Consider the following 71628-nt stretch of genomic DNA (forward strand, 5'->3'; position numbering starts at 1 on the left):
CTTAAGAAGCAGCGTGGCTCAGTGGAAAGAGCCCGGGCTTAGGAGTCAGAGGTCATGGGTTCTAATCCCAGCTCCGCCACCTGCCAGCTGTGTGACTTTGGGTAAATCACTTCACTTCTCGGTGCCTCAGTGACCTCATCTGTAAAATGAAGATGAAGACTGTGAGCCCCACGTGGGACAACCTGATTACCCTGTTTCTACCCCAGGGCTTGGAACAGTGCTTGACAAATACCAACATTATTATTATTGTTATATCTCCGCTAGAGGTATTTCTGGGAAAGATGGGAAAGTTGAAGAAGGGGCAGGAGATCACAGGGGAGATTTTGGGGACCTCACGCCTGGTAATGTCAATTTTCTCAATAAAGTAGGTGGGCAGCTATTAGAAGCGTGGAATGGGGGAAGTCGGGGAGAGAGGGCCTGAGAAGGGAGTTAAATGTCTGGAACAACCGGCGAAGGTGATGGGCATGGGGGTCAATAAGGATGAAGAAGTAATTTTGCCGGGCAGAGGAGAGGGTAGAGTTGAAGCACTTAAGGATGACTTTGAGGTGGATGAAGTCGGCCTGATATCTAGATTTCCCTCAGCAGCGCTCTGCGGCTCCAGCACAAGAGAGGAGGAGGCGGACCCTGGAGGTGATCTAGGGCCGTGGGTTAGTTAGTTAATTGATTAATTAGTTAGGCCTAATTTTCAGTGTTGTCTTTCCCATCCTATTTGCCCCAAAGCACCTTGTAATAATAATGATAATAAAACTGTGGTATCTGTTAAGCACATCCTACGTGCCAAGCCCTCCACTAAGCACTGAGATAGAAGCAGCACGGAAAGAGCACGGACTTGGGAGTCAGTGGTCGTGGGTTCCAAGTCCGGCGATGCCACTTGCCAGCTGTGTGACTTTGAGCAAGTCACTTAACTTCTCTGTGCCTCAGTTAGCTCATCTGTCAAATGGGGACTAAGACTGTGAGCCCCAGGTGGGACAATCTGATCACCTCATATCTACCCCAGCGCTTAGAACAGTCCTTAGCACATAGTACGTGCTTAACAAATATCATTTTTTTTAACAAGATCATTAGATCCCAGCTGAGGCTCACAGTCCAAGTAGGAGGGAGAACAGGGATTGAATCCCCGTTTTTCAGCTGAGATAATTGAGGAGTGAATTGACTTGCCCAAGGTCACACAGCAGACAAGTAGCAGCGCTGGGATTAGAACCCAGGTCCTTCTGATTCCCAGGGCTGGGCTCTTTCCATGAGGCCAAGCTACTCTTCTCTGAGTCTTTTCACAGGGCCAATGCAATAAAAACCACCTTAGACCTAGTTTCACTCTTCTTTTTTCATGTTTGGCATATTTATAATTTTATGAACCATCAATTTTATGGCCAGGAAACTTGCTTCTCCTTATGGCAGAAATTCTCCAAGGGATGAGGAGGAGCTAAGAACGGGGTTGGGGGGGCATCCAAGAACGCTGACGTCGGTGTCCTGGCGGAACCCACAGGAGCGAGGAGCCCTGGAGACATTCCTGACTCGAGGCCCTCTCTCTCCATCCATCCATCAGTCGTATTTATTGAGCGCTTACTGTGTGCAGAGAACTGGACTAAGCTCTGGAGAGATTGCACTACAATAACATAACAGACCCATTCCCTGCCCCCAATGAACTTACTGTCTAGAGACAGGGGAGACAGACATTAATCGAAATAAATAAATTACAGATATGGACATAAGTGCTGTGAGGTTGAGGGGGTGGTGAATGATGCCTCACTCTTGGCTTCAAAGCCGTCCATCCCCTGGCCCCCTCCTACCTCACCTCCCGTCTCTCCTTCTCCATCGCAGCCCGCACACTCCGCTCCTCTGCTGCCGCTCACCTCCTCACGGTCCCTCGTTCTCGCCTGTCCCGCCGTCGACCGCTGGCCCACATCCTGCCTCTGGCCTGGAACGCCCTCCCTCCCCTCATCCGCCAAATTATCTCCCTTCAAAGCCCTACTGAAGGCTCACCTCCTTCAGGAGGCCTTCCCAGACTGAGTCCCCCTTTTCCTCTGCTCTTCCTCCCCTCCCCATCGCCCCGACTCCCTCCCTCTGCTCTATCCCCTTCCCTTCCCCACAGCACTGATGTATCTATGTGCATATCTATAATTCTATTTATATTGATGCCTGATATTTGTTTTGATGTGTATAAATCTATAACTCCTTTTATATTGATGCCCGTTTACTTGTTTCGATGTCTGTCTTCCCCCTTCTAGACTGTAAACCCGTTGTGAGCAGGGATTGTCTCTCTTTGTTACTGAATTGTATTTTCCAAGCGCTTAGTACAGTGCTCTACACACAGCAAGCGCTCAGTAAATACGATTGAATGAATGAATGAACAAACGAATGAATAAAAGGTCTGAATCAGGGTGACGTAGAGGGGAGTGGGAGAAGAGGAAATGAGGGTTTAGTCAGGGAAGACTTTTTGTGGGGGATGTGTCTTCAAATAAGGCCTTGAACCAGGGAGAGCCATGAGAATGATTATCTGTCAGAGGAGGGAGGGCGTTCCAGGCCAGAGGCGGGACGTGGGCGAGAGGTCGGTGACGAGACGGACGAGATGGAGGCCCAGTGAGAAGATCGGCATTAGAGGAGCGGAGTGTGCAGACTGGGTTGGAGTAGGAGAGCAGGGAGGTGAGGTAAGTGGGGGCAAGAGGATCGACTGCTTTAAAGCCAATGGTGAGGAGTATCTCTTTGATGCGGAGGTGGGTGGGCAACCCCTGGAGGGTTTAACTCCTCTTCAGGCCCCCTGTCCCCCAGTGTCCCCGACTCCTTGCCCACACTGACCTGGCCAGAAGCAGCGTGGCTCAGTGGAAAGAGCACGGGCTCTCGAGTCAGAGGTCAAGGGTTCGAATCCCGGCTCGGCCACTTGTCAGCTGTGGGACTGTGGGCAAGTCACTTCACTTCTCCGAGCCTCGGTTACCTCATCTGTAAAATGGGGATTAAGACTGTGAGCCCCGCGTGGGACAACCTGATTCCCCTGTGTCTACCCCAGCGCTTAGAACAGTGCTCTGCACATAGTAAGCGCTTAACAAATACCAACGTTATTATTATTATTATTACTTTAATAAGAAAATTGCCACTGTCAGCGTGTTCTCCTTAAAATCTCCCCTGCCCCCTCTCAGTCCTTCCCCCCTCCCGCCCCCTCTTCAACTTGCTCATCTGTCCCAGCAGGATGTGTAGAGGAGATCTCTTGCCTTCTCTCAAAATCCACCCTCTCCACCTGTGCATCTGACCCCATTCCTTCGCACCTTGTCAAAACACTCACCTCCTCCCTTCTTCCCTCCCTAACTGCCATCTTCGATTATTGACTCTCCAGTTCATTCATTTATTCAATCGCATTTATTGAGCACTTACTGTGTGCGGAGCACTGTAGTAAGCGCTTGGAAAGTTCAATTCAGTACCAAATAGAGCCAATCCCTGCCCACAGTGAGCTCATAGTCTAGAAGGGGATAGTTTTGCCTTGTCTTACCCACTCGAGTCATCTCCGACCCGTAGCGGCACCATGGACATATCTTTCCCAGAAAGCCTCACCTCCATCTGCAATCGTACTGGTAGCGGATCCATAGAGTTTTCTTGGGAAAAATGCAGAAGTGGTTTACCGTTGCCTCCTTCCATGCAGTAAACTCGAGTCCCATGCCACTGCTGCCCAGTACGGGGGAGTTTTGAGTTGTAGTCAATGGCCCGCCACTCGCTAGCCACCGGCCAAGCTAGGAATGGAATGGACGGGCCGCGGCTTCGCTCTCCCTCCCGTAGTCGAGACTGGTAGAGGACTGGAAACTCTCCAGGTACTACTCGAGAGGGGAGAAGGGGGAAGACAGGCATCAAAACAAGTAAACAGGCATAAATAACATCAGTATAAATAAATAGAATTGTAGATATATATATATATACACATCATTAATATAAACAGAATTATAAATATGTACATATATACACAAGTGCTATGGGTCGGGGGAAGAGCAAAGGGACCGATTGGGGGTGATGGGGAGGGCAGGGGGAGCGGAGGAAAAGGGGAGCTCAGTCTGGAAGATCTCCTGGAGGAGGAGAGCTCTCAGTAGCACTTTGAATGGGGGAAGTGTGATTGTTTGGCCGATTTGAGGAGGGAGGGTGGTCCAGGACAGAAGTAGGATGTGGCGCAGAGATCGACCGTGGGACAGGCGAGAACGAGGCCCAGGGAGAAGGTTAGGGGCAGCAGAGGAGTGGAGTGTGCAGGCTGGAAGAGAGAAGGAGGCAGCGTGGCTCAGTGGAAAGAGCATGGGCTTTGGAGTCAGAGGTCATGGGTTCGAATCCCGGCTCGGCCACTTGTCAGCTGTGTGACTTTGGGCAAGTCACTTCACTTCTCGGTGCCTCAGTGACCTCATCTGTAAAATGGGGATTAAGACTGTGAGCCCCACGTGGGACGACCCGATTCCCCTGTGTCTCCCCCAGCGCTTAGAACAGTGCTCGGCACCTAGTAAGCGCTTAACAAATACCAACATTATTAAGGAGAGAAGGGAGGTGAGGTAGGAGGGGGCCAGGGGATGGACACCTTTGATGCCAAGAGTGAGGTGTTTTTGCTTGATAAGAGGTTAATGGGCAACCGCTGGAGATTTTTGAGGACGGGGGAGACCTGCCCAGAGCATTTCTGTAGAAAGATGATCCGGGCAGCAGAGTGAAGTATAGACTGAAGCGGGGAGAGACAGGAGGCTGGGAGATCAGCGAGGAGGCTGATGCAGTCATCCAGTGGGGAGAGGGCGAGCGACTGTACTATCGTGATAGCCGTTCGGATGGAGAGGAAAGGGCGGCCGATCTTGGCGATGTCGTGAAGGTGAGACCGGCGGGTTTTGGTGACGGATTGGATGTGTGGGGTGGATGAGAGAGCAGAGTCAAGGATGACACCGAGGTTATGGGCTTGTGAGATGGGAAGGATGGTAGCGCTGTCCAGTGATGGCAAAGTTTCCAGTGGCTTCTTTTTTTTTTTAATGGTATTTATTAAGCGCTTACTATGTGCCAAGCACTGTTCTAAGCGCTGGGGTAGATACAAGGTAATCAGGTTGTCCCATGTAGGCTCACAGTCTCCATCCTCATTTTACAGATGAGGGAACTGAGGCACAGAGAAGTGAAGTGACTTGCCCAAGGTCACACAGCTGACAAGTGGTGGAGCTGGGATTAGAACCCATGACCTCTGACTCCCAAGCCCGGGCTCTTTCCACTGAGCCACGCTGTTTCCCTACCACCACCTTCAAACATACCCATTCATTCATTCATTCATTCATTCATTCATTCAATAGTATTTATTGAGCGCTTACTATGTGCAGAGCACTGTACTAAGCGCTTGGAATGAACAAATCGGTAACAGAGACAGTCCCTGCCCTACCCATGTTTCCCCATCCTAAAAAAACCCTCCCATGAATCTACAGCTCCTTCCACTTATGGCCCCATCTCCCTCCTGCCTTTAGAGTAGCAGTGTGGCTCAATGGAAAGAGTCCGAGAGACAGAGGTCATGGGTGCTAATCCCAGCTCCTCCACTTGTCAGCTGTGTGACTTTGGGCAAGTCAGTTCACTTCTCTGTGCCTCAGTTCCCTCATCTGTAAAATGGGGATGAAGACGGTGAGCCCCACGTGGCACAACCTGATTGCCTTTTATTCCCCACCCCCCAGTGCTTAGAACAGTGCTTGGCACCTAGTAAGGGCTTAGCAAATACCACCATCATTATTTCCTCTCTAAACTCCTTGAGTGAGTCATCTCCCCCCCGCTGCCTCAAATTCCTTTCCTCCAATTCTCTCCTGGCCTAACTCCAATCTGGCTTCCGTCCCCCTCACTCCATGGAAACGGCCGGCTCAAAGGTCACCAACGATCTTCTTCTTGCCTAATCCAACAGCCTCTACTCCATCCCCATCCTCCACGCCCTCTCGGCTGCCTTTGCTTCCTCCTTTCTTTCCGCATTCCAGTCCCTATTTCACTCTGCTGCCTGGATCGTTTTTCCACAGAAACGTTCAGGCCATGCTTCCCTGTTCCTCAAGAACCTCCAGGGGTTGCCCATCCACCTCCGCAGCAAACAGAAACTCCTCACCAGTGGCTTTAAAGCCATCCATCCCCTGGCCCCCTCCTACCTCCCCTCCCTTCTCTCCTTCTCCATCCCGGCCCGCACGCTCCGCTCCTCTAATGCCAACCTTCTCACTGTACCTCCGTTTTGCCTATTCAGTGTGGATCCCTGGCCCATGTCCTGCCCCTGACCTGGAACACCCTCCCTCCTCAAATCTGACAGCAAATGCTTTCCTCCCCTTAATAATAATAATAATTAGGGTATTTGTTAAGCGCTCACTACGGGCAGAGCACTGTTCTAAGCGCTGGGGGAGATACAGGGTCATCAGATTGTCCCACGTGGGGCTCACGTTGTTTAATCCCCATTTTCACAGGTGAGGTAACCGAGGCCCAGAGAAGTTAAGTGACTTGCCCAAGGTCACACAGCAGACAAGTGGCAGAGTCGGGATTAGAACCCATGACCTCTGACTCTCAAGCCTGGGCTCTTTCCACTAAGCCATGCCCTTACTCCAGACCCATCTCCTCCACGAAGCCTTCCCTGATTTAGCTCCCCTTTTCCTCTTCTCCCACTCCCCTTTGCATCATCCTGACTTGCTCCCTCTACTCATCCCCCCTTCCGGCCCCGCACCACGTATGTCCGGATCTGTCATTTATTGATTTATATTAACGTCTGTCTCCTCCTCTAGACTATAAACTCACTGTGGGCAGGAAATGTATCTGTTCATTGTTCTATTGCACTGTCCCAAGCGCTTAGTACAATGCTCTGCACACAATAAGCTCTCAGGAAATATGAATGAATGAATGAATGAATGAATGAATGAATGAACCTGGCTCCACCGTGGCTCAGTGGAAAGAGCCCGGGCCTGGGAGTCAGAGGTCATGGGTTCGACTCCCGGCTCTACCACTTGTCAGCTGTGTGACTGTGGGCAAGTCGCTTCACTTCTCTGGGCCTCAGTGACCTCATCTGTCAAATGGGGATTAACTGTGAGCCTCACGTGGGACGACCTGATGACCCTGTATCTCCCCCAGCGTTTAGAACAGTGCTCTACACATAGTAAGCGCTTAACAAATACCAACATTATTATCTGCTGTGTGACCGTGGCCAAGTCATTTTACTTCTCTGGGTCTTCGTTTCCTCATCTGTAAAATGGGGAGTCAATATCTCTTCTCCCTCCTTGGGAGACTGTGAGCCCCATGTGGGCCAGGGACTGTGTCCAATCTCTTATCTTGTATCTTCACCACCGCTCAGACCTGATTACCCTGTACCTACCCCACTCCTCAGAACAGTGCTTGGCACATAGTAAGTGCTTAAGAGATACCGCTCTTAATATCAGATTGTGAGCCCCATGAGAGGCAGGGACCCTGTCTAATTCCCACCTCTGTATTCCCTCCTAGCGCTTAGTGTTGATGACGTTGTCTTGTTTTGTTCCGTTTTGCTTTGCCGTCTGTCTCCCCCGTTTAGACTGTGAGCCCGTTATGAGGCAGGGATCGTCTCTATGTGTTGCCGAATTGTCCATTCCAAGCGCTTAGTGCAGTGCTCTGCACATAGTAAGCGCTCAATAGATACTACTGAGTGAGTGAACTGCGCTCGTAACTGCTCTGCGAATACCATATCACCAAGGAAAGGATTGGAGAGAGATGGTTTCAATTTCTCCAGTTCGAGTAAACTCCTTGACACCGCAAAACTTTTCGGCTACAGAAGAGCGCCTGTGTTTTTCTGCTGTTGCCTTATTCAGAATTAAATACGCACCCGTCCTTTTGAATGCTCTGTTTGAATGCTTCCAGGACAGGGACAGATCGATATTTCTCACTTCGGCGCAGTCTACCTGAGGGGTGCGAGTCATGCTTGTGTGGAAAGAACTGTCAGTGAAATCAGTTGTGAGGAAGTCTTTAAAGGACTCTGCTTCTCTCTCACCTCGAAATATAGTTACGGGGGGGACTAGCATCAACCTGAACTGGCTTCCCCGAGCCGAATTCGATTTCAAGTCGTCGGGGCTCCCTGAAAAATCCCATGATCTTCATCTACTCGCCCCATCCTACTGCAAGCCCGTCAGTGGGCAGGGATTGTCTCTATCTGTTGCCAAATTGTCCATTCCAAGCGCTTAGTACAGTGCTCTGCATATAGTAAGTGCTCAATAAATACTATTGAATGAATGAATGAATGAATGTAGGCCAAATGGATTCCATTCCTCAAGTATGTTGGTGTTCATTCGAACAAAATTTTTTTTTTTTAATGGGATCCGAACAGCATGGCGTAGCGGATAGATCCCGGGCCTGGGAGTCACAAGTTCACGAGTTCTAATCGCGTCTCTGCTGCTTGTCAGCTCTGTGTCCTTAGGCAAGTCCCTTCACTTCTCTGGGCCTCAGTTCCCTCATCTGGAAAATGGGGATGGAAACGGTGAGCCCCATGTGGGCCAGGGACTGTGTCCAGCCTGATTTGCTTGTATCCACCCCAGCGCTTAGTACAGGGCCTGGCACATAGAAAGCACTTAACAAAGCAGAGAAGCAGCGTGGCTCAGTGGAAAGACCCAGGGCTTGGGAGTCAGAGGTCATGGGTTCTAATCCCGGCTCTACCACTTGTCAGTTGTGTGACTTTGGGCAAGTCACTTCACTTCTCTGTGCCTCACTGACCTCATCCGTAGAATGGGGATTAAGACTGTGAGCCCCACGTGGGACAACCTGATGACCTCGTATCTCCCCCGGCACTTAGAACAGTGCTTGGCAAATAGTAAATGCTTAACAAATACCATTATTATTTGGAGAAGCAGCATGGCATAGTTGATAGAGCACTGGCCTGGGAGTGAGAAGGTAATGGGTTCTAATACCAACCCCACCACATGTCTGCTGTGTGACCTTGGGCGAGTCACTTCACTTCTCTAGTCCTCAGTTCCCTCATCTGTAAAACGGGGATGAAGACCGTGAGCCCCACGTGGGAAAACCTATCTTGCATCTACCCCGGGGCTTCAAACAGTGCTTGGCATATAGTAAGAGCTTAACAAATACCATCATCGTCATCATTATTATAATTATTAATAAATGTCATTATTATTAATAATAATGAAAGCATTTACTATATGCCAAACACTGTACTAAGCACTGGGGTAAGTAGAAGAACAAGTCTCTGTCTCACATGGGACCACAGTCTCAGTAGAAGGGAGGATGATTTAATTTTACAGATAAGGTAATGAAGGCTCAGAGAAGGTAAGTGGGTGGCCCAAGATCCCACAGGTTACAGGTGGAAGGGCCAGGATTAGAACCCAGGTCCTCTGACTCTCAAATGTGGGCTCTTTCCTTTAGGCCACACACCGGTTCTGTGTTGAGAAAGAGCTCAGGGTGTCAAGACTGTGGGAATCAGGCCGTTCTTGGATCTACGAAATAATCGGTGGCTCGAAATTAATTGAGAAGCAACATAGCCTGTGGGTAAATCAATCCATTAGTCATATGTACTGAGCGCTTTCTGCGTGCAGAGCACTGTAGAGAGGACAGTAGAGCAGAGTTGGTAGATACGTTCCCCGCCCACAGCGGGCTTACAGTCTAAAGGGGGGGTACAGACATTAATATCAATCAAGAAATGATGGATATCATTCAGTTAATGAATTGTATTTATGCATACTGTGTGCAGAACACTGTACTAAGCGCTTGGGAGAGTATAATGAAAGAGCCCGGGCTTGGGAGTCAGAAGTTGGGGGTTCTAATCCCGACTCCTCCACTTGTCCGCTGTGTGACCTTGGGCGAGTTACTTCACTTCTCTGTGCCTCAGTTCCTTCATCTGGAAAATGGGGATGAATAATAATAATAATGTTGGTATATGTGCAGAGCACTGTTCTAAGTGCTGGGATAGATACAGGGTCATCAGGTTGTCCCATGTGAGGCTCACATTCTTAATCCCCATTTTACAGATGAGGTAACTGAGGCACCGAGAAGTGAAGCAACTTGCCCACAGTCACACAGCTGACAAGTGGCAGAGCCGGGATTCGAACCCATGACCTCTGACTCCCAAGCCCTGGCTTTTTCCACTGAGCCATGCTGCTTCTCACATGAAGACTGTGAGCCCCACGTGGGGCAACCTGATTATCTACCCAGCGCTTCGAACGGTGCTTGGCACATAGTAAACACTTAACAAATACCAAATTATTATTATTAAAGCAGACACAATCCCTCCCCACAAGGAACTTACAGTCTAGAGGGGGAGACAGACATTAATATTAGTAAATATATTATAAATATGGACACAAGTGGTGTGGGGCTGGGGCTGGGTGGGCGAATCAGGGGAGCGAGTCAGGACGCTGCGGAAGGGAGTTGGAGAAGAGGAAAGGAGAGTGCAGTCAGGGAAGGCATCTTGGAGGAGATGGGCCTTTAATAATAACGATGATACTTGTTAAGCGCTTACTATGTGCCGAGCACTGTTCTAAGCGCTGGGGGAGATTCAGGTCACCGGATTGGCCCACGTGGGGCTCACATTTTTTAATCCCCATTTTTACAGATGAGGTCACTGAGGCCCAGAGAAATGAAGTGATTTGCCCAAGGTCACACAGCAGACAAGTGGCGGAGTCGGGATTCGAACCTATGATCTCTGACTCCCAAGCCCGGGATCTTTCCACTGAGCCACGCTTTAATAAGGTTTTCAAGGAGGGGGAGAGTAAATACCTGTCGGACAGGAGGAGGGAGGACATTCCAGGCCAGAGATAGGTGGTGGGCCAGGGGTCGGCGGCGAGACGGGCGAGATGGAGGCCCTGGGAGAAGGTGAGCGGCGGCCGAGGAGCGGAGCGTGCGGGCCGGGAGGGAGGAGGAGAGAAGGGACGTGAGGGAGGAGAGGGCCAGGAGATGGACGGCTTTAAAACCGACGGTGAGAAGTTTCTATTTGATGCAGAGGTTGGGGGGGCACCGTTAGAGGGTCTTAAGGAGGGGGAAAACGTGGACTGGATGATAAACCACAAGCTTGGTAGCCAGAGGACCTGGGTTCTAATCCCGGCTCCACCTTTCGTCTGCTCTGGGACCTTGAGTAAGTCGCTTCACTTCTTTGGGGAAGCAGCGTGGCTCGGGGAAAGAGCCTGGGCTTCGGAGTCAGAGGTCATGAGTTCCACTCCCGGCTCTGCCACTCGTCAGCTGTGTGACAGTGGGCGAGTCACTCAACTTCTCTGTGCCTCAGTTCCCTCATCTGGAAAATGGGGATTAACCGTGAGCCTCACGTGGGACAACCTGATGACCCTGTATCCACCCCAGCGCTTAGAACAGGGCTCTGCACCTAGTAAGCGCTTAACAAATGCCAACATTATTATTCTCTGGGCCTCCATTTCCTCAACGTCAAAATGCCAACGGTTCTTTCTCTTATCTCCAACGTGAGCCCCACGTGGGACGGGGGCTGTGTCCAGACTGATTGCCTTGTAGCTACCTGAGCTGATTGCCTGAGAAGCAGCACGGCTCAGTGAAAAGAGCCCGGGCTTGGGAGTCAGAGGTCATGGGTTCGAATTCCAGCTCTGCCACTTATCAGCTGTGTGACCGTGGGCAAGTCACTTCACTTCTCTGGGCCTCAGTGACCTCATCTGTAAAATGGGGATTAACTGTGAGCCTCACGTGGGGCAACCTGATTACCTCGTATTTACCCCAGCGCTTAGAACGGTGCTTTGTACGTAGTGAGCGCTTAACAAATACCAACATTATTATTATTATTATTATTACCCCAGGGCTTAGAACGGTGCTTGGCACATAGTAGATGCTTACAAGTACCACAGTTATTATTATTATTACCTGTAATTTATTCATTTATATTAAGGTCAGTCTCCCCTCTAGACTGAGAGCTCCTTGGGGGCAGGGTCCTCATCTGCCAACTCTATTGTATCGTGCTCTCCCCAGCGCTTAGTCAGTCACACAGTGACTCTGCCCACGGTAAGCACTCGATAAATACGACTGATGGATTCACTGATGGATCCCGAGTCCCAGCCTTAGCTAAACCCTCCTCTCCCCCTTTTCCCTCTCCTCCTCCCCCTCTCCCGTCCACCCCCTGAGCACCGTACTCGTCCGCTCGACGGTCTATATCTTCATCACCCTATTTATTTTGTTTAATGAGATGTACATCACCCTGATTCTGTTTATTTGCCACTGTTTTTATGCGATGTTCTTCCCCTCGACTCTATTTATTGCCCGTCTCCCCCGATTAGACCGTAAGCCCGTCGAAGGGCAGGCACTGTCTCTATCTGTTGCCGATTTGTCCATTGTACAGTGCTCTGCACATAGTAAGCGCTCAATAAATACTATTGAATGAATGAATGAATGAAAACTTCCCAAGGTAGTGGGTGTAGATGGAGACTAGAAGGGGACCCAGAACCGAGCCTTGAGGGACCCCCACATTTAGGGGGTGGGAGGCAGAGGAGCAACCCACGAAAAGGACTGAGATTAAGCGGCCAGAGAGGTAGGAGGAGAACCGGGAGAGGACGGCGTCCTTGAAGCCGAGATTGGCTAACGTTTCCAGGAGCAGGGGGTGGTTCACAGTGTCCCAGGCAGCTGAGCGGTGGAGGAGGCTTAGGATGGAGGAGCGGCCGCTGGATTTGGCAAGACGGAGGTCATTGGTGACCTTGAAGAGAGGGCAGTTTCAACAGAATGGACCGCATTCCTCTCTAATTCCTCTGTCGGGGGAGGGAAGGCAGATTGAACAGTGCGCACAGATACTCAGGCACAGGACTCGTTCCCTAGTCAACTCTCGATAAATACCACAAATATTTATTCACTGCTAAGCAAACTTAAAAAAAAAACCCTACATTTTTCCTTATCCTGTGACACTCTGCCTCTGTCCCCTCCCCCCGATCAGGTGGGCCGAAGGCAGGGAGGGACGGGGTGCCAGAAGGAAGGTGGGCGAGTGCCACTGAGCTCAGACATAGGACGGTCAGGGAAGCCTGGGGCAGGATGGGGTGTCTTCTCTTCCCTGCTGTATGTAGTCTGGGATACTTTGGTCTAACCATGGGTGGACTGGGAAAGTTTGGTCCACCCTGGGGCACTCTGGGATAGTTTGTTCTGCCCTTGGGCAAGCTTGTCTACTCTGGGGCAGTTTGGGATAGTTTGGTCTAATCTTGGGCAATAGCTGGGTTAGTCTGTCTACTCTGGGGCAGTCTGGGATTGTTTGGTCTCCCTTGGGGTAGATTGGGATAGGTTGCTCCGGGGCAGTCCGGGATACTTTGGTCTAATGTTGGGCAATCTGGGATAGTTCATCTACTCTGGGGCAGGCTGGAATTGTTTGATCTCCCTTGGGGCAGTTTGGGATAGTTTACTCTGGGGCAGTCTGGGATACTTTGGCCTAATGTTGGGCAATCTGAGATAGTTTATCTATTCTGGGGCAGTCTGGGATTGTTTGATCTCCCTTGGGGCAGTTTGGAAGAGTTTGTCTGCTCTGGGGTAGTTTGGGATAGTTTGCCCTGGGGCAGTCTGGGATACTTTGGTCTAATGTTGGGCAATCTGGATTAGTTTGTCTACTCTGGGGCAGGCTGGAATTGTTTGGTCTCCCTTGGGGCAGTTTGGGAGAGTTTGTCTGCTCTGGGGCAGTCTGAGATAGTTTGGCCTAGTCTTGGGCAACACCTGGGTTAGTTTGTCCACTCTGGGGCAGTCTGGGATTGTTTAGCCTACTTTGGGGCAGTTTGGGATAGTTTGTTCTACCCTTGGGCAATCTTGTCTACTCTGGGGCAGTTTGGGATAGTTTGGTCTAATCTTGGGCAATAGCTGGGTTGGTTTGTCTACTCTGAGGCAGTCTGGGATTGTTTGGTCTCCCCTGGGGCAGTTTGGGATAGTTTGCTCCGGGGCAGTTCGGGATACTTTGGTCTAATGTTGGGCAATCTGGGATAGTTTATCTACTCTGGGGCAGTCTGCAATTGTTTGATGTCCCTTGGGGCAGTTTGGGATAGTTTGTCTGCTCTGGGGCAGTCTGGGATAGTTTGGTCTAATCTTGGACAGTCTGGGTTAGTTTGTCTACTCTGGGGCAGTCTGGAATTGTTTGATGTCCCTTGGGGCAGTTTGGGATAGTTTGCTCTGGGGCAGTCTGGGATACTTTGGTCTAATGTTGGGCAATCTGGGATAGTTTATTCTGGGGCAGTCTGGAATTGTTTAATCTCCCTTGGGGCAGTTTGGAAGAGTTTGTCTGCTCTGGGGTAGTTTGGGATAGTTTGCTCTGGGGCAGTCTGGGATACTTTGGTCTAATATTGGGCAATCTGGATTAGTTTGTCTACTCTGGGGCAGGCTGGAATTGTTTGGTCTCCCTTGGGGCAGTTTGGGAGAGTTTGTCTGCTCCGGGGCAGTCTGGGATAGTTTGGCCTAATCTTGGGCAATATCTGGGTTAGTTTGTCTACTCTGGGGCAGTCTGGGATTGTTTGATCTCCCTTGGGGCAGAATTGTTTGATCTCCCTTGGGGCAGTTTGGGAGAGTTTGTCTACTCTGGGCCAGTCTGGAATAGTTGGGCCTATCCTGGGGCAGTTTGGGAGAGTTTGTCTATTCTGGGACAGTCTGTAATAGTTTGGTCTCCCTTGGGGCAGTCTGGGCTAGTTTGTCCCAACCTCGGGCAAGCCGGCGTAGTGTAGTCTACCCTAGTGCAGCCTGAGATAATTTGCCTACCTTGGGGCAGTTTGGGATAGTTTCTTCTCCCTGGGACAGTTTGGGGTAACGATAATAATGATGTTGGTATTTGTTCAGCGCTTACTATGTCCCGAGCACCGGTAGATACAGGGTAATCAGGTTGTCCCACGTGAGGCTCACAGTCTTAATCCTCATTTTACAGATGAGGTAACTGAGGCACTGAGAAGTGAAGTGACACGTACAAGGTCACACAGCTGACAGGTGGCGGAGCCGGGATTAGAACCCACAACCTCTGACTCCTAAGCCCGGGCCCTTTCCATTGAGCCTCACTGATAGTTTGTCTACCCTGGGGCTGTTTGGGCTAATTTCTTTTCCCTGGGACAGTTTGGGATAGTTTGGTCTCCCCTCGGGTAACTGAGAGAGTCTGGTCTACCCTGGGGCAGTGTGGGATAGTTTTCATTCATTCACTCATTTGATCATATTTGCACGCAGTAAGGGCGCAATAAATCGGTTTGAATGAAATGAATGAATAAGCGCACTTGAATGGCTCAACGATCACTCAATCAGCTGCATTTATTGAGTGCTCCCGGTGTGCAGAACGCTGTACTAAGCACTAGGGAGAGTCCAATGTACCAGAGTTGGTAGAAATGTTCCCTGCCCACAGCGAGGGCACAGTCTAGAGGGCAGAGGGTCAAACGTTGATAATCCAATAATATTCCTCTCTGTTTCTCCTTCATTTACTGTCCAAAGACCTGACCGCCCTCAAACAATGATAATTATGTTGGCATTTGTTAAGCACCGACTATGTGCCGAGCACTGTTCTAAGCGCCGGGGTAGATACAAGGTCATCGGGTTGTCCCACGTGGGCCTCACAGTCTTCATCCCCATTTTCCAGATGAGGTAACCGAGGCCCAGAGAAGTGAAGTTGCTTGCCCAAGGTCACACAGCTGACAAGTGGCGGACTGGAATTAGAACCCACGATCTCCGCCTCCCAAGCCCGGGCTCTTTCCACCTAGCCGAGCTGCTTCTGTATGTGTCAAACACTGTTCTAAACGCCGGGGTAGGTACAAGATAATTGAGAGAAGCAGCGTGGCTCAGTGGAAAGATTCATTCAATAGTATTTATTGAGCGCTTACTATGTGCAGAACACTGTACTAAGCGCTTGGAATGAACAAGTCGGCAACAGATAGAGACAGTCCTCAACCTCCTTCCCCAGCCTCAGCCTCCAGCCTCTGTCCCCAGCCCCTAGCCCTAGCCTCCAGCCTCCATCGCCAGCCTCCAGCCCCCTGCCCCCAACCCCACACTCCAGCCTCCATTCCCAGCCTCTAACCTCTATTCCCAGCCCCTAGCCTCAGCCTCCAGCTTCCATCCCCAACCTCCAGCCCCCATCCCCAGCCCCCAGCCTCAGCCTCTGTCCCAGCCCCCAGCCTCCTTCCCCAGCCTCCAGCCTCTGTCCCCAGACCTAGCCTCCAGCCTCGAGCCTCCATCCCCAGTCTCCAGCCCCAGCCTCCAGCCCCAGCCTATTTCTTCAGCCCCCAGCCCCCAACCCCAGCCTCCAGCCTCCATTCCCAGCCTCAGCCTCCAGTCTCCAGCCCCCAGCCGCAAGCCCACCCCCTGCCCCTCACCTCCTTATCGGCAGCCCCTCAACCCCGGGGCAAAGGGTATCCCCACCCTGCCCTTCCCTCCTCTCTCCTCCCCCCTCTCCCCACCCCCCTACCCTCACCAGGCCTGGGCAGACCTCCCTCCTCCCGCCTCCCTTCCCTGCCTGGTACATACAGACTCCTCCTCTCCCCCAGCCTCACTCTGTCCAGACCAGACCCCCCCCTTCCCCCTCCATTAAGGGGAGGCTGAGGAGGCTGGCAGAAGGGGGAGGCTGAACCTGGCAGTAATAATAATAATAATAATCATAATGATGGTATTTGTTAAGCGTTTACTAAGTGCCGAGCACTGTTCTAACCGCTGGGATAGATACAAGGTAATCAGGTTGTCCCATGTGGGGCTCACAGACTCTCTCCCCCTCTTCAAAGCTCGCCTCCTCCGGGAGGCCTTCCCAGACCGAGCCCTCCCTCTCCCTCTGCCCCTCGTCCCCTCCCCATCGCCCCGACTCCCTCCCTCTTCCCCCTTCCCCTCCCCACGGCACTGGTGCATATTTGTATATATTATTTATTACTCTATTTATTTGAATGATGTGCATTTATCTATGGTTCTGTTTATCTCCTTTGGTACTAGTGATGCCTGTCTAGTTTCGTTTTGTTGTCCGTTTTTCCCCTTCTAGACTGTGAGCTCATTGTTGGGCAGGGATGGTCTCTATCGGTTTCCAAATTGTACTTTCCAAGGGCTCAGTACAGTGTTCTGCACCCAGTAAGTGCTCAGTAAATACGACTGAATAAATGAATGAATTCCCATTTTACAGATGAGGTAACTGAGGCCCAGAGAAGTGAAGTGGCTCCCTCAGGGTCTCCCAGCAGACAAGTGGCGGAGCCGGGGTGGAACCCACGTCCTCTGGATTCCCTGAGCCCGGGCTCTTGCCACTAGATAGTAATAATAATGTTTGTATTTGTTAAGCGCTTACTAGGTGCAGAGCACTGTTCTAAGCGCTGGGGCAGATACAGGGGAATCAGGTTGTCCCACGTGGGGCTCACAGTCTTCATCCCCATTTTACAGACGAGGTAACTGAGGCCCAGAGAAGTGAAGTGACTTGCCCACAGTCACCCAGCTGCCAAGTGGCAGCGCTGGGATTCGAACCCATGACCTCTGACTCCAAAGCCCGGGCTCTTTCCACTGAGCCACGCTGCTTCTCTAGTGGCAGGTTTGGGGTGGTGGGGAGGGGGCTGAAGCCGGTGGGAGGGGGCTGACTGAGGCTGGCAGTGGCAGGGGGAGACCGACGCAGGCAGTGGTGGGAGAAACTGAGGCAGGCAGTGGCAGGGGAAGGCTGAGACTGGCAGCGGCAGTTGGGATGTCTGTCTCCCCCTTCTAGACTCTGCCACTCAGCTGTGCGACTGCGGGCAAGTCACTTCACTTCTCTGGGCCTCAGTTCCCTCATCTGTAAAATGGGGATGAAGACTGGGAGCCTCACGTGGGACAAACCCGATGACCCTGTCTCTCCCCCAGCGCTCAGAACAGTACTCTGCACATAGTAAGCGCTTAACAACTACCCACATGATTATTATTAGACTCTAAGCTCCGTGAGGGCAAGGATCGTCTCTCCCTGGCTGAACTGTACTTCCCAAGCGTTTTGCCCAGTGCTCTGCGCACAGTAAGCGCTCAATAAGTACGATGGAATGGAGGCAGAGGCCGGGGGAGGAGGAGGAGGCTGGCAGGCTGACAGCTCTGGAGGGAAGGAGGAGTCTGCAGAGGGGGTGTGGGCAGACACACACCCAGAGACACAGACGCACACACACACACACACACACACTCTCTCTCTGGCAGTGAGACAAGCAAGCTCTCGCACTCCGACCCCGGCTCCGAGAGGAGGAGAGGAGGAAGGGGGAGGACTTTTCCCTCCCTGGAGTTTTTCCTCTTGCTTTTCCGTGGCTGGTGGCGGGGCCTAGGCCCGGATCCCTCTCTGAGGTGGGTGGCCATCGTGCTCATCTCGGTGGCGGGGGCGGCCCGCTCGCCTGGCAGACGGGCCCGGCCCTACCAGGGGGTTGGGCGGGTGGAGACAGAGGGGGCAAGAGGGGGGCAGAGACACAGAGAGGGGGCAGAGATAGAAAGAGGTAGAGGCAGAGGTGGGGGCAGAGACACAGGGGGTAAGGGGCGGACAGAGAGAGAGGGGACAAGAGGGGGGCAGAGACAGAGGGGGAGCAGAGACAGAGGGGGCAAGCGGGGGACAGAGATGAGGAATAAAAGGGGGGCAGAGACAGAGGGAGACAGAGACAGAGGGATCAGAGACAGAGGGGGCAAGAGGAAGGCAGAGAAAGGGAGGGTTGAGAGAGAGGGGACAGGGACAGAGGGGGGACAGAGATAGAGGGGACAAAAAGGGGGCAGAGATGGGGGAGTAGAGACATAGGCTACAGAGACAGAAAGAGGCAGAGGCGGGGGGCAGAGACAGAGGTGGGGGCAGAGACACAGGGGGCAAGAGGGGGGGGGAAGAGATAGAGGGGACAAGAGGGGGCAGAGACAGGGGGAGTAGAGACATAGGCTGCAGAGATAGAAAGAGGCAGAGACGGGGGGCAGAGACAGAGGTAGGAGGCAGAGACACAGGGGGCAAAAGGGGGGACAGAGATGGGGGGCAAGAGCGGGGCAGAGACGGGGGGATAGAGACAGAGAGGGCAGGAGGAGGGCAGAGAAAGGGAGGGTCGAGAGAGAGGAGGGAAGAGACAGAGACAGCGGGGGGACAGAGATAGAGGGGAAAAGAAAACAGAGACATAGGGTGCAGAGACACAGGGGGCAGAGACACAGGGGGCAAGGGCGAACAGAGATAGAGGGGACAAGAGGGGGGGCAGAGACAGAAGGAGGCAGAGACGGGGGGGACAGAGATAGAGGGGAAAAGAGGGGGCAGGGGGGGGGGAGCAGAGACAGAGGTAGGGGGCAGAGACACAGGGGGCAAGAGAGGGGGCAGAGATAGAGGGGACAAGAGCGGGGCAGAGACAGAGGGAGACAGACACAGAAAGAGGCAGAGATGGGGGGCAGAGACAGAGGTAGGAGGCAGAGACACAGGGGGCAAAGGGGGGACAGAGATGGGGGGCAAGAGCGGGGCAGAGACGGGGGATAGAGACAGAGAGGGCAGGAGGAGGGCAGAGAAAGGGAGGGTTGAGCGAGAGGAGCGAAGAGACAGAGACAGCGGGGGGACAGAGATAGAGGGGAAAAGAAGGGGGCAGAGACAGGGGAGCAGAGACATAGGGTGCAGAGACACAGGGGGCGGAGACACAGGGGGTAAGGGGGAACAGAGATAGAGGGGGCAAGAGGGGGGCAGAGACAGAAGGAGGCAGAGACAGAGGGGGGACAGAGATAGAGGGGAAAAGAGGGGGCAGGGAGGGGGGGGAGCAGAGACAGAGGTAGGGGGCAGAGACACAGGGGGCAAGAGGGGGGCAGAGATAGAGGGGACAAGAGCGGGGCAGAGACAGAGGGAGACAGACACAGAAAGAGGCAGAGACGGGGGGCAGAGACAGAGGTAGGGGACAGAGACAGAAAGAGGCAGAGACGGGGGAGACAGAGACAGAGAGAGGCGGGGGGGCAGAGAGAGAGGTAGGGGGCAGAGATAGAGGGGGCAAGAGAGGGGACAGAGATAGAGGCGGAGCAGAGACAGAAAGAGGCAGAGACAGAGGGAGGCAGAGACTGAGGGGAGGCAGAGATGAAGGGGACAAGGGGGGGACAGAGACAGAGGTAGAGACAGAGACAGGAGGGGTGGGGGGAGACACGAGGGAGCCCAGATGGGAACGGCGGTTGGGTCGGGGGGAGGGTGGGGGGGTCTGCTCTGGATTCCCATCTCTTCCGGGACCAGGAATCTGCTCTCCCCATTCCCAGCACCGGCTTTCCGAGGGAAAGGAGATCCGCTCCCAGTAACGGAGTCCGGAAGGTCACTGTGGGTTTTGGCCAGCGGCCACCAGCAGCCCAGCCCCCAAGCTTGACCCCCGGCCTTGACCCCGGGACCACGAGTTGAGAGCGGGAGGGATTCGAGTTTGCGGGTCAAGGGTCCGGGCCTTTCCCGGTCGTGGGTGGCCTGGGCAGAGCGGAGCTCTCTCCGTGGCCTAGCTGGAGGGGAGACCTCTGGCAGAGACCCCCGTGGGAGAGACCCTTGAGGGAGAGACCCCGCCGTCCGAAGATTCCTTGGCCGCCTGCTCCGGGCGAGCACCGGTCTGCTCAGCTACCCTGTGCGGAGCGCTGGACTCGGTGTTTACTGCGTGTGAGCGCTGCCGGCAGAGTGGATAGAGCGCGGCCCGGGTGTCGCGAGGTCGTGGGTTCTGATCCCGCCTCCGCCCCATGTCTGCTGGGTGACCTGGGGCAAGTCGCTTCATTTCCCTGGGCCTCAGTGACCTCATCTGGAAAACGGGGATGGAGACCGTGAGCCCCACGTGGGACGGGGCTGTATCCAACCCGATTTGCTTGTATCCACCCCAGTGCTTAGTACAGTGCTTGGCATGAAGTGAGCGCTTAATAAATACCATTATTATCCAGGACTTAGCACAGTGCCTGGCACCTAGTAAGTGCTTAACAAACACCATCATTATTATTATTACAGCGTGCAGAGCAACGGCCTGCACGTCGACTGTGTGTGAGCATTCATTCATTCATTCAATCGTACTTACTGAGCGCTTACTGTGTGCAGAGCACTGTACTAAGTGCTTGGAAAGTACAATTGGGCAACAGATAGAGACGATCTCTGCCCACAACCGGAGCACTGTCCTGGGAAGCTACTGTGTGCTGAGCACTGAATTTACTGTGAGCAGAGCACTTTACTGGGGGCCTGTGGGTGTGCGGAACACTACATGAGAGCACTGTGCTGGGTGCTTACTATGCACCCAGTGTTGTACTGGATGCCCAGAGGTGCGCAGACCCCTCTGCCTGGGTTTGTGGTGGGAATGACACCGTTTGGGCTGCTTGCTGTCTGCAGAGCACCGTACAGCTGGTGTGCAGAGCGCTGTACTGGGCACCTTCCATAGGCAGAGGACTATACTGGGTGACTCCTGTTTGCAGAGGACCCGGCTGAAGGCACAATTTACCGAGCAATTGGGAAAGTAGAGTAGAGGTCAAAGACATGATTTTTGCCCTCAATCTGATTGTGCAAACAGAGGCAGGCCCCTAAAGGAAGCCAAGACTGGAAAGGGAGGACTGGTGAGTCACTCAATCCATCAGAGGAATTTACTGAGCGCTTATTGAGAGCACTGTACTAAGCGCTGGGGAGAGTGCGCTCTAACAAGATAACGGGCACATTCCCCGACCTCGTATAAGGGCGCGAGAGACTGCGAGCCCGTGGTGGGCGGAGATTGCCTCTCTTTATTTGTTGTATTGTACTTTCCCGAGGGCTTAGTACAGCGTTCTGCACGCAGTAAGCGCTCAGTAAATACCACTGAATGAAAGAATCGGGGCTTCCCGAGCAGAGTCAGGCTGTCAGCAGGGGGTCGGTCAGTCAGCCGTATTTATTGAGCGCTTGCTGAGGGGAGAACACTGTGCAAAGTGATGGGGAGAGTCCAAGAGAAGAATATAAAAGACGCGTTCCCTGCCCACAGCGAGCTTACAGTCTAGACGGGGTCTTGGGTCGCAGCGTGGCTCGGTGGAAAGAGCACGGCTTTTGGAGTCAGAGGTCAGGGGTTCGAATCCCGGCTCTGCCACTTGTCAGCTGCGTGACCGTGGGCGAGTCACTTCACTTCTCTGTGCCTCAGTGACCTCATCTGTAAAATGGGGATGAAGACCGGGAGCCCCACGTGGGACGACCCGATTCCCCTGTGTCTCCCCCAGCGCTTAGAACAGTGCTCTGCACATAGTAAGCGCTTAACAAATACCAACATTATTAAGAGATTCTGGGACCAAGGCGGTTGGCACGGCTGTGCCCGGGGGCGAGGGTGGGTGGATGGCAGTGGGAGTGGGGAGAAGGGCAGGGGGATTGTCCGTATTACTATATGTACTTTCCCAACTGCTTAGTCCAGTGCTCTGCACGGTGTAGGTGCTCAATAAATCCACTGAAAGAATGAATGAATGACAGAGTCTTGGTCCTAAAGGGATTCTGGGAAGAGCTTGGCTCGGCTACACCAAGAGTCGGGGGGTGGGTGAGAGGTAGTGGGTGTGGGGAGGGGGCAGGGGGATTGTCCCTCTTTATTGCTCTATTGTACTTTTCCCAAGTGTCCAGTGCTCTGCACAGAATAAGCGCTCAATAAATACCATTGCAGGAATGAATGACAGAGTCTTGGGCCTAAAGGGATTTTGGGAGGACCATGGCTCCGCTACACCAAGAGTCGGGGGGGTGGGCGGGAGGCAGTGGGTGAGGGGAGAGGGGCAGGGGGATTGTCTCTTTTTATTGCTGTATTGTACTTTCTCAAGCGCTTAGTCCAGTGCTCTGCACAGTGTAAGCGCTCAATAAATCCCCTGGATGAATGAATGACAGAGTCTTGGGCCTAAAGGGGTTCTGGGAGGACCTTGGCTCGGCTACACCAAGAGTCGGGGGGTGGGCGGGAGACAGTGGGTGAGGGGAGAGGGGCAGGGGGGATTGTCTCTTAATAATAATAATAATAATGATGGCATTTGTTAAGCGCTTACTATGTGCAAAGCACTGTTCTAGGCGCTGGGGAGGATACAAAGTGATCATGTTATCCCACGTGGGGCTCACAGTCTTAATCCCCATTTTACAGATGAGTAACTGAGGCACAGAGAAGTTAAGTGACTTGCCCAGAGTCACACAGCTGACAAGCGGCTGAGCCGGGATTTGCACTCATGATCTCTGACTCCCCAGCCCGTGCTCTTTCCACTGAGCCACGTCTCTTTTTATTGCTCTATTGTACTTTCTCAAGCGCTTAGTCCAGTGCTCCGCACAGTGTAAGCGCTCAATAAATCCACTGAATGAATGAATGAATGAGTCTTGGGCCTAAAGGGATTCTGGGAGGACCTTGGCTCGGCTACACCAAGAGTCGGGGGGTGGGCGGGAGGCAGTGGGTGAGGGGAGAGGGGCAGGGGGATTGTCTCTTTTTATTGTTCTATTGTACTTTCTCAAGCGCTTAGTCCAGTGCTCTGCACAGAGTAAGCGCTCAATAAATACCATTGAATGAATGAATGACAGAGTCTTGGGCCTAAAGGGGTTCTGGGAATAGCGTTGCTCAGCTAATAATAATAATAATGTTGGTATTTGTTAAGCGCTTACTATGTGCAGAGCACTGTTCTCAGCTCTGGGGGAGATACAGGCTCATCAGGTTGTCCCACGTGAGGCTCCCAGACTTCATCCCCATTTGACAGATGAGGTCACTGAGGCCCAGAGAAGCAAAGTGACTTGCCCCCAGTCACACAGCTGACAAGTGGCCGAGCCGGGATTTGAACCCACGACCTCTGACTCCCAAGCCCGGCCTCTTTCCACTGAGCCATGCTGCTACACCAAGAGTCGGGGGGTGGGGTGGTTGGCAATGGGCGGGGGGAGAGGGGCCAACGGGGGTGTTGAAAGAGATTATGGGTGGAGCCCGGTTGGCTCAACTGTGCCCGGGGGGCGAGGTGTGGGGGCGAGCCTCCCCCTTCCTCTCAGAACCAGCCTTTTCCACTGTGAGCCCGTTGTTGAGCGGGGATTGTCTCCGTCTGCTGCCCAATTGCCCATTCCAAGCGCTTAGCACAGTGCTCGGCACACAGTAAGCGCTCAATAAATACCACTGAATGAATGAACGAACCAGGCAGCTCGCATGACATAATTTTGATGGTATTGACGCCTGTCTACTGGTTTTTTGTCTGTCTCCCCCCTTCTAGACCGTGAGCCCGTTGTTGGGTAGGGATGGTCTCTATCTGTTGCCCAATTGTGCATTGCAAGCGCTTAGTACAGTGCTCTGCACACAGTAAGCGCTCTGTAAATACGATTGAATGAGTGAATGAATGAATGGCTAGAGCGCGGGCCTAGGAGTTGAAACGTCATGAGTTTTAATCCCCACTCTGCCACTTGTCTGCGGTGTGATCTTGCACGACTCACTTCACTTCCTTGTGCCTCAGTTTCCTCATCTGTAAAGTGGGGATGGAGACTGTGAGCCCCATGTGGGACAGGGACTACGCCCAACCTGATTCAGCCCAGTGCTTAGTACAGTCCCTGGCACTTGGTAGGCACTTAACAAACACCTTAATTATTCCCTGTACACTGTGAGCTCGTCGTGGGCGGGGAATGTGTCTGTTGTCGTATTGTCCTCTCCCAAGGGCTTAGTACAGCGCTCTTCACACAGTAAGCGCTCAATAAATGCCACCGATTGACTAGACCGATAGTTAAAGCCACACTGGGGGGATCGGTCAAGGATCCCGAAGCGGAGGAAGGGTCCCCCGGCCCCCTCCCGGCCCCCCGAGATTGGACTAAGAGTGTGGGAATAATAATAATAATTCCGGTATTTGTTCAACGCTTACTATGTGCTAATCATAATGTTGGTATTTGTTAAGCGCTTACTATGTGCAGAGCGCTGTTCTAAGCGCTGGGGGGATACAAAGTCATGAGGTCGGCCCACGTGGGGCTCACAGTCTTAATCCCCATTTTGCAGATGAGGTCACTGAGGCACCGAGAAGTGAAGTGACTTGCCCAAAGTCACACAGCTGACAAGTGGCCGAGCCGGGATTCGAACCCATGACCTCTGACTCCCAAGCCCGGGCTCTTTCGGCTGAGCCACGCTGCTTCTGGGCTAAGTGCCGGGGTGGATCCTAGCAAATTGGTTTGGACACGGTCCCTGTCCCACGTGGGGCTCACGGTCTTAAACCCCATTTCCCAGATGAGATCAGAGAGGTGAAGAGACTTGTCCCAGGTCCCACAGCAGAGCGGAGCCTGAGATTAGAACCCAAGTCCTTCTGACTCCCAGGCCCGGGATCTAATTATAATCACAAGTATGGTATTTGTTAAGCGTTTACTTTGTGTCGGACACTGTTCTAAGCGCTGGGGTGGATACAGGCCAGTGGGGTTGGACACAGTCCCTGTCTCACGTGAGGCTCAGTCTCCATCCTCATTTTCCAGATGATAATTATAATAATAATGATGGAATCTGTTAAGCGCTCACTGTGTGCAGAGCACTGTTCTAAGCGCTGGGGGAGACACAGGGGAATCAGGTTGTCCCACGTGGGGCTCACGGTCTTCATCCCCATTTTACAGATGGGGGAACTGAGGCACAGTGAAGTGACTTGCCCACAGTCACACAGCCGACCCCTCTGTCTTCAGCCCGTCATTGGCCAGGAATTGTCTCTCTCTGTTGCCGCGTTGTCCATTCCAAGCGCTTAGTACGGTGCTCTGCACATAGTGAGCGCTCAATCACTATTGACTGAAGTCAAAACCTCTAGACTGGAAGCCCTTCGTGGGCAGGGATTGTCTCTCTTTCTTGTGAGTCCAGTGCTCTGCACACAGTCTTGTCTTATTCATTCAGTCGTATTTATCGAGCGCTTACTATGCGCAGAGCACTGTGCTAAGCGCTTAGAAGGGACAAATCGGCAACGGATAGAGACGGTCCCCGCCCAATGACGGGCTCAGAGTCTAATCGTTTCCGACCCATAGCGACACCACGGACGCGTCTCTCTCAGAAGGCCCCGCTCTCCGCCTGCCATCGTTCCGGTGGTGGATCCACAGAGTTTTCTTGGGAAAAATCGGGCAGCGGTTTTCCGTCGCCGCCTTCCGTGCGGTCAACTCGAGTCTCGGCCCCGGAGGGGGAGTTTTTGACTTCGGTCGTATTTATCGAGCGCTCGCTATGTGCAGAGCACCGTACTAAGCGCTGGGAATGGACAGTTCTGCCCCTCGCTAGCCACTGGGCAAGCCGGGAACGGAGCCGACAGGCCTCGGCTTCGCTCTCCCTCCCGTAGTCGTGACCGGTAGAGGACTGGAAACCCTCCGGGTGCACCCAGTAAGCGCTCAATAAATACGACCCAACGAACGATCGGACGTTTCATCGTCGTCGTTTTCCTCCCGGCTGCGCTTAGCTTCCCGGCGAGTTCTCCCGGCCATGGAGGGGCTAATGGACAACGAGATCCTGAGGGCCTTTGCTTCCTACGCGACCATCGTGCTGTCCAAAATGATGCTCATGAGCACCATCACCGCCTACTTCAGAATCACCAGGAAGGTGAGCCTCGCTCCGGGTGGGCGGGGAAGGCGTCGGTCATATGGTTGCGTCGCCCTCTCCTTCATTCGGTCAATCGTATTTATTCATTCGATAGTATTTATTGAGCGCTTACTATGTGCAGAGCGCTGACTGTGTGCAGAGCCCTGTACCAAATAATAAGAAATAATGTTGGTATTTGTTAAGCGCTTACTATGTGCAGAGCACCGTTCTAAGCACTGGGGGAGACAGGGTCAGCAGGTTGTCATCATCATCATGTTGGTATTTGTTAAGCGCTTACTACGGGCAGAGCACCGTTCTAAGCGCTGGGGTAGACACAGGCGAATCAGGTTGTCCCACGTGAGGCTCACAGTTTTAATCCCCATTTTACAGATGAGGTCACTGACGCATAGAGAAGTTAAGTGACTCGCCCACCATCACCCAGCTGACAAGCGGCAGAGCCGCCATTCGAACCCATGACCTCCGACTCCCAAGCCCTGGCTCTTTCCACTGAGCCACGCTGCTTCTCAGGTTGTCCCACATGAGGCTCTCAGTTAATCCCCATTTTCCAGCTGAGGTCACTAAGGCCCGGAGAGGTGAAGTGACTCGCCCACAGTCACACAGCTGCCAAGTGGCGGAGCCGGGATTCGAACCCATGACCTCTGACTCCCAAGCCCGGGCTCTTTCCACTGAGTCACGCTGCTTCACTACGTGCATGGAAAGTACAATTCAACAATAAAGAGAGACGGTCTCTGCCCACAACGGGCTCACAGTCTAATAATAATAATAATAATGTTGGCATTTGTTAAGCGCTTACTATGTGCAGAGCACTGTTCTAAGCGCTGGGGTAGACACAAGGGAATCAGCTTGTCCCACGTGGGGCTCACGGTCTTAATCCCCATTTTCCAGTCTCGAAGAGGGGAGACGGACATCAGAACAAGTCAACGGGCATCGGTAACATCAGTATCGATACATAGAATTCGAGATTCATTCATTCATTCAATAGTATTTATTGAGCGCTTACTATGTGCAGAGCACTGGACTAAGCGCTTAGAACGCACAGATTGGCAACAGATAGAGACGGTCCCCGCCCTTTGACGGGCGCTCAGTCTAATCGGGGGAGACGGACAAAAACAGTAGCAATAAATAGAATCAAGGGGATGGACATCTCATTAACAAAATGACTAGGGTTATACACATCGTTAGTAAAATAAATAGAATAATAAATATGTACAAATATACACCGGTGAGGTGGGGCGGGGAAGGGGGGAGAGCAGAGGGAGGGAGTCGGGGCGACGGGGAGGGGAGGAGGGGCGGAGGGAAAGGGAGGGCTGAGTGTGGGAAGGCCTCCCGGAGGAGGCGACCTCTCAGTAGGGTTTTGAAGAGGGGAAGAGAATGAGTTCGACGGAGGGGAGGAGGGAGGGCGTTCCGGGACCGCGGGAGGATGTGACCCGGGGGTCGACGGCGGGATGGGCGAGACCGAGGGACGGCGAGGAGGCGGGCGGCGGAGGAGCGGAGCGTGCGGGGTGGGCGGTAGAAAGAGAGAAGGGAGGAGAGGTAGGAAGCGGCGAGGTGACGGAGAGCCTCGAAGCCTAGAGTGAGGAGTTTTTGTTGGGAGCGGAGGTCGATGGGCGACCACTGGAGGTTCTTGAGGAGGGGAGTGACAGGCCCAGAGCCTTTCTGCGGCAAGATGGGTCGGGCGGCGGAGTGAAGAAGAGACCGGAGCGGGGAGAGACGGGAGGAAGGGAGATCGGAGAGCAGGCCCACGCGGTAATCCAGCCGGGATAGGCAGAGTGATTGGTGCTCCGCACACCATAAGCGCTCAATAAATACGATTGCATGAATGAGTCTGTTGTGAGCGGGGAATGTGTCTGTTTATCTTTGCCACGCCGGTATTTGTTAAGCGCTTACTATGCGCCAAGCACCCTACTAAGGAGCTGAGGTAGCTACGAGGTCATCAGGTTGGCCCACGTGGGGCTCACAGTCTTCCTCCTCATTTTACAGATGAGGCACAGAGGAGCCAAGTGGCCTGCCCAAAGTCACACAGCGGACAAGCGGCGGAGCCGGGATCAGAACCCACGACCCGGGACTCCCAAGCCCGGGAGGTTTAGGCTAAGCCACGCCGCTTCTCCGGCGCTCAGTTCAGTGTTCTGTCCGCAGCAAGCGCCCGATAAAGACGCCGGCCTGCCCGGCGGGACGGCTGACCGATGACCTAGGGTGCCGGCCGGCCGTTGTCGACGTGGTCCTGTGTCCGTTCGGCTTTCTGATCTGCCTCCCCTCCCTCCCGTCTTCTCTGGGTGTGTCTGTGTGCGAGAGAAGCAGCGCGGCTCGGTGGAAAGAGCCCGGGTTTAGGAGTCAGAGGTCGCGGGTTCTAATCCCGGCTCCGCCGCTTGTCAGCTGGGTGACTTTGGGCAACTCGCTTCACTTCTCCGGGCCTCAGTGACCTCATCTGTCAAATGGGGATGAAGACGGGGAGCCCCCCCGTGGGACGACCTGATTCCCCTGTGTCTACCCCGGCGCTTAGAACAGTGCTTGGCCCGTAGTAAGCGCTTAAGAAATACTACCACCATCGTTATTATTGTTGTAAGCTGGGTGACTTTGGGCAAGTCACTTCACTTCTCTGTCCCTCAGTGACCACATCTGTAAAATGAGGATGGAAGACAGTGAGTCCCACGGGGGACGACCCGATCACCCCGTACCTCCCCCAGCGCTTAGAACGGTGCTCGGCACATAGTGAGCGCTTAACGAATACCACCGTCATTATTATGGTCAGCTGGGTGACTTTGGGCAAGTCACTTCACTTCCCTGGGCCTCAGTTCCCTCACCTGTCAAACGGGGATGAAGACGACGAGCCCCACGTGGGACGACCCGATGACCTTGTATCTCCCCCCAGCGCTTAGAACGGTGCTCGGCACATAGTAAGCGCTTAACAAACACCACCATCGTTATTATTACCACTGTCAGCTGGGTGACTTTGGGCAAGTCACTTCACTTCTCTGGGCCTCAGTTCCCTCACCTGTCAAACGGGGATGAAGACGGGGAGCCCCACGTGGGACGACCCGATGGCCTTGTCCGGATTCCAGTGCTCAGAACAGTGCCGGGCACATAGTAAGCGCCTAACAGATCCCCACATTATTCTTTATGATTATTATTTGCACCGTCCAGGCTTTCGCCAACCCGGAAGACGCAGCGTCCCTGGGGAAGGGAGAGAACCCGAAGAAGTTTGTCCGGACGGATGAGGCCGTGGAGAGAGTACGCAGGTGAGGGAGCTGGAGGGGCGGCTGCCCGGCCCGCTCGTGGGCCGAATCCGCTCTCGGGGGGTGGAGAGCACTGTTGGGGGAGGAAGGGGGAGCAGAGAGCACTGGAGGGGGAGCCTATTGGGTGGAGAGCACTGGGGGGGTGGAGAGCAATGTTAGGGGACCGTCCTCTAACGGTACTAATGACGATCGTATTCGGTAAGCGCTTACTATGCGCCGAGGACCGTTCTAAGCGCTAGGGTAATAATAAGAAGAAGAATGATGATGGTATTTGGTAAGCGCTTACTATGTGGCAAGTATGATAGGTTAATAATAATAATGATAATGATAACGATGATGGTATTTGGTAAGCGCTTACTATGTGCCGAGGACCGTTCTAAGCGCTAGGGTAATAAGAAGAAGAATGATGACGGTATTTGGTAAGCGCTTACTATGTGTCAAGTATGATAGGTTAATAATAAGAATGATAATAATGATGATGGTGTTTGGTAAGCGCTTACTATGTGTCAAGTATGATAGGTTAATAATAATAATGATAATAATGATGATGGTGTTTGGTAAGCGCTTACTATGTGTCAAGTATGATAGGTTAATAGTAATAATGATAATAATGATGATGGTGTTTGGTAAGCGCTTACTATGTGTCAAGTATGATAGGTTAATAGTAATAATGATAATAATGATGATGGTATTTGGTAAGCGCTTACTATGTGCCAAAGACCGTTCTAGGCGCTAGGGTAATAATAAGAAGAATAATGATGGTATTTGGTAAGCGCTTACTATGTGTCAAGTATGACAGGTTAATAATGATAATGATAATAACGATGATGGTATTTGGTAAGCGCTTACTATGTGCCAAGGACCGTTCTAAGCGCTAGGGTAATAATAAGAAGAAGAATAATGATGGTATTTGGTAAGCGCTTACTATGTGTCAAGTATGACAGGTTAATAATGATAATGATAATAACGATGATGGTATTTGGTAAGCGCTTACTATGTGCCAAGGACTGTTCTAAGCGCTAGGGTAATAATAAGAAGAAGAATAATGATGGTATTTGGTAAGTGCTTACTATGTGTCAAGTATGACAGGTTAATAATGATAATGATAATAACGATGATGGTATTTGGTAAGCGCTTACTATGTGCCAAGGACTGTTCTAAGTGCTAGGGTAATAATAAGAAGAAGAATAATGATGGTATTTGGTAAGCGCTTATTATGTGTCAAGTATGACAGGTTAATAATGATAATGATAATAATGATGATGGTATTTGGTAAGCGCTTACTACGTGCCAAGTACGATAGGGTGATAATAATAATATTGATGGTATTTGTTAAGCACCTACTTTGTGCCAAGACTGTTCTAAGCGCTAGGGTAATAATAATGATAAAAATAATGATGGTATTTGGTAAGCGCTTACTATGTGTCAATGCGATAGGTTAATAATAATAATAATGATGATGATGATGGTATTTGGTAAGCGCTTACTATGTGCCTAGTACGTTCGGGTAATAATAAAAATAACGATGGTATTTGTTAAGCACTTACTATGTGCCAAGGACTGTTCTAAGCCATGGGGTAATAATAATAAGAATAATGACGGTATCTGTTAAGCACTTACTATGTGCCAAGTACTGTTACAAGCGCTGGGGTTATAATAATTAGAATATGATGGTATTTATTATGCGCTTACTATGTGCCAAGTACTGTTCTAAGCAGTAGGGTAATACTAATAATAATAATGATGATGGTATTTGTTAAGCGCATACTGTGTGCCGAGTACTGTTCTAAGGGCTGGGGTAATAATAATTAGAATAATGATGATATTTGTTAAGCACTTACTATGTATCAAGCACTGTTCTAAGCGCTGGGGTAATAATAATAATAATGATGATGGTATTTGTTAAGCACTTACTATGTGCCAAGTACTGTTCTAAGCGCTGGGGTGATAATAATAAGAATAATGATGGTATGGGTTCGAAGCCCGGCTCCGCCTCTTGTCAGCTGTGTGACTGTGGGCAAGTCACTTAACCTCTCCGGGCCTAAATTCCCTCATCTGTAAAATGGGGATTAACTGTGAGCCTCACGTGGGATAACGTGATTACCCTGTATCTACCTCAGCGCTTAGAACACATAGTGAGCGCTTAACAAATACCAGCATCATTATTATTTGTTAGGTGCTTACTATGTGTCAAGCACTGTTCTAAGAGCTGGGATAGCTATAAGGTCATGGGGTTGTCCCACGTGGGGCACACACTCTTCATCCTCATTTTCCAGATGAGGGAACTGAGGCCCAGAGAAGTGAAGCAACTTGCCCAAAGTCACACAGTGACAAGTGGCGGAGTTGGGATTCGAACCCACGACCTCTGACTCCCAAGGCCGGGCTCTTTCCACTAGGCCACGCTGCTGCTACAGAGTACTTGTTCATTCATTCAGTGGTATTTATTGAGCGCTTACTATGTGCAGAGCGCTGTACTAAGCGCTTGGAATGGACAGTTCGGCAACAGATAGAGACGATCCCTGCCCCAAAACAGGCTCACTGTCTCACTGTGTGCCAAGCACTGCTCTAAGCGCTGGGGTAGATACAAGGTCATCAGGTTGTCCCACGTGGAGCTCACGGTCTTCATCCCCATTTGACAGATGAGGTCACTGAGGTCCAGGGAAGTGAAGTGGCTTGCCCAAGGTCACACAGCAGACAAGTGGCGGAGCGGGGATTAGAACCCGTGACCTCTGACTCCCATTCCTGGGCTCTTTCCTTTAGACTGTGAGCCCATCCTGGGCAGGGATTGTCACTCTTTCTTGCTGTTTTATACTTACCCCACCGCTTAGTACAGTGCTCTGCACACAGTAAGTGCTCAATAAATACGATTGAATGAATTAATTTCCGGGGCAGGGAGTACAGGAGGCAGAGAGTGATGGGGTGAAGAGTATCACGGAGCGGAGAGCACTGGGGGGGAGCATTTGGGGTCAGAGAACAGGGGGTGAGAGCACTGGGGGTGGAGAGCACGGGGGGAGCATTCAGGGTCAGAGAGCACTGAGCGCAGCGTGATGGGGTGAAGAGTATCACGGAGTGGAGAGCACTGTGGGGGAGCATTCGGCGTCAAAGAACGGGGGATGAGAGCACTGGGGAGTGGAGAGCACTGAGGGGAGCACTTATGAGCAGAGAGCACTGAGCACAGAGTGATGTATCATGGATTGGAGAACACTGAAGGGGAGTATTCGGGGTCAGAGGACAGGGGATGAGAGCACTGGGGGTGGAGAGCACTGTGGGGGGAGCATTCAGGGGCAGAGAGCATTGAGCGCAGAGTGATTGGGTGAAGAGTACAGGGAGTGGAGAGCACGTGGGGGAGCATTCGGGGTCAAAGACCAGGGGATGAGAGCACTGGGGAGTGGAGAGCACTGGGAGGGGGCATTTAGGGGCCGAGAGCACTGAGCGCAGAGTGATGGGGTGAAGCGTATCATGGAGTGGAGAGCACTGAGGGGGAGCATTAGGGGCCAGAGGTCAGGGGATGAGAGCACTGGGGGGTGGAGAGCACTCTGAGGGGGCTATTCAGGGCAGAGAACAAAGGATGAGAGCATTGGGGGGTGGAGAGCACTGTGGGGGAGCATTCAGGGGCGGAGAACACTGAGCGCAGCGTGATGGGGTGAGGAGTATCATGGAGTGGAGAGCACTGAGGGGGAGCATTTGGGGTCAGAGAGCACTAGGGAAGAGAGCACTGGAGGGTGGAGAGCGCTGTGGGGGGAGCATTCAGGGGCAGAGAACAAAGGATGAGAGCACTGGGGGGTGGAGAGCACTGTGGGGGAGCATTCAGGGGCAGAGAGCACTGAGCACAGCATGATGCTGTGGAGAGTATCATGGAGTGGAGAGCACTGTGGGGGAGCATTCGGGGTCAGAGAGCACTAGGGAAGAGAGCATTGGGGGGGTGGAGAGCTCTGGAGGGAGAGAGTGTGGGGGCGGAGAGCCAGGCGCTTAGTACAGTGTTCTGCACGCAGTAGGTGCTCAATAATTACGACTGAATGAGCGAATGAATGAATTTGGGCGAGGAGAGCACTTTGCAGGGAAGCATTCGGGGGCAGAGAGCACTGGGGGGAGTGGAGAGCACGGTGGGGGGAGCATTTGGAGAAGCAGCGCGGCTCAGTGGAAAGAGCTCGGGCTTGGGAGTCAGAGGTCATGGGTTCGAATGCCGGCTCCGCCACTTGTCAGCTGTGTGACCTTGGGCCAGTCACTCACTTCTCTGTGGAAAATGGGGATGAAGACTGGGAGCCCCACGGGGGACAACCTGATTACCTTGTAATGACAATAATAATAATAATAATAATGATAACGTTGGTATTTGTTAAGCGCTTACTATATGCCGAGCACTGTTCTAAGCGCTGGGGGAGAGACAGGTAATCAGGTGGTCCCCCGTGGGGCTCCCGGTCTTCATCCCCATTTTCCAGATGAGGTCACTGAGGCCCAGAGAAGTGAAGTGACTTGCCCACGGTCACACAGCTGACGAGTGGCAGAGCTCGTATCCCCCGCCAGCGCTCAGAACAGTGCTTTGCACATAATAAGCGCTGAACAGACGCCACCGTTATCATCATTATTGCAGGATGGATGGAGACTGCACTAGAAGCAGCTTGGCGTAGTGGCTAGAACCCAAGCCTGGGAGTGGGAGGGTCACGGGTTCTAATCCCGACTCCACCCCTTGCCCGCTGTGTGACTTTGGGCGAGTCGCTTGGCTTCTCCGGGCCTCAGTGACCTCATCTGGAAAATGGGGATGGAGACCGGGAGCCCCACGGGGGCCGGGGACCGGGTCCGACCCCGTTTGCTTGGATCCACCCCAGCGCTTAGCACAGTGCCGGGCACATAGTAAGCCCTCAACAGATCCATTATCATTAGTAGTCGTGCTATCATCGAGAAGCAGCGCGGCTCAGTGGGAAGAGCCCCGGCCTGGGAGTCAGAGGTCGTGGGTTCTAATCCCGACTCCGCCGCGCGTCTGCTGTGTGACTTTAGGCAAGTCACTTCACCGCCCTGGGCCTCCGTTGCCTCATCTGGGAAATGGGGATGAAGACCGGGAGCCCCACGTGGGACGACCTCGTCACCGCGCTCAGAGCAGCGCTTGGCACGGCGTAGGCGCTGAACAAAGATCGCCATCATTATTTATTATCATGGGGAGTCAGGGGTCGTGGGTTCTAATGCCGGCTCGGCCACTCGGCCGTGTGGCTTGGGGCAAGTCACCTCACTTCTCTGTGCCTCGGTTCCCTCATCTGGGAAAGGGGGATTATTCATTATTATTATTAGAAAACTGTCCACCCAGAGCAGATATGGAGAGGTGGGCGAATCGAGGAAAGTCGTCAAGAGCCCTGGCCCCGGGGGGCTGGGGGGAGCGTCCTTGTTTCATTCGGTGCTATTTATCGAGCGCTTCCTACGTGCAGAGCACTGCACTAAGCGCTTGGGATGGACGATCGGGGAACGGACAGAGACCGTCCCCGCCCGACAACGGGCTCACGGCCCGAGTCTTTCGCGGAGCCGGTGGAGCAGGAAGCGGTTGACCGAACGTCTTTAGGGTGACGGAGAAAACCAGCTCGAATTCTCCGCACGCAACTGGAACCGCTCCTACTTTCTCCCGCCCGGCCTAAGCACCTTCACGCGCTCGATGAGCCCGGATACATTTCGGAGAGAAGAAGGCCAATCCGACAGAAACCCCCTTGGCGGCCCGAGATCTGTTTTTAATAGCAGGAGGATGGCAAAATCGATAGCGATGATAATGATCGTGGCCTTGGTTAAGCGCTCACTCTGTGGCAGGAGCTGTTCTAAGCGCTAGGATCGATAAGCGCAGACTGGGTTGGACCCACCCGGGGCTCCCGGTCTTCATCCCCATTTTCCAGATGAGGGAACTGAGGCCCAGAGAAGTGAAGTGACCCGTCCAAGGTCACCCAGCGGACAAGTGGCGGAGCCGGGAGTAGAGGATTTCTCAGCTTTAAAACGTTAGGAACACGTTGACGGAGGAGGAGGCCGAGGCCGGGGTTGATAATTCGGCTGTGATTGTGAGAAACGGCATAACGGAGTGGCCGGACCACCGGCCAGGGAGTCAGAAGGTCGTGGGTTCTAATCCCGGCTCGGCCCCTTGTCAGCTGTGTGACCTCGGGCAAGTCAATTCACTTCTCTGGGCCTCAGTTCCCTCCTCTGGAAAATGGGGATTGAGACTGCGAGCCCCACATGGGACAGGGACTGGGTACAACCCGATTTGCTTGAATCTACCCCGGTGCTTAGTACAGTGTCTGGCACCTAGTAAGCACATGATAATAATAATAATAATAATGATAATGATAATGATGGTATTTGGTAAGCACTGTTCTAAGCGCTGGGGGAGATACCAGGTGATCAGGTTGTCCCACGAGGGGCTCACAGTCTTCACCCTCATTTTACAGATGAGGTCTCTGAGGCCCAGAGAATGATGATGATAATAATGATGGTATTTGGTAAGCGCTTACTATGTGCCAAGCACTGTTCTGAGCGCTGGGGGAGATACGAGGTGATCAGCTCGTCCCACGTGGGGCTCACGGTCTTCATCCCCGTTTTCCAGATGAGGCCCAGAGAATAATAATAATAATGATGGTATTTGGTAAGCGCTTACTATGTGCCGAGCACTGTTCTAAGCACTGGGGTTGCCTTATCCTCTCCCCAGCGCTTAGTACAGTGCTCTGCACACACTAAGCCCTCGATCGATTCCACTGATGGATCGATTCTGATCTCTCCCAGAATTTTAAAGCTCAACTAAAACCCCCCCCGTGATCCACGAGCGGGAAGCCCTGCCGTGGTTTTCTTGCAGCGTGAAGAGGTGGGTCCCTCCGGGGTCAGGACTGGGGGGAGGCGCTCAGTAAATACCACTGACCACTGATTGATTCCCTGGGGGCTGAGAAGGGCGAGGAAGTTCCAGCGTGAGGGGCGGGAGAGATGAGAACGAAGCACAGAGGGTTTTGGGGGGGGGGGGTCAGAGGAGTGAAGCAGCGCGGCTCAGTGGAAAGAGCACGGGCGTGGGAGTCAGAGGTCATGAGTTCGAATCCCGGCTCTGCCACTTGGCAGCTGGGTGACTGTGGGCAAGTCACTTCACTTCTCTGGGCCTCAGTGACCTCCTCTACAGGAGATGAAGACCGTGAGCCCCACGTGGGACAACTTGATGACCTCGCATCTTCCCCAGCGCTTAGAACAGCGCTTGGCCCAGAGTAAACGCTTAACAGAAACCGTCATTAATGTTGGTATTTGTTAAGCGCTTGCTATGTGCAGAACACTGTTCTAAGCGCTGGGGTAGATACAGGGTAATCAGGTTGTCCCACGGGAGGCTCACAGTTAATCCCCATTTTACAGATGAGGTAACTGAGGCACAGAGAAGTTAAGTTGGTATTTTTTGTTAAGCGCTTCCTATGTGCCGAGCACTGTTCTAAGCGCTGGGGTAGACACAGGGGAATCAGGATGTCCCACGTGGGGCTCCCAGTCTTCATCCCCATTTTACAGATGAGGGAACTGAGGCACAGAGAAGTGAAGTGATTTGTCCACAGTCACCCAGCTGACAGGTGGCAGATCTGGGATTCGAACCCATGACCTCTGACTCCCAAGCCCAGGCTCTATCCACTGAGCCACGCTGCGACCAATTATACTTTCCAAGGGCTTAGTCCGATGCTCGGCACCCAGTGAGCGCCCAACAAATGCGATCGAATGAATGATAATAACTGTGGTGTTGGTTAAGCGTTTACCGTGTGCCGAGCACTGGGGTAGAGACGAGCTAATCCCGTTTTACGTATGAGGCGACTGAGGCCCAGAGGAGGAGAGTGACTTAATAATAATGATGGTATTTGGTAAGCGCTTACTATGTGCAGAGCACTGTTCTAAGCGCCGGGGTAGACACAGGGGAATCAGGTTGTCCCACGTGGGGCTCACCGTCTTAATCCCCATTTTCCAGATGAGGTCACTGAGGCACCGCGAAGCGAAGTGACTCGCCCACAGTCACACAGCTGCCGAGTGGCCGAGCCGGGATTCGAACCCGTCACCTCTGACTCCAAAGCCCGGGCGCTTCCCACTGAGCCACGCTGCTTCTCAAGGTCCCCCCTGCAGGCTAGGGTAAAATGGAGACTGACCCCCTACTCCCTCTGATTTAGAGTCTGTGAGCCCCGTGTAGGACAGGGACTGAGTGATCTGATGATCCGATCTCGAACCCAGTGCTTAGTACAGTGCTTGGCACCTAGTCTGGGCTTAGCAAGTTCCCTAATGATACAAACCCGGGCTCCGCTGCCCGGCTCTGTGACTTGTCTGCTGTGTGATCTCGGGCTAATTAGTTCTCTTTTCTGGGCCTCAGTTCCCTCATCTGTAAAATGGGGATGAAGACTGGGAGCCCCACGGGGGACAGGGACTGGGTCGAGGAGCAGCGTGACTCAGTGGAAAGAGCCCGGGCTTTGGAGTCAGAGGTCATGGGTTCGAATCCTGGCTCTGCCACCTGTCAGCTGGGTGACTGTGGGCAAGTCACTTCACTTCTCTGTGCCTCAGTTCCCTCATCTGTAAAATGGGGATGAAGACCGGGAGCCCCACGTGGGACAATTCCCCCGTGTCCACCCCAGCGCTTAGAACAGTGCTCGGCGCATAGGAAGCGCTTAACAAATACCAACATTATTATTATTATTATTATTATGACCTCGTATCCACCTCAGCGCTTAGATCAGTGCTTGGCACATTAGTAAGGGCTTAACAAATGGTTGCTATATTGTATATATATTATAATATGTATATATATGCATATATATATTTACACACACGTATTTATATTTTTACACATACACATACATATATTTTTTTACACACACACACATGCATAGTGGATAGAGCCCAGGCCCGGGAGTCAGAAGGTTATGGGTTCTAATCCGACTCTGCCACTTGTCTACTGCGTGACCTTGGGCAAGTCATTTCACTTCTCTGGGCCTCAGTTCTCCCATCTGTAAAATGGAGATGAAACCCCCATTTGTTAAGCTCCAAACAAATTGTTGTTCTTTTACATAACACACACACACACACACACACACACACATATATATAACATAGATATTATAACATATATAATAATAATAATAATGTTGGTATTTGTCAAGCGCTTACTATGTGCAGAGCACTGTTCTAAGCGCTGGGGTAGACACGGGCGAATCAGGTTGTCCCACGTGAGGCTCACAGTCTTCATCCCCATTTTCCAGATGAGGGAACTGAGGCCCAGAGAAGTGAAGTGACTCGCCCACAGTCACACAGTTGACAAGTGGCAGAGCTGGGTTTCGAACGCATGACCTCCGACTCCAAAGCCCGTGCTCTTTCCACTGAGCCACGCCGCTTCTCTCTATAACACATATAACATATCATACAATATAGCATATATAACAAATATTATAACGTACATGTATAACATATATGTTATAGCATACATATATCACATAACCTATAGCATACATAACACAGGTGTTATAATATTTATATGTCTAAGACGTATGCATCCATTATAGCAATATATTTGAATGAATGAATGAACAAATACCACAATTATTACGATAGCGTCCTCTCCCCAGGGCTTAATAGAGTGTTCTGCGCCCAGCAAGCGCTCAGTAGATAGGCCTGACTGACCGTGAGCGATTGAGTGACAGTGTCCGAATGGGTGACTGACTGAAGGAGTGATAGTGTCTGAGTGAGTGATCGTGACTGAGTGTCAGTGACTGAGTGAGTGACAGTGAGTGAGTGAAAGTGTCTTCTAGACTGTGAGCCCTTTGTGGGCAGGGATTGTCTCTATTTGTTGCCGAATTGCACTTCCCAAGCGCTTAGTACAGTGCTCTGCACGCGGGAAGCGCCCAATAGATACAAATGAATGAATGAGTGACAGCGTCTGACGGAGTGACTGACAGTGACTGGGTGACAGAGTCCGAGTTCATTCATTCATTCATTCAATCGAATTTATTGAGCGCTTACTGTGTGCGGAGCACTGTAGTAAGCGCTTGGAAAGTACAATCTGGCAACAGACAGAGACGATCCCTACCCAACAACGGGCTCCCGGTGTGGAAGAGCGAGTGACCGTGTCTGAGTGACAGTGCCTGAATGACAAACTGAGTGACCGTGTCTGAGTGAGTGACAGGGACTGACTGAGTGACGGCGTCTGAGCGACAGACTGTCCGAGTGAGTGACAGTGTCCGAGTGAGAGACAGCGTCCGAGTGAGCGAGTGACTGCAACGGAAAATCCCGTCGAGCTGCCCGGTCCCTCGGGACGGTCTAGAGATTCGGAAAAAGGAAGCAGACCCCTCCGGTCGGGCTCACTTACTAAGCGGTTTATTTGGGGAGGTTCGTACATTCCTTCATTCGATCGTATTTATCGAGCGCTTACTCTGTGCGGAGCACCGCGCTAAGCGCTTGGAATGCACAGTTCGGCACCAGATAGAGACGATCCCTGCCCAGTGATGGGCCCGCGGTCTAAACGGGGGGAGACGAACCCCAAGAGATAACGCCGTCGAGATGAATAGAATCGAGGATGGAGAAGTGACTTAGGGGACAGCCCCGGGGGGCGGCGGGGCACGGGAGGTACACCGCACCCCCGCCTGGCTGGGGCTTTCCCTTTGCGGGCCGCGTGTGACGCCAGAGGAACACGCAAACACCTCACACACACGAGACGCCGAGGGCGCACGGTACAACGGCGGGTGTGGCCCCGGGCCCGTGGCTCGGCCTCGTGAATAATGACGGGTCAGAGCGGCGTCGGCGACCGCGTGACGGACCGTGTGAGTGACCGCGTCCGAGTGGCAGTGACTGAGTGACAGCGATCGAGTGACTGATGGTGCCTGAGCGAGCGACGGCGTCGGAGTGGCAGACCGCGTGAGTGACCGACTGTGGGAGTGACTGATGGTGCCCGAGCGATCGACGCCGCCTGAGGGAGGGACCGTGTGAGTGACCGTTTCTGAGCGAGTGATCGACTGTCTGAGTGACAGGCTGGGTGAGTGGGTGACTGTGTCTGAGTGAGTGACAGTGACCCAGTGACAACGTGGGAGTGGCAGACCGCGCGAGCGAGTGAAGGCGCCCGAGGGACACACTGTGTGAGTGATCGACAGACGGTGTGAGCGATCGACAGCGCCCGAGTGGCGGCGTCGGAGCGACAGACCGTGTGAGTGAGTGACGGCGCCCGAGTGACCGACTGTGTGAGTGATAGTGACGGACCGTGCGAGGGATTGACAGACTTTTGTGAGTCATCGACAGACTGTGTGAGTGATCGACGGTGCCGGAGTGAGCGACGGCCCCTGAGTGACAGACCGTGTGAGTGATCGACACACCGTGTGAGGGATTGACGGTGCCTGAGTGAGTGACGGCGCCTGACAGACCACGTCAGTGATTGACAGCCCGTGTGAGCGATCGAAGCAGCATGGCTCAGTGGAAAGAGCCTGGGCTTAGCAGTCAGAGGTCATGGGTTCGAATCCCGGCTCCGCCACCTGTCAGCTGGGTGACTGTGGGCGAGTCACTTCACTTCTCTGGGCCTCAGTTCCCCCATCTGGAAAATGGGGCTGGAGACCGTGAGCCTCACGTGGGACAACCTGATGACCCTGTATCTACCCCGGCGCTTAGAACAGTGCTCTGCACACAGGAAGCCCTTAACAAATACCAACATTATTATTATTAGAGCGACAGACCGCGCGAGCGATCGACGGCGCGTGCGAGTGATCGTCGGCGCCTGAGCGACAGGCCGTGCGAGTGATCGACAGACCGTGCGAGTGACCGACGGCGCCTAGGGTGGCAGACCGTGCGAGCGATCGACAGACCGTGTGAGTGATCGACAGCGCCTGAGTGAGCGACGGCGCCTGAGTGAGCGACGGCGTGCGAGGGATGGACGGACCGTGCGAGCGGTCGACGGCGCCTGGGCGACAGACCGTGCGAGTGACCGACGGCGCCTGGAGCGACAGGCCGTGCGAGCGATCGACGGGCCGTGCGAGGGATGGACGGCGCCTGAGCGGCAGAGCGGGTGAGTGACTGACGGCGGGTCCTGAGGGAGCGGGTGTGACGGTCCGCGTCGTGTCGCCCGGCAGGGCTCACCTGAACGACTTGGAGAACGTGGTGCCGTTCCTGGGCGTGGGGCTGCTGTACGCCCTGAGCGGGCCGGACCTGGGGGCCGCCCTGCTGCACTTCCGCCTCTTCGCCTTCTCCCGCCTCTACCACGGCGTGGCCTACCTCGTCCCCCTGCCCCAGCCCAACCGCGGCCTCGCCTTCTTCCTCGGCTACGGCGTCACCCTCTCCATGGCCTGCGGTCTCCTCAGACGCCACCTCTACCTCTGACCCCCCACCCGGGAAGCCCCCCGGGCCCCCCCGCCGCCGGCGCTCGCCTCGGCCCCGTCCCCTTCCTCCCCCCAAATCGGGCCCCGCCCCCAGCCTGGCCCCTCCTCCGTCCGCACCCCCTGGCCTTATTCCGGGGGGGATCTCCCCGCCCGGCCGCCCGCGCCCGTGGATGGGGGGGGCCCAGCCGCTGCCCACTCAGACGTCCCACTCTGGCTTGGCATTTTAGCCAGAAGTCCCCCGGTCCCCCCCTCTGACCTCCATCCTTCCATCCCTCCATCCTTCCATCCCTTCATCCCTCCATCCTCCCACCCTCCCATCCCTCCAACCTCCCCTCCTCCCATCCCTCCATCTTTCCATTCCTCCTTCCCTCCATCCTTCCTTCCCTCCATCCTTCCTTCCCTTGATCCCTCCATCCTCCCACCCTCCCATCCCTCCAACCTCCCATCCTCCCATACCTCCATCTTTCCATTCCTCCTTCCCTCCATCCTTCCATTCCTCCATCCCTCCTTCCCTCCATCCTTCCATCCTCTTATCCCTTCATCCTTTCATCCCTCCATCCTTCCATTCCTCCCATCCCTCTATTCTTCCATTCCACCATCACTCTTTCCCTTCATCCTTTCATCCTTTTATCCCTCTATCCTCCCATCCCTCCATCCTCCCATCCCTCCATCCCTCCATCCCTCCATCCCTCCACTCTTCCATTCCTCCATCGCTCCTTCCCTCCATCCCTCCACCCCTCCACCCATCCTCTCTCCCAGATGGCGGTGGTGTTCGCGATGGGCCGACCGCGATTCCGACTGCTCTGTCCCCAGGCCCGGCCGATCAATAAAGGGGTCAAATCGATTCGGAAGTCGTGTCTTCCTTCCCGGATGAATTCATCCGATCGTGCCGACGGAACGCCTACCGAGCGCAGAGCCCCGCGCTAAGCGGTTGGGCAAGTACGACGCAACAATAAACAGTGTCATTCCCTACTCGCAGCGAGCTGACGGCCCTGAGACGAGCTTGCAGGTCCAAATGAGTGAGGAAGCGGGTCGTGGGTTCTAATCCCGGCTCCTCCACGTGTCTGCCCCGTCACCTTGGTCAAGTCACTTCCTTCTCCGGGTTGCGGTTTCCTCTTCTAGAAAATGGAGATTGAGACTGTGAGCTCCACATGGGACGGGGACTATAGCCAATCTGAAAGGCTTGTATCCACCTCGGTGCTTAGCGCAGTGCCCGGGACACAGTAAGCGCTTAATAAATACCAGAATCATTATTATTATTACTACTGCCTGCCTCAGATCGCAACCTTCTCATCAACGGGATTTATTAATAGTGACGGTATTTGTTAAGCGCTCACTGTGGGTCAAGCACCGTTCATTCACTCGGTCGTATTTATTGGGCGCTTACGGTGTGTAAAGCACTGTTCTAATCGCGGGGGTAGATACAAGCTAATCGGGTTGGTCACAGTCCCTGTTCATTCATTCATTCATTCATTCATTCAATAGTATTTATTGAGCGCTTACTATGTGCAGAGCACCGGACTAAGCGCTTGGAATGGACAAATCGGTAACAGATAGGGACAGTCCCTGCCCTCTGATGGGCTTACGGTCTAATCGACGGGTTACTGTCTGTTCCACATGGGGCTCACAGTCTTCATCCCCATTTTACAGATGAGGTGACCGAGACCCGGAGAAGTGAAATGAAGTGACACCCCCGAGGTCACACAGCAGACAAGTGGCAGAGCCAAGATTAGAACCCATGACTCTCTGACTCCCAGGCCCGGGCTCGAGCCACCAGGCCTGGCTGCTGACCTCCATGTGGACTTGAGTGAGCAACTTTGCCTCTCTGGGCCTCAGTTTCCTCATCTGTAAAATGGGGTTAAAACCACTGCTCTCTTTCCCTCTAAGACCTCGAACGAGGAACAGCGTGGTCTAATGGATAGAGCCCGGGCCTGGGAGTCAGAAGGACCTGGGTTCTAATCCCGGCTCTGCCACGGGTCTGCTGTGTGACCTCGGACCAGTCGCGTCACTTCTCTGGGCCTCAGTTACCTCATTTGGAAAATGGGGGTTAAAAGACTGTGAGCTCCCCATGGGGCAATCTGATGACCTTGTATCTATCCAGCGCTTAGAACTGTGTTAGACCCATAGTAAGCGCTTAACAAATGCTATTAAACTGCGCCCCCCCCCCCAGTGATCACAGTTATCATCGTCGTTATTATTATTATTATTATTATTATTATTATTATTATTGTAATTCGGTAGGAGAAGGCCGGGCCTCTGAAGGAAGATGGGGTGGGTGGACGGGCCCCTAGCTCGGGATCTCCTCTGTCTCTGTCGTCTCTCTGTCTCTGTCTCTCAGAGTATTTGGAGTCTGGGAGCGTCAGAGCGGCGGGCCGGGCCCGGAAAGCGGCCGGACGTCGGCCTCTCTGACTGAGGGGGGAAGCCCAGCTCCTCGTTAGGCCCGGATCCCCGTCCTGGGGCTGACCCTGCCCCTCCTTCTCCTCTTCCTCCTCCTGCTCTTCTTCCTCCTCCCCTCTTTTCCTCCTTCTCCTCTTTTCCCCCTCTTCTTCTCCTCCTGTCTTTCTCCTCTTCCTCTCCTCTTTTTCTCCTCTTCCTCTTCTCCTCTCCTCCTCCTTTCCCTCCTTCTCTCCTCCTCTTCCCTCTTCTCCTCTCCGCTCATCCTCCTTTCGTCCTCCTCCCCCTCTTCCCTCCTTCTCTTCCTCTTCTCTCCTCCTTTCATCCTCCTTTCTTCCTCCTGCCCCTCCTTTCCCCCTCCTCCTTTTCCTCCTATCCTTTCCTCCTCTTTTCTTCCTCCTCCTCCTCCTCCCACGCCTCCTCTCCTCCTCTCCCCTCTTCCTCTTTTCTCCTGCTCCTCCTTTCCTCCACCTCCTCCTCCTTTTCTCTTCCTCCTCCTTCCCTCCTCTCCCTCCTCCTCCTTCCTCATCTGTCCCTGGGGGAGGCGGGGGGGGTAGGAGGGTGACCTTGGAGAAGCAGCGAGGCTCAGCGGCAAGAACCCGGGCTTGGGAGTCCGAGGTCATGGGTTCGAATCCCAGCTCTGCCACTTCGCTGTGTGACTGTGGGCAAGTCACTTCACTTGTCTGGGCCTCAGTTCCCTCCGCTGTAAAATGGGGATGGAGACTGTGAGCCCCACGTGGGACAACCTGATGACCCTGTAAATCTCCCCCAGCGCTTAGAACAGTGCTCTGCACAGAGGAAGCGCTTAGCAAATACCAACATTAACAAACGCCAACATTATTATCTTGTCCCGCTGCTGCAGTGCTGACGGTGACCGCTAGATGGCTCCATACGCACACACACACACACACACACAGACACCCAGACACACACCCAGACACACGCCCAGACAACCCAGACACACGCCCAGACACACCCAGACACACCCAGACACACCCAGACACCCAGACACCCAGACACCCAGAAACACACACACACAGGCACATACAGACACGCACGCAGACACACACACAGGTACACAAACACACATATGCACAGAAACACACACACAGACACACACAGGTACACAGGCGCACACAGAAACACACTCACAGAGACACGCACAGAGGCACCCACACAGAGACACCCACACGCCCACAGACACACACACAGACGCAGACACAGAGACACACAAACACACACAGGTGCACAGACACAGACACACCCAGACACACACCCAGACACACACCCAGACACGCCCAGACACACACCCAGACACACACCCAGACACCCAGACACACCCAGACACACACACAGAGACACGCACACAGACACAGACACACACAGGTACACAAACACACATATGCACAGAAACACACACAGACACACACAGGTACACAGGCGCACACAGACACACGCCCAGACACACCCAGACACACGCCCAGACACACCCAGACACACCCAGACACCCAGACACACCCAGACACCCAGACACCCAGACACCCAGAAACACACACACACACAGGCACATACAGACACGCACACAGACACACACAGAGACACGCACGCAGACACACACACAGGTGCACAAACACACATATGCACAGAAACACACACACAGACACACACAGGTACACAGGCGCACACAGAAACACACTCACAGAGACACGCACAGAGACGCCCACACAGAGACACCCACACGCCCACAGACACACACACAGACGCAGACACAGAGACACACAAACACACACAGGTGCACAGACCCCGACACACACAGACACACAGACTCACACACAGAGATACACAGACACACGGACCCAGACACACGCCTACACAGAGACGCACGCACCCGGAGACACAGACACACACACGCACACAGTCACACACAGACACAAGGACGCAGACACAGAGACACACAAACACACACAGGTGCACAGACACACACAGACCCACAGACTCACAGACGGCCAGACCCCGACACACACATACACAGAGACGCACACACCCATAGACACGGACACACACACCCGGAGGCACACAAAGAGACACAGAAAGACACAGACACACAGGCACCCACCCATGCAGACACCCCCGCACATGCCCCCGCACAAGCCCACAAAAACAGGCGCCCCCCCCCCCCCATGCGCCCATTCCCACATTCAGTGATATTTACTGAGCGCTTACTGGGTGCAGAGCATTCATTCGATCGTATCTATTGAGCGCTTACTATGTGCAGAGCACCGGACTAAGCGCTTGGAATGGACAGATGGGCAACAGATACAGTCCCTGCCCTGTGATGGCCTTACGGTCTAATCGAGCACTGGACTGAGAGCACTGTACTAAGCGCTTGGAAAGTCCAAGCGGGCAACGGAGGCAGGCCATCCCTGCCCAAACACGGGCTCACGCTCTAGAAGGGGAGAGACAAGACAACGAAACAGAACAGGTAGACGGGCGTCGATGCCAACCAAATAGATAAATAGAATCCTAGGTATAGACATGTCATTTATAATATAAATAGAGTAATAAATAATATATACAAATATACACAAGGGCCGGGAGGAGGGGAAGGGGGAAGAGCAGAGGGAGGAAGAGCGGAGGGAAAGGGGGGGGGCTCGGCCTGGGAAGGCCTCCTGGAGGAGGCGAGCACGCAGACAGGCATGTACATGCAGACACGCCCACACATGCGTGCACACGCGTGCACACACACGCACCGAGAGGCAAAGACCGCACACCCGTATGAGAAGCAGCGTGGCTCACTGGAAAGAGCACGGGCTTTGGAGTCAGAGGTCATGGGTTCAAACCCCGGCTCTGCCACTCGCCAGCTGTGTGACTTTGGGCGAGTCACTTCACTTCTCGGTGCCTCAGTTCCCTCATCTGTAAAATGGGGATGGAGACTGTGAGCCCCACGTGGGACGACCTGATTCCCCCGTGTCTACCCCAGCGCTTAGAACGGTGCTCGGCACATAGTAAGCGCTTAACAAATACCAACAACAACAACAACATGCAGACACCCGGCCCTGCACGCGCACAGACCCACCGGCCCACGCACGCGGGCGTACGCTCTTGCGCGCACGTGTGCGCAGAGAGTCGCGGGTTCGCACACACGCGCACACGCCCGCACACGCCCGCACAGATCGATCAACTGACGGGCCGTCTGTATCGGATCGCGCTTTCCCGGCACTTAGCACAGTGCTCTGCACCCAGGCTGCGCGCGAGGAATACGGCGGAATGAAATCGAGCCCTTCCAGGGTGCAGAGCACTGTGCTACACGCTAGGGAGAGGATAGTATAGCAGAGTGGGCAGAGCCGTTCCTTACAGCGTGGCTCAGTGGAAAGAGGCCGGGCTTGGGAGTCAGAGGTCACGGGTTCGAATCCCCGCTCCGCCACCCGGCGAGTCGCTTCGCTTCTCTGGGCCTCGGTTCCCTCATCTGCAAAATGGGGATCAACTGTGATCCTCACGTGGGCCGACCCGATGACCCCGTATCTCCCCCAGCGCTTAGAACGGTGCTCGGCACGTAGTAAGCGCTTAACAGATACCGACATTATTATTAAGACTAGACAACCTGATGATCCCGTATCTCCCCCAGCGCTTAGAACGGTGCTCGGCACGTAGTAAGCGCGTAACAGATACCAACGTTATCATTACCCAAAGTGAGCTGCCTGTCTGCATGCGCACACGCAGAGACACGCGTGTGCACGCACACAATGAAAATGCACACACAGACGTACACACACACACACGTACACAGACACAAAGACGCATACTTTATTTAGATGACGTTGTGCTGTTTTTGTTTTGCTCTGTTTTGCTTTGCTGCCCGTCTCCCCCTTTTAATAATAATAATACTGATGTTGGTATTTGTTAAGCGCTTAGCACTGTTCTCAGCGCTGGGGTAGATACAGGTTCATCAGGTTGTCCCATGGGAGGCTCACAGTCTTCATCCCCATTTTCCAGATGAGGGAACTGAGCCCCAGAGAATAATCATCATGATAATGTTGGTTTTTAAGCGCTTACTATGTGCAGAGCACTGTTCTAAGCGCTGGGGGGATACAAGGTGATCAGGTTGTCCCACGTGGGGCTCACAGTCTTCATCCCCATTTTCCAGAGGAGGTCACTGAGGCACAGAGAAGTGAAGTCACATGCCAAAGTCACGCACGTGACAAGTGGCGGAGGTGGGATTAGAACCTACGACCTATAATGTTGGTATTTGTTAAGCGCTTACTATGTGCAAAGCACTGTTCTAAGCGCTGGGGGTGGATACAAGGTGATCAGGTTGTCCCTCTTGGGGCTCCCAGTCTTCAACCCCATTTTCCAGATGAGAGAACTGAGGCCCAGAGAAGTGAAGTGACTTGCCCAAAATCACAGAGCTGACAGGTGGTGGAGCGGAATTAGAACCCACAGCCTGTGACTCCCAAGCCCGGGCTGCTGCCACCGAGCCCCGCTGCTTCGCTAAGATTCGGATAATAATAATAATAATGTTGGTATTTGTTAAGCGCTTACTATATTAGTAATGTTGGTATTTGTTAAGCGCTCACTATGTGCGGAACACCGTTCTAAGCGCTGGGGGAGATACAGGGTCATCGGGTCGTCCCCTGTGGGGCTCCCAGTTAATCCCCATTTTCCAGATGAGGTCACCGAGGCCCAGAGAAGTGAAGTGACTCGCCCACAGTCACCCAGCTGTCAAGTGGCGGAGCCGGGATTCGAACCCACGACCTCGGACTCCCAAGCCCGGGCTCTTTCCACTGAGCCACGGAGCGCTGGGGGAGATACAGGGGAATCCGATCTTTTTTGTTCATTGGAATGAGGTGAAGGAGAAAAGAGAGGGACAGAAAAATGAAGGAAATTCCTTGCGAAACGGTCAGCGGCGGGACTGGGGTGGAACAGGGAAGCAGCGTGACCTGGGGGAGATACGGGGTCATCGGGTCGGCCCACGGGAGGCTCCCGGTCTTCATCCCCATTTTCCCGATGAGGGAACTGAGGCCCAGAGAGGCGAGGCGACTCGCCCACGGTCACCCGGCTGACGAGTGGCGGAGCCGGGAGTCGAACCCACGACCTCTGACTCCCAAGCCCGGGCTCCTTCCCCGAAAGAGGCCGGGGCCTGCCAAGCAGGGGATCTGGCTTTCAATCCCACCTCTGCCGCGTCTCTGCCGCGTGACCTTGGGCCGGTCCCTTCGGTTCTCGGGGCCTCGGTTCCCTCATCTGCAAAATGGGGATTCTCAAAACCGCTCCTTCCTCCTACTTCGACTGTGAGCCCCGGTGGGACCGGATCATCCGCCGCTTGTCCGCCGGGTGACCTTGGGCGAGTCGCTTCACTTCTCTGGGCCTCGGTGACCTCGTCTGTCAAATGGGGATGAAGACGGGGAGCCCCACGGGGGACGACCCGATCACCCTGTATCTCCCCCTGCGCTTAGAACGGTGCTCTGCCCATAGTAAGCGCTTGACGAATACCCACATTATTATTATCATCTTGTATCCATCGTAGCGCTTATTACAGTGTCTGGCCGATAGTAAGAATTTAACAAATAGTTATTAGAGAAGCGGCGCGGCTCAACGGGAAGAGTCCGGGTTTAGGAGTCAGAGGTCATGGGTTCCGATCCTGACTCCGCCACCTGTCAGCCGTGTGACTTTGGGCAAGTCACTTCACTTCTCTGGGCCTCAGTTCCCTCTTCGGGAAAATGGGGATGAAGACCGTGAGCCTCTCGGGGGACAACCTGATTCCCCTGCATCTCCCCCAGCACTGAGAACAGTGCGTGGGTCAGTGGAAAGAGCATGGGCTTGGGAGTCAGAGGTCATGGGTTCGAATCCCGGCTCTACCACTCGTCAGCTGTGTGACCGTGGGCGAGTCACTTCACTTCTCTGGGCCTCAGTGACCTCATCTGGAAAATGGGGATGAAGACGGGGAGCCCCACGTGGGACAACCTGATTGCCCCGTGTCTACCCCAGCGCTTAGAACAGTGCTCGGCACATAGTAAGCGCTTAACAGATACCAACGTATTAACAGTGCTCTGCGTGGCTTAGTGGAAAGAGCCTGGGCTTCGGAGTCAGAGGTCATGGGTTCGACTCCCGGCTCTGCCACCTGTCAGCTGTGTGACTGTGGGCAAGTCACTTCACTTCTCTGTGCCTCAGTTACCTCATCTGTCAAATGGGGATTAACTGGGAGCCTCACGTGGGACGACCTGATTACCCTGTATCTCCCCCAGCGCTCAGAACAGTGCTCGGCACATAGTAAGCGCTTAACAAATACCAACATTATTACCATTATCACTTAGTAAACGCTTAACAAATACCAACGTTAGTATTATTAGTAATGATTAATAATGATTACTGAGCAGTCACTTTGGTACAAAGCAAAGTTGTAGGGAGAGTACGATCGTGACGGGCAGGGACTGTCTCTATCTGTTGCCAAATTCTCCATTCTGAGCGCTTAGTACGGTGCTCTGCACATAGTAAGCGCTTAATAAATACTATTGAATGAATGAATGAATGAATGAGGTAGAGAAGCAGCATGGCACGATCTGGGAGTCAGAAGAAGGTCATGGGTTCATTCATTCATTCAATCGTATTTCGTGAGCGCTTACTATGTGCAGAGCACTGGACTAAGCGCTTGGAATGGACGATTCCAACGGGTTCTAATCCCCGTTCTGCCATCTGTCCGCTGGGTGACCTGGGGGAAGTCACTTGACTTCTCTGGGCCTCAGTTCCCTCATCTGGAAAAGGGGGATGAAGACCGCGAGCCCCACGGGGGACAGGGACCGCGTGGCTCAGTGGAAAGAGCCGGAGCGTGGGAGTCAGAAGTCATGGGTTCGAATCCCGGCTCTGCCACTTGTCAGCTGTGTGACCGTGGGCGAGTCACTTCACTTCTCTGGGCCTCAGTTCCCTCATCTGTAAAATGGGGATGAAGACTGTGAACGTCTCATGGGACGACCCGATGACCCTGTATCTACCCCGGCGCTTAGAACAGTGCTCTGCACATAGTAAGCGCTTAACAAACAAATACCCACATTATTACCAATAATAAAAAAAAAACCAAACCACGAGCAGTCAGGTGGAAGGAGGGTGTACTGGACTCCACTGCCATTTTTTGAGCTCCCTTTAGGGCAGAGAGAAGAGTGTTCTGGAGTTGTATTACCTTGTTTAGGTCCTTGCCATCTATATGAAAAGCAGCGTGGCTCAGTGGAAAGAGCCCGGGCTTGGGAGTCAGAGGCCGCGGGTTCTAATCCTGCCTCTGCCGCCTATCATCTGTGTGACCGTGGGCAAGTCACTTCACTTCTCTGGGCCTCCTCAGTTTCCTCATCTGTAAAGTGGAGATGAAGACGGTGAGCCCCGCATGGGACAACCTGATGACCTTGGATCTATCCCAGCGCTTAGAACGGTGCTCGAAAGCGCTTAACAAATATCATCCTGGAGAGAAGCAGCGTGGCTCAGTGGCAAGAGCCCGGGCTTGGGAGTCAGAGGTCGTGGGTTCTGATCCCGGATCCGTCGCTTATCAGTTGTGTGACCTTTTGGCAACTCACTTCCCTTCTCTGTGCCTCAGTTACCATATCTGTAAGATGGGGATTGAGACTGTGAACCCCACATGGGACAGGGCTCCATATGCTTGTATACACTCCAGCGCTTAGTACAGTGCCTGGCACATACTAAGCGCCACCAATCAGTGGTGCAAGGATCCTCCTTGGATGCCCCCAGGGAACAAGACCCAGAGCAAGTCTAAAGGGGCTTGAGGAAAGGAGGGTGGCCCAGCCAGTTATAATTCCTGAGCACTTACTGTGCGCAGGACACTCTACTAAGCACTTCTGAGAGTACAATAATAATAATGATGGCATTTGTTAAGCGCTTACTATGTGCAAAGCCCTGTTCTAAGCCCTGGGGGAGATACAAGGTGATCGGGTTGTGCCACGTGGTGCTCACAGTCTTCATCCCCATTTGACAGATGGGGTAACTGAGGCCCAGAGAAGTGAAGTGACTTGCCCAAAGTCACAGAGCTGACAAGTGGCTGAGCCGGGGTTTGAACCCATGACCTCTGACTCCCAAGCCCGGGCTCTTGCCACTGAGCCATTGATGGTGTCCATTAAGCATTGACTATGTACCGAGCACTGGTCTAATCGCTGGGGTGGATACAAGGTGATCAGTTTGTCCCACACGGGGCTCCCAGTCATTCATTCATTCATTCAATAGTATTTATTGAGCGCTTACTATGTGCAGAGCACTGTACTAAGCGCTTGGGATGAACGAGTCGGCAACAGATAGAGACGGTCCCTGCCGTTTGACGGGCTCCCAGTCTCCATCCCCATTTTCCAGAGGAGGTCGCCGAGGCCCGGAGAAGGGAAGTGACTTGCCCAAAGTCACCCAGCGGCCAACTGGCGGAGCGGGATTAGAACCCATGACCGCTGACTCTCAAGCCCGGGCTCTTGCCACTGAGCCACGCTGCTTCTCTCACGGAAGGTTAAAATGGTACTGAAGGAAGAGAAAGTACAAAGTTACCGTTAAAGATAAAATAATGACAATAATAAAAAACCCTTGAAAGATCGATTTTTTGGGGATTGTGATGAATTGGGAGGTTAAATAGTTTATGAGGTTTTGCCCATAATGATGTCAACTGAACCAGAAGAAAATATCTTGCATGGTTTTTTTTTTGAACAGTGCTTTTATTGTTCCAAACAGCTTCCACAGCAATTATCTCATAAGCGCTTAGTACAGTGCTCTGCACAGAGTGAGCGCTCAATAAATACGACTGAATGAATCTCATTCTATCCTCCCTATATGCATTTGAGGGAGGAAGAGGCAGGCCTTTTAATAATGTTGGTATTTGGTGGTTTTGCGTGGCTCAGTGGAAAGAGCCCGGGCTTGGGAGTCAGAGGTCATGGGTTCGAATCCCGGCTCTGCCACTTGGCAGCTGGGTGACTGTGAGCAAGTCATTCACTTCTCTGGGCCTCAGTGACCTCCTCTGGAAAATGGGGATGAAGACTGTGAGCCTCACGTGGGACACCCTGATGACCCTGGGTCTCCCCCAGCGCTTAGAACAGTGCTCTGCACCTAGTAAGCGCTTAACAAATACCAACATTATTATTACATTATTATTTTTATCCCTTTTTTTTTTTTTAACCCCTGGGGAAACCGGGGCCCAGAAAGGTAAAGCAACTTGCCCAAGGCCCCAGGTGTCCCAAGATCATGGGTTCTAATCCCGGCACCGCCACTTGTCTGCTGTGGGAACCTTGGGCAAGTCAGTTCCCTTCTCTGGGCCTCAGTCCCCTCATCTGCAAAATGGGGTTGAAGACTGGGGCAGGGACGGCGTTCAACCGAATTGCTCGCACCCAGCCCGGCGCTTAGAACAGTGTCTGGCACATAGTAAGCGCTTAACAAACGCCACGATTATTATTATTATTATCAATTATTATCATTATTAGAAGAATCTGAGAGGAGGAGAAGAGACTGGGGGGGGGATGGAGGGGGATTCCCAACTTGCGGGTGAAGCGCGGAGGAAGGACACGTTGTGGGAAAGTGGACACCACCGCCCTTTTCATGGAGAAAACCCGGGTCACAAGGAGCCCAGCCTCCCGTCCCAGGAACTCAGTCAGTCGGTCGTATTTTTTGAGCGTTTACGGTGTGCGGAGCACTGTCCTGAGCGCTTGGGAGAGGGCAACAGAACAACAGCCACGTTTCCTGCCCGCAACGAGCTTTTAGTCTAGAGGAAGCTCCACCTCTGGCTACAGGAAGCCGAGAAGGAGCTCGACCTTGTGGAAGGAGCCCGGGCCTGGGAGTCAGAAGCCCTGGGTTCTAATCCCCGCTCCGCTGTGGGACCTCGGGCAAGTCGCTTCACTTCTCTGGGCCTCAGTTCCCTCATCTATAAAATAATACTAATAAGGTTGGTATTTGTTAAGCGCTTACTATGTCCCGAGCACTGCTCTAAGCGCTGGGGGGAGATACAGGGTCATCGGGTTGTCCCACTTGAGGCTCACAGTTAATCCCCATTTTCCAGATGAGGGAACTGAGGCCCAGAGAAGTGAAGAAGTGACTCACCCACGGTCACACAGCTGTCAAGTGGCAGAGCTGGGATTCGAACCCGTGACCTCTGACTCCCAAGCCCGGGCTCCTTCCACTGAGTCACGCTGCTTCTCTAGTGGGGATTCATCATGCGTGCATTGTGCATTATCTGAATACATAACAAAATGGGGATTAAGAACGGTTGTCCCATGTGGGTCACGGTCTGTGTCCGTCCCGATTGGCTCGTATCTACCCCGGTGCTTCGTACAGTCCCTGGAGCGTAGTGAACGCTTAACCCGTACTATTAAAAAAAAGAAGAAGCACCACAATAATCTGCCCGTCTCTCTCGCCGCGGACCCCTTTGCCACATCCTTCCCCCTTCCTCCCCCTGCACATAAGACTGTAAGCGCATCAGAGGGCAAGGACCGTCTCTATCTGTTACCGATTTGTCCATTCCAAGCGCTTAGTACAGTGCTCTGCACATAGTAAGCGCTCAATGACTACTATTGAATGAATGAATGAAGATGACGAAGCACCACTCTCTCTACCTTCCAACCATTTATAATAATAATGATGATGGCGTTTGTTAAGCGCTTACTATGTGCAGAGCACTGTTCTAAGCGCCGGGGTAGACACGGGGGAATCAGGTTGTCCCACGTGGGGCTCACGGTCTTCATCCCCATTTTACAGATGAGGTCACTGAGGCGCAGAGAAGTGAAGTGACTTGCCCACGGTCCCACAGCCGACAAGTGGCAGAGCCTGGATTCGAACCCATGACCTCTGACTCCAAAGCCCGGGCTCTTTCCACTGAGCCACGCTGCAGCGCTTACTATGTGCGGAGCACTGTTCTAAGCGCCGGGGAGCATACAGAGTAATCAGGTGGTCCCACGTGGGGCTCACGGTCTTCATGCCCAATTTTCCGGATGAGGGAACTGAGGCACGGAGAAGCGACCTGCCCACCGTCACGCAGCCGACAAGCAGCGGAGCTGGGATTTGAACCCATGACCTCTGACTCCCAAGCCTCTTTCCCCCGAGCGACATCACTCAGGTCGCACCTCCTCCAAGAGGCCTTCCCCCATTAAGCCTTCTCGTCCCTGCCTCGCTTTCCCCCCGGTGTCGTCTCTGCGCTTTGATCTGTGACTTTTGGACACGTGCCCTTCGCCCCACCCTCGACATCGATGCGCTTCTTAAATCAGATGTCACAAATTATTCATTTATTCAGTTTAATGTCTCCCTCCCCCTCTAGACTGTAAGCGCGTTTCGGGCAGGGAACGCGTCCGCTAATGCTGAGGTATTGTTCTCTCCCCAAGTGCTTATTACAGTGCCCTGCGCCTAGTGGGTATCCAATGAATATGATCGATCGAACGATTGATCAGGTGGGACACAGTCCCTGTCCCACATCGGGCTCACAGTCTAAGCGGGAGGGCGAAGCAGCGTTTCCTAGTGGATAGAGCACGGCCCTGGGACTCAGAGGTCGTGGGTTCTAATCCTGGCTTCGCCACTCGTCTGCTGTGTGACCTTGGCCAAGTCGCTTCACTTCTCTGGGCCTCAGTTCCCTCACCTGGAAAATGGGGATGAAGACTGGGAGCCCCACGGGGGACAGGGGCCGTGTCTAACCTGATCACCTTGCAGTAAGCGCTTAGTACAGCGGTCTGCACACAGTAAGTGCTCAATAAATACCACTGAATGCATCTACCCCAGGGCTTAGTGCCGCGCTTGACGCATAGTATGCATTTAACAAAAACCGTAAACGAGAAAGAGGGAGAGCAGGGATCTTATCCCCATTGTACCCACTGGAAGACTGAGGTCTAGGGCAGCCAGGTGACTTGCCCGAGGTCACAGAGCAGGTGACCTTGCTCCGGGAGCCCCATGTGGGCCAGGGACTGTGTCCAACCCCATCTGTTTATGCACAGTCCGGCGCTTAGTACGGTGCCCGACACATAATAAGCACTCAATAAATGCCATAATTAATTAATTAGGTGAGCGGTGAAGCCGAGACTAGAACCCAGGACTCCTGACTTCCTTGGGCTCTTCCCACCAGGCTTCCCTGGTGTAATAATGTTAACAGTGTTGGTATTTGTTAAGCGCTTACTATGTGCAGGGCACCGTTCTAAGCGCTGGGGCAGAGACAGGGTCATCAGGTCGTCCCACGTGAGGCTCCCAGTTAATCCCCATTTTCCCGATGAGGGAACTGAGGCCCAGAGAAGTGAAGTGACTCGCCCACACTCACACAGTTGACAAGTGGCAGAGCCGGGAGTCGAACCCATGACGTCTGACTCCGAAGCCCGGGCTCTTTCCACTGAGCCACGCTGCTTCCCCAAGCGCTTAGGACAGTGCTCTGCACACAATAAGCGCTCAATAAATACGATTGAATGAATGAGCGAATGAATGTTCCTTTTATTTTTCCGGCTCCCTCACTCATGTCAGAGAAGCAGCGTGGCTCAGTGGCAAGAGGCCAGTCTTGGGAGTCAGAGGGCGTGGGTTCTAATCCCGCCTCCGCCACTTGTCGGCCGTGTGACTTTCAGCCAGTCGCTTCACTTCTCTGGGCCTCAGTTTCCTCATCTGTCAAATGGGGATGAAAACTGTGAGCCCCACGTGGGACAACCTGATGATCCTGTATGCCCCCAGCACTTAGAGCAGTGCTTATCGTGATTACGTTGTTGAGAAGCAGCGCGGCTCAGTGGAAAGAGCCCGGGCTTTGGAGTCAGAGGTCATGGGTTCGAATCCCGACTCTGCCACTTGTCAGCTGTGTGACTGTGGGCGAGTCACTTAACTTCTCTGGTCCTCAGTTCCCTCATCTGTAAAATGGGGATGGAGACCGTGAGCCCCACGGGGGACGACCCGATTCCCCTGCGTCTCCCCCAGCGCTTAGAACGGTGCTCGGCACATAGTAAGCGCTTAACAAATACCAACATTATTATTGTTTCTGTCCGTCTGCCTCCCCCGATTAGACCGTGAGTCCGTCACTGGGCAGGGACTGTCTCTATCTGTTGCCGAATTGTCCATTCCAAGCGCTTAGTCCAGTGCTCTGCACATAGTAAGCGCTCCATAAATACTATTGAATGAATGAATAAATGAAAGCAAGCGCTTAACGAATGCCATCATTATTATTTATATCGGCGGCTGTAGAATCCAAAGCAAGGAGGCGGTCGGACGGGATCACCGGAGGAAAATCCCTTCCCGAACTTCCTCTCCTCTCTCTCTTGCCTCCAATCTCTTCTCAAGGACGCTCCACCAGATGGGAGGATATTTTTACCACGGCGGTTCGGCTCTGTTGCTTAGCTTTCTTTTTTTTAAAAGAAACTAAAGTATAAGAGCCTCCCTTTTTATGCTTTAGAGCGGTAACTCCCCTTTTCCTCCTAAGCAGAGATGCAAAACGCTCAACGGCCCAGACGACGTCCGAGTCCCGTATTTTCCTTAGCTCTTTTGCAGACCTTCGCCTCGTCTTCTCCCAGATCCAGGAGAGAGGAAGTTATTCCCTCCACGTTGAAGAAGAAAAAGAAAATCTTCAGGAGCAGCCCGGCCTAGTGGCTAGAACCCAGGCCTGGGAGTCAGAAAATCCTGGGTTCTGATCCCCGTTCCGCCATTTCTCCGCCGTGCGACTTTGGGCGAGTCGCTTCACTTCTCTGGGCCTCATCTGCCTCATCTGGAAAACGGGGATGGAGACCGTGAGCCCCACGTGGGACGGGGACCGGGTCCAGCCCGATTAGCTTGAATCTAGCCCGGCGCTTAGTACAGAGTCTGGCACAGAGTAAGCGCTTAACGGTCGTGGGCTTGGGTTTAAATGGAGGGGAGAGGTGGATTGGAATGTTAATAATGATGATGGTATTTGTTAAGTGCTTATCATAATAATGTTGGTATTTGTTAAGTGCTTACTATGTGCAGAGCACTGTTCTAAGCGCTGGGGGAGATGCAGGGTCATCAGGTGGGGCTCACAGTCTTAATCCCCATTTTACAGAGAAGTGAAGTGACTCGCCCACAGTCACACAGCTGACGAGTGGCAGAGCTGGGATTCGAACCCGTGACCTCTGACGCCCAAGCCCGGGCTCTTCCCACTGAGCCACGCTGCTTCTCCGAGGTCAGCAGGTTGTCCCCACGTGGGGCTCACATTCTCAATCCCCCTTTTACAGATGAGGTCGCTGAGGCCCAGAGAATAATAATTATAATAATGATGGTATTTGTTAAGCGCTTATTATGTGCCAAGCACTGTTCTAAGCACTGTGGGAAATACAAGGTAATTAGGTTGTCCCACGTGGGGCTCACGGTGTTCGTCCCCATTTTACGGCTGAGGGAACCGAGGCCCAGAGGATAATAATAATGTTGGGATTTGTTAAGCTCTTACTATGTGCCGAGCACTGTTCTAAGCGCTGGGGTAGATACAGGGTCATGAGGTGGTCCCACGTGAGGCTCACAGTTAATCCCCATTTTACAGATGAGGTAACTGAGGCACAGAGAAGTTGAGTGACTTGCCCACGGTCACCCAGCTGACACGTGGCAGATCTGGGATTCGAACCCATGACCTCTGACTCCAAAGCCCGTGCTCTTTCCACTGAGCCATGCTGCTTCTCAACAATAATTCTCAATAATAATTATTATTATAATCGAATAGCAATTATTCTCAATAATAATAATGTCGGCATTTGTTAAGCGCTTCCTATGTGCCTCTGCACATAGTTAAGCGCTGGGGGAGATACCGGGTCATCAGGTTGTCCCACGTGGGGCTCACAGTCTTCATCCCCATTTGACAGATGAGGTCACTGAGGCACAGAGAAGTGAAGTGACCGGCCCAAAGTCACACAGCCGACAAGTGGAGGAGCCGGGATTAGAACCCACGACCTGAGTGGTCGGATTGAACCTGCCAGGAGTTTGGATGGAGAGAAAAGGGTGGATTTTTCGCCACGTCGTGAAGGTGGAAGGTAGGATTGGCCGACGGACTGAATATGTGGGTTGACTTAGGGAGATGAGTCAAGGAGAACGTCAAGGATAATGTCTTCTACGGCGACGGGGAAGTCAGGGGGAGGACGAGCTTTTAGCAGGGGAAGATGAGGAGCTCTGTTTTGGACCCGTCAAGTTGGAGGTGACGGGAGGACATCCAAGGAGAGATGTCCTGAAGGCGGGGGGGGGGGGGGGGGGGGGATACGAGACTGCAGAGGAAGAGAGAGACCGAGGCTGGAAATGGAGATTTGGGAATCAGCCACATAGAGATAAATGAAATAAATTAAAAATGGTACTTTGTAAGCGCTCACTACGTCCATTCGTTCTGTCGTCCTTATTGAGTGCTTACTTGGTGCAGAAAACTCTCCTAAGTGCTTGGGAGAGGACAAGGGAAAAATAGAGACATTCCCTGCCCACAGTGAGTTTACAGTCTGGGTGGAGAGGGGAGGCAGATGTTAATTCATTTATTCATTCGATAGTATTTATTGAGCGCTTACTGTGTGCAGAGCACTGTACTAAGCGCTTGGAAAGCACAATTCGCAACGGATGTAAATCAATTAACGACAGATTATGGACATAAGTGCTGCGGGGCTGGGAGGAGGGACGGGATGAATAACAGGAGCAGGTCAGAGCGACGCAGAAGGGAGTGGGAGAATGCGCCAAGCACTGTTGTAAGCGCTGGTCAATACAAATTAATCCGGTTTTACACGGGCCCTGTCCCACATGGGGCTCACCCTCTTTTCATCACTTTACGGACAAAGTAACTGAGGCCCAGAGAAGTTGAATGACTCGCCCAAGGTCACGAAGCAGACAGGTGGTGGAGCTGGGATTAGAATCCACGTCCTTTTGATTCCCAGGCCCAGGGTCTATCTGCTAAGCCACGCTGGTGAAGCCGAGGGAGCGGACGAGTTCTCCGAGGGAGTGGGTGGAGCTGGAGAAGAGAAGGGGACTCAGAACTGAGCCCCGAGGGACCCCCGCGGTGAGGGGGTGGGAGGCGGAGGAAGAGCCCCCCGAGGAGACGGAGAAGGAGCCGCCGCCGGAGATAGAGGAGGAGAACCGGGAGGGGACGGGGTCAGGGAAGCCGAGGTGAGATGAGGTTTCCAGGAGAAGAGGGTGGTTCGCAGTGTCGAAGGCAGCCTGGAGGTCGAGGAGGATTAGGATGACCTAGGGGCCGTTGGATTTGTCAAGAAGGTCATGGGGTGAACTTTGAGAGGGTGGTTTCCATGGAGAGGAGGGGGCAGGGACCCGATTGGAGGGGGTCGGGGAGAGAGTCCCCCCTCCACCCCTTTCCATCATCTCTTAATTAATTAATTAATGTTGGTATTTGTTAAGCGCTTACTATATGCCTCTTGACCCTAATGACTTGGCCACCTATTTCACTGATAAAATTGAAGACATAAGGTGTGATTTCTCTTAAATCCCCCCTCCATTGTTCCATTGTCTCCTTCCTCCTGCCTCTTCCTCGAGCCTCCCAGCCTCCCCGGGACTCTCTCAGGCGCCGATCTCCTGTCTTCCCTCAGAATCCACTCCTTCCACCTGTGCATCCCGCTCCATCCCTTCGCAGCTCATCAAAGCCCTCGCCCCTTCCCTTCTTCCCTCTTTGCTGTCCAGTGGCTTCTTCCCCACTGCTTTCGCACATGCCCGTGTCTCCCCTCCCCTAAAAAACCCCTCCCGAGACCCCCACGGCTCCCTCCGGCTCTCGCCCCGTCTCCCTGCCCCCCTTCCTCTCCAAACCCCTGGAGCGGGTCACCTACACCCGCCGTCTCCAATCCCTCTCCTCCAACTCTCACCTTGATCCTCTTCCCTCTGGCCTCCGCCCCCTTCGCGCCACAGAAGCAGCGTGGCCTGGTGGAAAGAGCCCGGGATCGGCGGTCAGAGGTCGTGGGTTCTAATCCCGGCTCTGCCACTTGCCGGCTGTGTGACTGCGGGCCAGTCACTTCACTCCTCTGGGCCTCAGTTCCCTCATCTGGAAAATGGGGATGAAGACTGTGAGCCCCACGAGGGCCAACCTCATCATGCTGTATCTACCCCAGTGCTTAGAACAGTGCTCTGCATAGAGTAAGCGCTTAACGAATACCAACATAGGAAGCAGCGTGGCTCAGTGGAAAGAGCCCGGGCTTGGGAGTCAGAGGTCATGGGTTTGAATCCCGGCTCTGCCACTTGTCAGCTGGGTGACCGGGGGCGAGTCACTTTCACTTCTCGGTGCCTCAGTGACCTCATCTGGAAAATGGGGATGAAGACTGTGAGCCTCACGTGGGACAACCGGATTACCCTGTATCTACCCCAGTGCTTAGAACAGTGCTCTGCACATAGTAAGCGCTTAACAAATACCAACGTGATTATTATTACAGAAACTGCCCTCTGAAAAGTCCCCCGGCAGTCAGGGCACTTGGGTTCTGATCCTGCTGGGTGACCTTGGGCAAGTCGCTTCACTTCTCGTGCCTTAGTTACCTGTAAGGATCTGGGTTAGAGTCCCCGGGTGGGGGGATTCAGAGTCCACAGTGGAGTTCACACCCCACTGGAGGAGCTCAGACCCAGCGAAGGAACTCACAGTTCCGTGGAGAAGCTCACACCCCAGTGGAATAATGATAATAATAATGATGATGGCATTTATTAAGCGCTTACTATGTGCCAAGCACTATTCTAAGTGCTGGGGTAGAGATCAGGTAATCAGGTTGTCCCACGTGGGACTCACAGTCTTAATCCCCATTTTGCAGATGGCATAACTGAGGCCCAGAGAAGAATAATAATGATAATAACGATGCTATTTGTTAAGCGCTTACTATGTGCCAAGCACTATTCTCGGCACTGGGATAGATACAGAGTGATCAGGTTGACCCACGTGGGGCTCCCAGTCTTCATCCCCATTTGACGGATGAGGTCACTGAGGCCCAGAGAAGCGAAGCGCCTGGCCCAAGGTCACACAGCAGACAGGTGGTGGAGGCGGGATTAGAACCCACGTCCTCTGACTTCCAAGCCCGGTCTCTTGCCACTAGGCTATGCAGTGGTAGAAATCACAGATCACAAAAGGAGCTCACCCGCCAATGGAAGGGTTCATTCATTCAGTCGTATTTATTGGGCACTTACTGTTTATTCATTCATTCAATAGTATTTACTGAGCGCTTACTATGTGCCGAGCACTGGACTAAGCGCTTGGAATGGACGATTCGGCAACAGAGAGAGACAATCCCTACCCACTGACGGCTTCACGGTCTAGTCGGGGGAGACGGACGAAGACAAGGCAACTTCAAAGCAGTAGATAGAATCGAGGCGACGGACACCTCATCAACAAAATAAATAGGGTATGAAAAATATAGGTAAATGAGCACAGTGCTGCGGGGGGAGGGGGAAGGGAAGCTTACTGTGTGCAGAGCACTGTACTAGACGCTTGGAACGAACACTTTGGCAACAGATGGAGACAGTCCCTGCCCAACAACGGGCTTTCAGCCAAAGCTTTAGCTGAAAAGGAGGCAGGAAGAAACCCGAACAGCCGTTGCCAGCATCAAACACGACAACGCAACGTGAACAAACCTCTGTGTGGCCGCTGCGACCGTGACCATCTGTCCCGCACTGGCCTTGTCAGCGACACCCACACGCGGAGCTGCACGGCACCGCCGGAGAGGGGCTTCAGATACGAAGAACAGATCTAAGCCCGTCATTGGGCAGGGATGGTCGCTGTCTGTTGCCGAATTGTACATTCCAAGCGCTTAGTACATAGTAAGCACTCGATAAATACTATGGAATGAATCTATCATCTATATGTCGGTCTATCTATCATCTATCGATCTATCTATCTATCTATCTATCTATCTATCTATCTATCTATCTATCTATCTATCTATCTATCTATCTACCTCTCTCTCTCTCTCTCTCTCTCTCTCTCTCTCTCTATCTATCTATCTATCTCTCTCTCTCTCTCTCTCTCTCTCTATCTATCTATCTATCTATCTATCTATCTATCTATCTATCTATCTATCTATCTATCTATCATCTCTCTCTCTCTCTCTCTCCTCCTACCTACCTACCTACCTACCTACCTACCTATCTATCTATCTATCTATCTATCTATCTATCTATCTATCTATCTATCTATCTATCTATCTATCTATCTATCTATCTATCTCTACCTACCTACCTATCATCTCTCTCTCCCTATCTATCTATCTATCTATCTATCTATCTATCTATCTATCTATCTCTACCTACCTACCTACCTACCTACCTATCCCTCCCTCCCTCCCTCCCTATCTATCTATCTATCTATCTATCTATCTATCTATCTATCTATCTATCTATCTATATCTACCTATCAATCAATCAATCAATCAATCTATCTACCTATCTATCATATCTCTCTCCCTCCCTCCCTCCCTCCCTCCCTCCCTCCCTCCCTCCCTCCCTCCCTATCTATCTATCTATCTATCTATCTATCTATCTATCTATCTATCTATCTATCTCTATCTACCTACCTACCTACCTATCTATCTAATCTATCTTTATCAATCCCATCTATCTATAAATCATATCTATCTACCTCTCCCCTCCCAGGACAGCACCTGGAGAGTTTCCAGTCCTCTACCAGTCTCGACTACGGGAGGGAGAGCGAAGCCATTCCGAGCTTGGACAGTGGCTAGCGAGGGGCAGGTCGTCGGCTACAAGCCAAAACTTGCCCGCGCCGGGCAGCGGCGGCCCGGGACGGAGTCCGGGACCGAGACTTGAGTTTACCGCGTGGAAAGAGGCGATGGTCAACCACTTCCTGATTTTTCCCAAGAAAACTCTCTGGGATCCGTTGACGGAACGATGGCAGATGGAGAACGGGGCATTCAGGGAGAGATGCGTCCGTGGTGTTGCCAGGGGTCCGAAACGACTCGACGGCTTAAGGAAAGACAAGATCTATGTCTATCGATCATCTATCTATCTACCTATTTACCAACAATTCTGATAATGATGGCATTCTATCATCCATTCATTCAATCGTATTTATCGAGCGCTTACTGTGTGCAGAGCACTGTACTTAGCGCTTGGAATGTACAATTTGGCAATTTTTTCAGCGCCAAGGACTGTTCTAGGCACTGGGGGAGATACAGGGTAATCAGGTTGTCCCACGAGGGGCTCGCACTTAATCCCCATTTTACAGGAGAGGTAACTGAGGCACAGAGAAGTGAAGTGACTTGCCCAAGGTCACGCAGCAAACGTCTGAGACGGGATTAGAACCCACCTCCTCTGACTCCCAAGCCCTTGCTCTTTCCACTGAGCCACGCTGCTTCTCTATCTACCTACCTATCTCTCTCAAGGTTGAGAAGCAGCGTGGTTCAGAGGGTAGAGCCCGGGCCTAGGAGATAGCAGGACTTGGGTTCTAATCCTGGCTCGGCCACATGATGGTGTTAAGCGCTTCCTCCGTGTCGAGCACCGTTCTAAGCGCTGGGTAGTTACAAACTAGTCAGGTTGGACACCGTCCCTGTCCCCCGTGGGCTCAAAGTCTCCATCCCCGTTCTCCAGATGAGGGAACTGAGGCCCGGAGAAGTGAAGCGCCTGGCCCGAGGTCCCACGGCAGACGAGTGCTGGAGCTGGAATTAGAACCCGTGACCTTCCGACTCCCACGCCCGGCTCTCCCCACTACACCACGCTACTTCCCTGCCTCATTTCTGCTGCGTGACCTTGGGCAAGTCTCTTCACTTCTCCGGGCCTCAGTCACCTCATCTGTAAAATGGGGATGAAGACGGTGAGCCCCACGTGGGACAACCTGATGACCCCGTATCTCCCCCAGCGCTTAGAACGGTGCTCGGCACACAGTAAGCGCTTAACAAATACCAGCTTTATTATTATTATTATTGTTATTATCCCCTGTTCTGTGACCCTGAATGCTTCCCCCCACATGCTCTCCACTCCATGATACTCTTCACCCCGTCACTCTGTGCTCAGTGCTCTCTGCCCCTGATTGCTGAATGGGACAGGGACTGGATCCAACCTGATTAACTTGCATCTATCCCAGTGCTTAGAACAGTTCTTGGCACATATTAAGTGCTCAACAAGTACCATAATTATTAATGATAATGTTAATAATGTTAGCATTTAAGCGCTTACTATGTGCAGAGCAATGTTCTCAGCGCTGGGGTAGGTACAGGGTCATCAGGTCGTCCCACGTGAGGCTCACAGTTAATCCCCATTTTACAGATGAGGGAACTGAGGCACAGAGAAGTGAAGTGACTTGCCCCCCCGGTCACACAGCTGACAAGTGGCAGAGCCGGGATTCGATCCCATGACCTCTGACTCCCAAGCCGGGGCTTTTTCCACTGAGCCACGCTGCTTCTCTATTATTACTAATATTATTATTATTATTATTATCTAGCTCTACGTCTTTCTATCCCGGCTCTTCACCTTGCCAGCTGTGTGACTGTGGGCAAGTCACTTCACTTCTCTGGGCCTCAGGTCCCTCATCTGGAAAATGGGGATGAAGACTGGGAGCCCCACATGGGACGACGAGATCACCTTGTATCCCCTCAGCGCTTAGAACAGTGCTTTGCACATAGTAATCGCTTAACAAATACCACTATTATCATTATCTTTATCTCTCTCTCGCTATCTCTATCTCATAATGATAATGATGACATTTGTTAGGCGCTTACTAGGTGCCAAGCACCGTTCTGAGCTCTAGGGGGGATGCGAGGTCATCAGGTTGTCCCACATGGGGACTCACAGTCTTCATCCCCATTTTCCAGATGAGGGAACCGAGGCCCAGGGAAGCAAAGTGACTCGCCCACAGTCACACAGCTGACAAGTGGAGGAGCCAGGATTAGAACCCACGACCTGTGACTCCCAAGCCGGGCTCTGTCCACCGAAGCCCCGCTGCTTCACCTCTATCTCCAGTCTCTACCCGTCTACCTATCCACTTATTTATCTAAACAATTGATTGATTAATGGATGGATGGATTTTGCCCCGGCCTCCTGCAGAAGGGCCTGGGAGTTGGTGTTGCCGGAGGCAACTTTATTTTCACACTGACGATGCCGGGGCAGGTTGGAGAAATCCATTCTCCGCCCTGGATCCCTCCAGAACCTACAATTGGCAGAGGATGAAGACGTCGTTTCCGTTTTGAATAGAACTGGGTCGTCTCCTGCTTATTATAGTTAAGCTGTGCAGCATTTAAAAATACTTATCAGTTTTAAACCAGAAGATTAAACAACTGAAATTGTTAGCACTTGTGATTGCTTGTTAAGTCTCATTATAGCCCAGAGTAATTCTCATTTATTTCTTTTTAATTTGTGTGTGTTTCCCCCAGCCTCGGCTCTTAATGCTTCCGTGTCTGAATGCGTAGCTTCATCTCTGTATTTCACTTCTCCGGGAAGGCTGTTATTAAGCAGTTTGAAGACTTATTACGTCCCCAGGGTATTTCAAAAGCTCCCTTCCCCGCTTAACTCCACCACTCTCTTTTCCTCTTCCTTCTCTTTTCCTTTTATTTTAATTCGGATCCCAGCTGCTTCTAGGGTTTGGAGTGCTCTGGACACAGGGAGTGCTCGATAAGTACGGTCGACTGATTGTTCCACGGATCGCACTGAAGAAAAAAGACGAGGGACTCACCCAGGGTCACGCGGCAGGCAAGTGGCGGAGCCAGGATTAGAACCTAGATCCTTCTGACCGGGGACCGGGCCGTGCTGCTTCTCTCCTGATTCGCTAAACTCGCTGTGGGAAGGGATGGTGGCTACCGACGGTGCTTTGTTAATAATGTTGGTATTTGTTAAGCGCTTACTAGGTGCGGAGCACCGTTCTAAGCGCTGGGGGAGATACAGGGTCATCGGGTTGTCCCACGTGGGGCTCACAGTGTTCATCCCCATTTTACAGATGAGGGAACTGAAGCAGAGAGAAGTGAAGTGACTTGCCCCCAGTCACACAGCTGACCCAGCGTTTAGTACAGTGGTCTTCACGCAGTGAGCGCTCATTAAATGTGACTGATGGATTCACCCTTCCCTCAGCCCCAAGGCACTTAGAATAATAATAATAATAACGATGTTGGTATTTGTTAAGCGCTTACTATGTGCAGAGCACTGTTGTAAGCGCTGGGGGAGATACCGGGTCATCAGGTTGTCCCACGTGAGTCTCCCGGTTAATCCCCATTTTCCAGATGAGGTAACTGAAGCACAGAGAAGTGAAGTGACTTGCCCAAAGTCACACAGCTGACGGGGGGGGTGGAGCCAGGATTCGAACCCGTGACCTCTGACTCTTAAGCCCTTGCTCTTTCCACTGAGCCGCGCTGCTTCGCTTATGGCCGTATCCATAATTTATTTAGCTTTATTAATGTCTGCCTTCCCTCTAAACCGCAAGCCTGCTGTGTGCTTGGAAGCTCTGCTATCTGTTACTCTTCCAAGTGCTTAGTACAGTGCTCTGCACACAGTAGGCACTCAGTAAATAGGGTGGACTGATCGATTGATTTATCCAGTAGGCCACGCTTCTCTTCGGCTGGTTCGGAGGCTAAGATCACGCAGGTCGCAGGTCAAACAACAGACAAGTGGCAGAGATGGGATTAGAACCCAGGTTCTCCGACTCCCAGGCCCGGCCTCTTTCCTGCTGGGCAACACTGCTTGATTGAGCGCTTACTATGTGCTACACATTGTACTAAGCACTTGGGACAATACAATGCAATAGAATAAGCACCCCAACGCTTATTACAGCGTGGCTCAGTGGAAATAATAATGTTGGTATTTGTTAAGCGCTTACTATGTGCCAAGCAGTGTTCTAAGCGCTGGGGTAGATACAAGGGAATCAGGTTGTCCCACGTGGGGCTCACAGTCTTCATCCCCATTTTACAGATGAGGTCACTGAGGCCCCGAGAAGTTAAGTGACTTGCCCAAAGTCACACAGCTGACGAATGGCCGAGCCGGGATTCGAACCCATGACCTCTGACTCCAAAGCCCGGGCTCTTTCCACTGAGCCACGCTGCTTCTCTGAAGAAGAAAGAGCACGGGCTTAGGAATCAGAGGTCATGGGTTCAAATTCCGGCTCCGCCACCAGTCAGCTGTGTGACTTTGGGCAAGTCACTTCATTTCTCTGTGCCTCAGTTACCTCAGCTGGAAAATGGGGATTAACTGTGAGCTTCACGTGGGACAACCCGATGACCCTGTATCTCCCCCAGCGCTTAGAACGGTGCTCTGCACCTAGGAAGCGCTAAACAAATGCCAACGTTATTATTATTATTACTTACCGAGAAGCAGCGTGGCTCAGTGGAAGGAGCCCGGGCTTGGGAGTCAGAGGTCATGGGATCGAATCCCGGCTCTGCCACTTGTCAGTTGTGTGACTGTGGGCAAGAGAAGCGGTGTGGCTCAGTGGAAAGAGCCCGGGCTTTGGAGTCAGAGGTCATGAGTTCGAATCCCAGCTCTGCCACTTGTCAGCTGGGTGACTGTGGGTGAGTCACTTCACTTCTCTGGGCCTCAGTTACCTCATCTGGAAGATGGGGATTGACTGTGAGCCTCCCGTGGGACATCCTGATGTGCTCGGCACGTAATAAGCGCTTAACAAATACTAACATTATTACTTCACTTCTCTGTGGCTCAGTTACCTCGTCTGTAAAATGGGGAGGAAGACTGTGAGCCTCATGTGGGACAACCTGATTACCTTGTATCTACCCCAGCGCTTAGAACAGTGCTCTGCACATAGTAAGCGCTTAACAAACACCAACATTATTATTATTATTATTATTATTATTACTTGGCATTACTACAGTACAGTATGAGAGAAGAAGCGTGGCTTAGTGGGAAGATCCCGGGCTTGGGATTCAGAGGACCCGGGTTCTAATCCTGGCTCCGCCATCTGTAATAATAATAATAATAATGTTGGTATTTGTGAAGTGCTTACTATGTGCCGAGCACTGTTCTAAGCGCTGGGGGAGATCCAGGGTCATCAGGTCGTCCCCCGTGGGGCTCACAGTCTTCCTCCCCATTTTACAGAAGAGGGAACCGAGGCCCAGAGAAGCGAAGCGACTTGCCCAGGTTCACACAGCTGACAAGTGGCAGAGCCGGGATTGTCTGCGGTGTGACCCTGGGCAAATCGCTTCGCTTCTCTGGGCCTCGGTTCCCTCATCTGTAAAATGGGGAGGAAGACTGTGAGCCCCACGGGGGACGACCTGATGACCTCAATAATAATAATGATAATGTTGGTATTTGTTAAGCACTTACTATGTGCAGAACACCGTTCTAAGCGCTGGGGGAGATACAGGGTCATCAGGTTGTATCTACCCCAGTGCAGAGAAGAACGCTGGGCACATAGTAAGCACTTAACAAATACCATCATTATTATTATTAGCTATTATTACTCGTCGCATAGTAAATACCATTAAAAAATACCACTGATTGAGTAAATAATTGAGAGATTCCTCAGGGAAGACTTCCTGGAGGAGTCGGGATTGTGGGAGGGCTTCGAGGAAGGGGAGAGCTGGGTATGAAGGGGGATGGAGATTCAGGGAAGAGGGAGGACGTGGGCGAGGGGTCGGCGGGGAGATGGACGAGATCGGGGTCGGAGAGTAGGTTGGCGTCAGAGGAGCGGAGTGTGCGGGCCGGGGCCGAGTATTCATTCATTCATTCATTCATTCATTCAATAGTATTTATTGAGCGCTTACTATGCGCAGAGCACTGTACTAAGCGCTTGGAATGAACAAGTCGGCAACAGACAGAGACAGTAGGAGTCTCTATCTCTAGGAGTAGGCGAGCAGCCAGGTGAGGTAGGAGGGGGCGAGGAGACCGAGACCCTTAAAGCCGACGGTAAAGGTGGTCCCTAAAGATCTATTTTGGGGTTATGACGCAACCTGCGTGACTCAGCGGAAAGCGCCCGGGCTTGGGAGTCAGAGGTCATGGGTTCGAATCGCGGATCTGCCACTGTGGGCAAGTCACTTAACTTCTCTGTGCCTCAGTTCCCTCACCTGAATATGGGGATGAAGACTGTAAGCCTCACGCGGGACATCCCGATGAGCCTGTATCTCCCCCAGCGCTTAGAACGGTGCTCTGCACGTAGTAAGCGCTTAACAAAGGCCAACATTATTATTATTATTATTATCATCTACAGCGTGGCTCAGTGGAAAGAGCCCAGGCTTGGGAGTCAGAGGTCATGGGTTCAAATTCCAGCTCCGCCACTCGTCAGCTGTGTGACTGTGGGCGAGTCACTTCACTTCTCGGTGCCTCAGTTCCCTCATCTGGAAAATGGGGATGAAGACCGTGAGACTCACGTGGGACAGGCTGATGACCCTGTATCTACCCCAGCGCTTAGAACAGTGCTCTGCACATAGTAAGCGCTTAACAAACACCGACATCATTATTATTATTATCTAAATTCATGATATAGTGTTTGCTAAGCACTTTCTCTATGCCAAGCAGTGGGCTACTTGTTTCGTTGTCCATGTCCCCCGTTCTAGACTGCGAGCCCGTCGTTGGGTAGGCATTGTCTCTATCTGTTGCCGAATTGTACTTTCCAAGTGCTTAGTACAGTGCTCTGCGCACAGTAAGCGCTCAGTAAATACCCCTGAATGAATGAAAGAATGAATGAATGGGCTTAGTGCTGGGGTAGCTACACGATCCACCAACCGGAACGATGGCAGGTGGAGGTGGGGGGATCTGGGTCGGGGCTCTGGTTCGGGGATGACTCGACGGCGTAAGACAACAACAGATACAAGACAACCAGAGCAGAACCAGTCTTGTTTTATATGATAATAATGATGGGATTTTTAAGCGCTTACTATGTGCCAAACACTGTTCTAAGCGCTGGGGTAAATACAAGGGAATCAGGTTGTCCCCCACGGGGCTCACGGACTCCATCGTCATTTTACAGATGAGGTGACAGAGGCACAGAGAGGTGAAGTGACTTGCCCGAGGTCATGCGGCGGACAGGTGGAGGAGGCGCGATTAGAACCCAAGTCCTTGTCCCATGTGGGGCTCACAGTGTAAGATGGAGGGAGAGGGGGATCCAGTCAACATTTTACAAATGAGAAAACGAAGGACCACAAAAATTAGGGGACTTATCCAAGGTCACACGGCAGGCTGGTGGCAGACACTTCCAGACCCAGGCCCAAACGGCGTGTCCTCATTCATTTCATTCAATCGTATTTATTGAGCGCTTACTGTGTGCCGAGCACTGTACTCAGCGCTTGGAAAGTACAACTGGGCAACGGATAGAGACCGTCCTTACCCGACAACGGGCTCACGGTCGAGAAGGGGGAAGACGGGCGGCAAGTCCGAACAAGTAGGCAGGCATCGATGCCATCAAGATAGATAAATAGAATTATAGATATAGACACAGCATTAATAAAATAAATAGAATAATAAATATGTACAAATATACACCGCTGCCGTGGGGCGGGGAAGGGGGGAGAGCAGAGGGAGGGAGTCGGGGCGACGGGGAGGGGAGGAGGAGCGGAGGAAAAGGGAAGGCTCGATCTGGGCAGGCCTCCTGGAGGAGGTGAGCTCTCAGTAGGG

General features: G+C 52.7%; 1 protein-coding gene across 1 annotated transcript; it reads left to right on the top strand.

The window, feature by feature from the left end:
* Positions 1-17965: 17965 nt before the first annotated feature.
* MGST1 (microsomal glutathione S-transferase 1) lies at positions 17966-41896 on the top strand. The gene is made up of 4 exons (XM_029082652.2): positions 17966-18156; positions 26146-26285; positions 29427-29521; positions 41584-41896. The coding sequence occupies exons 2-4, from the start codon at positions 26169-26171 to the stop codon at positions 41828-41830; spliced, it is 459 nt and encodes a 152-aa protein (XP_028938485.1). The 5' UTR covers positions 17966-18156; positions 26146-26168; the 3' UTR covers positions 41831-41896.
* The last annotated feature ends 29732 nt before the right edge of the window (positions 41897-71628 follow it).

The sequence above is a fragment of the Ornithorhynchus anatinus genome, chromosome 2, assembly GCF_004115215.2.
Source record: "Ornithorhynchus anatinus isolate Pmale09 chromosome 2, mOrnAna1.pri.v4, whole genome shotgun sequence".
Taxonomy (NCBI): Eukaryota; Metazoa; Chordata; class Mammalia; order Monotremata; family Ornithorhynchidae; genus Ornithorhynchus; species Ornithorhynchus anatinus.

What these genes read in the sequence shown, in the direction of transcription:
- MGST1 (XM_029082652.2), top strand. Translation starts at nt 26,169, where the DNA reads ATGGAGGGGCTAATGGACAACGAGATCCTGAGGGCCTTTGCTTCCTAC. An exon ending in ACTTCAGAATCACCAGGAAG is followed by an intron (nt 26,286 to 29,426) that starts GTGAGCCTCGCT and finishes TGCACCGTCCAG; the next exon opens with GCTTTCGCCAACCCGGAAGA. An exon ending in GCCGTGGAGAGAGTACGCAG is followed by an intron (nt 29,522 to 41,583) that starts GTGAGGGAGCTG and finishes GTCGCCCGGCAG; the next exon opens with GGCTCACCTGAACGACTTGG.